At 44.4% G+C, this 72,089-nt stretch overlaps 1 protein-coding gene across 1 annotated transcript; it reads right to left on the minus strand.

Annotated features, from left to right (window-relative positions):
- Positions 1–5,881: 5,881 nt before the first annotated feature.
- LOC128970749 (calcium-activated potassium channel subunit beta-2) lies at positions 5,882–59,072 on the minus strand. Its single transcript, XM_054386086.1, has 6 exons — positions 58,999–59,072; positions 56,660–56,809; positions 22,750–22,860; positions 16,180–16,350; positions 13,637–13,832; positions 5,882–6,166 (listed from the first exon to the last, which is right to left on the minus strand). The coding sequence occupies exons 1-6, from the start codon at positions 59,070–59,072 to the stop codon at positions 5,882–5,884; spliced, it is 987 nt and encodes a 328-aa protein (XP_054242061.1).
- Positions 59,073–72,089: the final 13,017 nt, after the last annotated feature.

Genomic DNA, 72,089 nt, shown 5'->3' on the forward strand with positions numbered 1-72,089 from the left:
TTCTCTTCAAACTCACACTGTAGCTGGGAATGCTTGTGTGCTGGGTACATTTTTGTGAGATAAAGTGACATCTCCTCAATTAGAAAACCTAAAGCAGAATAAGCTCTCCATTGTCCTAGCTGGTGACATTTACTAAATCTGCTGCAAGGTGCCAAGTTTCAGAGTATTACAGCAGGAATGTTCACACTTCAGCTTCATATTTGGATGCTCCAGAATAGAAATAAGATCTGGCATAATCTAATTAAGAAAATGACAGCTATTAAAAGGCCATGTGAATTTGGCACCTGGAATACTTATGCATGCTTTAAATTCCAAAAGGGTGCCTCTTGGAGGCTCATATCACCTGGGAATGCTGCATCACCATTTTCATATTGCACCTCTCCATTCCAGGGTTTGGCAACACTGGTTGTTCCCTGCTGTCCCCAAGAACAACAGGGACATCAAAATGTGAAATGTTTGTGCCGGGAAGAGTCAAGACCAGTCTCAGAAACAGAGCAGATTTGCTTGATCACAGAACTTCACTACTGGGTGTTTCTCATTCATTTGGACTGCCTACAGAAACACAGTTCCTTTTGCCAGGAAATAAATCTGATATTAACATGGAGGCAGAGGAAGAAATAGCAGAGGCTGACATCCCCACTGGCACACCACCTCACTGTGGGGCAGCAGCGCTTGTCAAAAATAACATTTGCAATGGTAATGCTTCAGTAGGGGGTTAACCATGCCCGTGATCAGATGGATAATTCCCTTTAAAATTATTGTTTTACCTCACTCCGTGCAATTACTCAGGTTGTTTTCCCATCCCACAGATCTCTCCGTTAGTGTCAACACAATGATTATAGACTGCAACAGCGTCAGGATGTTTCACCCACAGCAGAGCTGGGGAAATGTTTATGGCTGGATGTGTTGAAAGCAGCGTTTGATGTGTAAATGTCAGGAGCAATCAGCTTCCCTGTCACCAGAACCGAAACGCACAATACCAGGCGCCGAAAATGTCACAGGCAAACATCGAGAGCTGCTTGATCGCAGACCACGTAAATCATCACGTAAAAGGCCAATGTCACGGGAGGTAATGGTGTGAGAAAGCCACCAGGGCTCTTTGCTGGTGATGCTGGGCATCATTTCTGGCTTGTGAATTGCCACCGACAGCACGGTCCTTCCTTAGGCACCAGGAACTGTGCGTATGGTGGGGAGATGGATGAGGGAGAGCTGAGGATGGCAATGCCAAATGCAGATCAGACCTCTCTGTTCGAGAGGGAATCAACTTTATAAAGGATGAAGTTGCACCCACTTGGGTTATCTAGAAAGGGGTCATGAAGTTTTAACAGTAGGAATAACAAAAAATGAATAATTATGATGAATATTCAGTAATTATAATCAAGTATGTTAAATAATAGGTAATTAAAATAGAACATTATAAGTAGTTAATGATAATAAAATATGATATAATAGGTAATTAAAATAGAATATTATAAGCAGTTAATGATAATAAATATGATATAATAATAGGTAATTAAAATAGAACATTTTAAGTAGTTAATGATAATAAAATATGATATAATGGGTAATTAGAATATTATAAGCGGTTAATGATAATAAATATGATATAACAATAGGTAATTAAAATAGAACATTATAAGTAGTTAATATAATAAAATATAAGTATGATTTATTCATAATAATGGAGGACAAGTAATAGTAAATAAATAATATAATAATATAGGATTAGTAATAATGAATAAGTAGTAGAATAGGATAAATAATAATGAATAAGTAATAGAATAATATAGGATAAGTAATAGTACATAAGTAATAGAATACTATATATTAGAATGGTGTAATATAGGATGATTGTAATTAATAAGAATAGATAATGAGAATAGACAATAGTGGTAGTGATTGAAGTAAGATTAATATAAGTAAGGATTATAGCAATTGATAATAGTAAAACAGTAATACTGATAGTTGTAAAGGTATAACAAGTTTTGTGATTGGAGAATTGTAATTAGGATAAGCTTGGAGTAGCTTTACATAGAATAAGTCATTGTAAGTTCATAGGTTGCATGATTTAGGACATTTTCTGTGTGCCACAGCATTTCAAAAGAGCTCTATGTAATATGAAATCTTTTTTGCCTTTTTTCAGAAATTATTTTGATAGTTTAACTTCACCATAGTCTTTTAGTTTCTCATAGATTTCTAATGTTAGCATAGGTAAGGTCAAGAGTTGAGAATAGGAATATTACAGTATGTTTTGGTCTTTTTTTTATATTCATGGTAGCGCTTTAAGATAAGGATTATGTCAAGATTAAAAAAAAATAAAAGGGGAATTTTCTGATACATCACATAGAGAGAGATTTAGCCTAGAAAGGGCAAGCAGATTTGTTAACATAGGAAAGAGATGTGTGTGTGTTTTTAATCACCTACAGGTCCTCAGTGATACCAGCAAGAAAAGTCAAGCCATGCCATGAGCTGCTCTACAACTCAGTACTGCAAACATCTCAGCTGACAATGCAGGAATCAACACATGGGTGAAACACCACAAGGAACACCACAGCCAAACAAAGGCTGAACAGCATCATGGCAGTACCCACAAAGCCAAAAGTCAACTGACCTAAGACAGATCACAATGACTGCCATGCTGAACTGAAACTGGTAGCATCCATCTGAGGCTGATCTCACATGAACGACACCAGAGGACATCTGGATCTGGGTTGAGTACCATGACTGCTCATTTGTTGTGTGATTAGGGAGCATGTTCACACGGGTTCGTGTGTTAGCTCACCAGAATATCATTGTTAAGTACTAATCTCAAATGGTTAAATCTTCAAAAAAATGTTTAGTGTCTTAAATTTAAGTGTGTGGATTTTTATAGCTGTAGGCATAGTAATAACTTTGTTACTTGCATCTATATTATGAATTTCTGGTTGATCATTGTCCAAGGTATTCTAAAAAAACAAAGAAAGGGGAGGTGTTGCAGCCACTGTTCATGGGGCAGCTGCTGGATGCATGCAGAGTGCATGATTCCTTAACTGACCAATTCCTTAGCACAGTGCATAGAGCAAAACAATAACATTCCATGTGTGCCAAGAACAACATCCTCACATTGGCACTCTGTGATTGGAACATGCTGCAGAAGCAACCTCCTTGATATGCTGGCACGTCTTGTTGGGAAAAGATTTTAGCTTATATATGTGGTTGGGTTTTATTGGTTAAAGGATTGATAACAAAAGAGAATAAAAAACAGCCAGTCTGAGCTATAAGGTGGTTTGTGGGGTTTAGGGCTGCTAGGGACTTCTGCTTCTGTTAGTTAGCTACTTCTGGCAAGGGCTTCAGTTTAGGGATGCTGCTAGGGATATGCTTGGGACTTCTTTTAGCTGCTTCATTTGTTACGAGCTTCTGGGACTTCTGCTGTAAGTGGGACTCTAAGACTCTGTAATGCTAGGGATTCTACAACGCACCAATAAAGGACTTCTGGGAGTACTTCTGAGATTCTCTACTCTCTGCATTTCTAGAATCTTGTTGCTATATGGCAACAGGACTCGTGCCTTCATTTTTCACCCAATGGCCTCTGAATTGGGGAAGAATAACAAATGGCATTCAGCATGGTCAGGAAGATTAACGACTTGCTGCAGTACTTTTAAAAGTCTGTCTAGGTGAGATTGTGTGTGTGTGTGTGTGTGTGTGTGTGTGTGTGTGTGTGTGTGTGTGTGTGTGTGTGACAGCTTTCTGCCTGTGGATAAGTGGTTGAACAGAAGCTGCTGTCAGTCCACCAAAGACTTTGAGTCCAGTCTCAGTGATGTCAGGGGTGCCCAGATGTGCTGCTGATGGTTTCTGCAAATCCCACAGATTGATCAAACCTGCTCTGTATGCATTCCCTGTTGCACCAGAACTCCTCATACCTTGGTAACAGAAGAAGCTACAAAGAAAAATAATCTGACAAAACAAGCCAGATCTGAAGGCAGAAGATATTGAAATCTGAAAGATTAAATATTTTTATTACATATTTTTGGAGCCCTGATTATACCCCCACCCTCCAGGAATTTATTTGTCTAAGGAAAATTATACTACTGATTACAAGATTGCAGGTTCATTTTCACTGCTGAGAACTCTTTTTTTTTTTTTTTTTTACAGCTCACGTTACACTTGCATGACTTGTAAAGTTTTGTAACATCTTGAAATTTTTAACTCTACCTTGTGGCAAATGAACTTATATATAGATGAGCTAGGTAGAAATCCTTGCTCTGCAGCCTTTTGGAGGGGGAAGAAAAGTTGTTTTCTTGGTTTAAATAGGTTTGTAAATGGTTTCTTTGAGCTATTGGATACTGAGTTCACAGGGTGCTCACAGGAGCTGCCTGGTGTTTGTCCTTCAGGATGGGTGCAAAGTGAGAAACTGTGAGAGGTATCTTTAATACATAAGAAGGAATGCTTTCTACAAGGGAATAAAAATAAATTATGCAGAAATTGTGACTACAGTGTGCATGAAATTATGCTGGCAAGATCTCTGGTAAATATTTGACAGATAGGGCAACATCTTAGTCAGAATCTCAGTCATTCCAATAAATCATTGCACCTGAGCATTTTAAATCCTAGTTCATGTCAGCCACTATTGCGTTCTGAGTTAAGGTCAGGAGAGGTTTCCAGCTGTATTATGATGATTATCTATCAATTCAGTTATTAGAGGCATAGAATTGGATGAGCTTTTTGTCAGTTCTGATGTCACAGCAACAGAGACCTTTGACTGAAACAACATTATGAATATTGGATAGGATCCCGCAGTGCTGCTCCTCCATCTTATGATATTATCCAAAGATGAAGGTTATAAACACATGAGTTATACTGTTCACTTTCTAGTAGGTAAAAATAAAGAAAAAAAACCCCATAATCAGGTTCCAATACACAACTAGATACAATATAGCTTTTTCTTTATATATATATATATATCTATCTGTATATATATCAAGTAAAAAAATCTAAAATAGTTGGAAGTAAAAAATGAAAAAATAGCTGATTGTGTTATTATTTTTTTTCTTTACAGTGATATGGTAGCAAATACAAGACAAATGAGTAATAAACGTTTACATAAGGAGTTCTGGTCCCATCTCCATCAATAGGGCTCGGACTAGAATAGAAAATGGAACAAGGTGAGTTTTGGATTTTGGCTACAGCTTCTGCAAGTGACAAAGATGATGTTGATAAGACAGGAGGAAATGTTATATTTTATATAAAATAAACCCCCAAAGTGTTTTCCAAAACGCCTTAAACATCATAGGGTAGAATTTACTTTTGAACTGAGGGAGCAAACACAAAGCATCACCTAGTCCTGCTGAGGCTGAAAATGCTGTATGCTTATCCTGGCCTCAAAATATGCTCCTTTTGTGCCATCTTACCATAAAAGCCCACCACCCTATCAATAATACATTTTTTTTTTTAATCTCTGCAGCCAATGATATAAAAGCAAACCCACAAATCCATCGAATAGACTGAGCCAGACATGAGACTTGCAGTGATGCATGAGTGGTTTGCTGCCCTTTGTCCAGTGGTGAATTTTCCCCAGAATCCTTTACACCGAAAAATGTCAATTGACTAAGCTTGGCAAATGGTCACACTGAGCCCTATTTTGGATGTAGAAAAGAAAAAATTACAAGTCTCAGCATCAACCAAGATCATATAGACAGTCAACACAAAACAGTATTTTTTTTCCAGGTGTCTGCATAATAATAACATCATATTTGCATATAGAACAGCTTTTGCATTATTGCTCTACTTATAAGAATATAATAAGGAACTCATAACAGACTTGCACATTACAAACTTAAGGTTCTTTGGTGAAGAATGAGAGAACAGTGTTTTCGCTGTAATTCAATCAGAGAAGTTTCCAATTTTATCTGTTGATCCTTTGGATTCTCTCGCAAAGGAGGGAAAGGTATTGAGTCAGCTTTACCATCGCGACGATGGCGACCCCGCCAATCATCATGCAGGTGGGCCAGAAGAGGGAGTGGAACAGCACGTTGGAGCTGTACAGTTTGGTTAATATCACATTCTTCTGAACACCTTCAGGGTCGTAGAAGCAGGAGAAGCGTTGGTACTTCCTGAAGTTTTCCATCACGACGTTCACCAGCGACATGGATTCCTCATAATTCTTGCCGCACTTGGGTATGTACGAACACTGGGAAGAGATTAGAGAGAGAAAAATGCAGCTCCAAACCTGATACAATGTCTGTTTTCAGGTGCCAAACAGGAAAATCTCAAGATGATTATGCTTTTCATAATAAGAGTGGATCACTATTAAGCTAATAATAAATTTATCACAGACAAAACTCAATATTTTGCACATCTACAGAATTTCCTATTGGAGAACCTCCAAGTGCTGCTCAAACATTAATGCTTTAATCTGTACAGCAGCCTCATGAGATAGGTGAATATATTATTATTGCTAATTTACACATGCAGAAATGGAGCTGATAAAGTACCTCTTCATCTTAAGTGGCATGCATATGCTCATAGTTAGGTGGGTAATTGACTCTCTGTAAATACAAATCTGGCAGTTCAGATCTCACTTGGATCAGATGAAAGTGATCTTAGTGGGCACAGGATTTCACCCACAGAGGAGAAGGCTGATGAGAGATCTTTATACAGATTTTTTTCCCTTGGGGAGTAATGCCTTAGTTAGGGACAAAGAGACTTAAAGGAAATGTTGTTTTCCTACTGAGAACCCAGAAGACTTTGATTCAACCTCTAGTTGAAGATCAGCCTGGCTAACAGGCTGCCTCTTAGTCTTGCTTTTACTCCTGACCACAGCATAAATCCAACAGTTCCTTCTCTCTTAAAATGCTGCTTGAATTTCAGTCTCAGTCACAAAGAACAGAAGATTTGGGAGTGGCACTCTCTAAGAGTTTCAATCTGGCATTCCCAAAGAATGCTAAAGGCAAGTTAATTAAGCTGAAGGGCCAGCTTATAGAATCCATGCATTGAAGACATTCCATGTAGCATGCCCAATGAAGTGTCAGAGGCCATCCCTGGAGACATTTAAAACCAGACTTGATGTGGCTCTGAGCAATCTGAACTAGTTGATGTCCCTGCTCAATGCAGGTGGGTTGGACTAGATGACCTCTAGAGGTCCCTTCCAGCCTGGTGCATACTATGATTCTATGAACACGCAGGGGATGGCCTTGGCCTGTGCTGATCATTCTTTGCAAAGAGCTAGTGTAGGGTTGTGAGGTGGTGGCTAGGCACACAAGCATTGAGGCCACATCTGGATTTTGACCTGGAGCAGAATCATCTGGATTTACTGCTGCTGCTGGTCTGAAAGAGGTGGTGGGAGCAGCTGAGGGCCCCTCACTCCCTCCTCTCTTTTAGATATGTCCTCCCCTTCATGCTTAGAGATTTTCTAGACCTGCACAAGATTTTTATTAAATTCCCTACCCAGGCAAGAACTGCTTCAGGAGGGGTGAAAATCTGCTGCTGAACTTCTTGTTCAACATGCATGGGGGTGACCTCTCCCTTGCAGTTATTGGTGATTGCAGGTCCCCACCACACTCCTGAGCTGCACTGTCAAATCTGCTTGTCCTGGGCCAGCATCTCAAGTAATGCCAGAAAAATTACCAAGGAAAAAATATGTTTTGATTAAAAAAATGTGACCTATGGCTTTTGATTATTACCTTTTTAAAATGCATATACTTTATAAATGTCTCTCTGTTCTTTCTCATGTCTATGCTGAGACTTTATTGTAACTTACTGAGTCCTTATAATGTTCAAAAGATTAACCTCGTCACAGGATGTGATTGATTCATTGGCAACTTTATTAGCAGAGAATGTGATTTGAAGCACGAAAGCAAGATTGTCTGGCATTAGCAGACTGAAGCATTAAGGGTTGAGCATGGCATCACTGCCATCATTAATATTTCATAGAGCTCTAGAAATTAGAGATGGAAAATATCAGAGAAGTAATATCTCATCCATCTTCCTGCTGATGCAGGTCTGGTGCCTCCAGGTTATTCTCTTGCACTCTGCCCAGTTTTGTCTTAAATGTCCAAAGCCACAAGCCCTCTTCCAGTGCCTATGGCTTCTCAGCAGATCACAATCTAATAAACAGGGGACATTTCTCAGTGAAGTGTCCCTCATCTTCTTTTACCAAATGACGTGCTGTTGTTGTCGTGACAGCATTATTTCTAGCTTGGATTTTTGTTCTTGTGTTGTGCTCTTTTTTTCCTTGAAACTATACATTTTTGTTTCTCAAACTCCTGTGAAGTATCCTGAGGAAAGAGATTAAATGAGGACTGAAAGAACCTGAAAAGTGTTCATGTGCATGGGACCAAGTGGGATACACCTGCAGGTGCTGAGGGAACCATCGGATGAGGTGGCTAAACTGCTCTCTATTATATTCCAAAAGTCATGGCAGTCTGGGGAAGTCCTCACTGACTGGAAAAGGGGAAACATAACCCCCATTTTTGGAAAGGGAAAGAAGGAAGAACTGGGGAACTACAGGCCAGTCAGTCTCACCTCTGTGCCTGGAGGCACTGATGAGACAGAAGAATAACAAAGAGGTGATTGGATACAATCAACACGGCTTCACCAAGGGCAAATCCTGCCTGGCAAACCTGGTGGCCTTCTATGAAGAGGTCACAACACTAACAGGCAAGGGGCGAGCAACTGACATCATTTACCTGGACCTAAGCAAAGCCTTTGACGCTGTCCCGCATGACATCCTGGTCTCCAAGCTGGTGAGATATGGGTTTGATATATGGACAACTCAATGGATAAAAAACTGGCTTGACAGCTGCCAAGACCCATCTGGATGTGTTCCTGTGGGACCTGTGCTAGATTCTATGGTCCCGCTCTGGCAGGGGGTTGGACTTGATGATCTTCAGAGGTCCCTTCCAACCCCCAACATCCTGCGATCCTGTGACTCAAAGACTGCAGAAACGCCCCAAGAGTGCAGTGGGAGAATCTGACTGCCTGAAATTCCAAGGATTTTGAAAAGAGACCTGATGCTGAAGCAGAACCTGAGCTGTTGCCTCCTATACCTGATGATACTGAGCCACCATCTATGTTGAGCTGATCGGGCTGCCCATTACATGAGGGTCTGTGAAATGCAGTTGTGCAAAGGACATTGATTTGATTAACCTCTCAGCCAAGCTCCTTGTCCTGAAACCATCTTTATTCCCAGGCTGTAGTCTCCCATGCACTCTCCAAGATATGGATGCCCTTTACTTTGTCTGCTGTCTGCCTCCTTCCGGTTCTGCTGAGCTCCTGGAGGCACATTTGCCTCAGCTTTGGGGAGCTTCTTGGCACAAGGACTCTCTGTGTGCATTCCTTTGTGGTTATGGGATGCTCCTGGCTTCCTTCCGTACCTAAGCTTCCCTGTGAGATCCCAGGGATAGCAACCCAGGTTCTGCCCTGCTGATGTCTGCTATGTTGCATAGGTCACAGGCAAAAAAGGAGGTAGACATGGATAATGGGATGTTTGATATTTTCTTTGGTTTGATCTTCATGTAGTTTTATCCAAAGCTCGGCAGGGAGTTTTATAACCACTGTTACGCTGTACCCGTGGATGTAGGCTACTAAATCAATGCTGTTTTATTATACCTCTGCATTGCCAAACACCTGGAAATCTGAAGGTAAACAATGTCTGGCTCTCTACCTCAAGTGAGGATTCTGTGATAGAACCTGAGAAAAGTGGTTCTTGGTACTTGCAATCTGATCACAAGAAGGACATACTAGACAGTCACAAAGAGAACTTATTAAATTGTTGTTTCCAGCTCTACTTTCCTAGTTTAAAGGATTAGATAGGTAGCCTGTATGAACTACTTCTGGACATGTCCCATCCACTCAGTATAGAGTTGCTCAGGGACATGTCCAGGCAAGTTATGAATATGTTCAAGGGTGTAGATTGCATAACACTTTCAGGTAAGCTAGGGGCAGTTTCATTTAAATCAGTGATGTTACATTGAAAATACCCCCAGCTCAGGCTGGGGAGTGAAAGGTATGACTCTTGTCATGTGTCTGCAGTTGATGTCTGTTATCTGTGCTCAGTCTGCAAACTTTGACAAAATGTGCTGTGACAATCTTTGTGAGAAAGTGCTCAGGATGTCAGTTTGCTTCTCTTTTGGAAAGTGCAACAGGTTTGAACCAAGAGCTGAAGGAGGAGATTTGTGTCCGTGCTGGCCTGATACTAATTCTAGCTGACTGAATTCTCCAGTCCCAGTCCAGAAATGGGTCTGCTGTGAGGAGCTGGCTCTGCTCCTGTGCATCACTGCTCTTGTCCTGCAGCAGGCAAACCCCCTCCTGGGTGATAAATGCCTGGATCTTCAGCAGGAAACCATGAGATCCCCATAATTTCTGAGTCTCAGGCAGTTATTGCTGGCATAACCGTGATTCTGGTGATTAAACCCTGCTTATTATCTCACTTACAGAGCAAGGGTATAAATCAGCAGTAGCACTGATGACATAAAAAGGATCAAAATGATCCAGTATGAGATCAGAATGAGGCCTCTAGAACTTTTAACTACTGCAGCCCTGCCTCAGGGTGACAGCCTGGCACTGTGGTCCGGATGTGAGGGGACATTCACCAGTTTACCTTGCACAAAGGCTGTTACATCCTCTGACAGCCGAGGCTGAAAAGTGTAGCCATAAAAGCATTTAAGCCACCATGGCTGCAGTATTGGCAAGGGGCTGGGCTTGTCTCGAAGGCTAGAGATAAAATATGCAACTGAGAGCAATGAAGAGCCATGAGAGATCTCCTTTGCTTTCCTGGGAAAGACTTGGACAGCAACACAGGTGTCCACTAACTTCCCACTGATTCCCACCAGATACTGGCAGCAGCAGGCTGCATGTCTCCATATAAATTGCACCCACTCCTTACTGCACCCCATGAGCTGACAGCCAGGTGAGACAGCAAGTCTCCTGGATTAATTGTTATTTAAAATCCAAGTGCATTTTGCTCCATCCACAGTAGCTGGCAGGGAGAGGAGAGAGACGGGCTCCAGATGCTGCTCTGCATGTGCGGCGCTGCTCAGTGAGGCAGAGAGATTGGCAGGGGGATGCTGACCTTTTGAAGGTCACTGCTGTTGGCCGTGGAGGGTAGAGCACTGCACCCTACAACATCCTCATTAATGTCAGGGCTCAGGAATGGGGGTTGTTCTATTTATTTGTGAAGGAGAAAGATAGGAAAAGCAGACCTAAGTAGGTGGGTGGAGAGAGAGGGCCAGCAGGCAGCTGGAGCATCACAAAACCAGCCTGTGCTCAGGACTGCTCCTCCTGCTGCATAGGACCACTTTCCAGCAGCAGCAGTGGAAGTGTCCGTCCAGGGAGCTACGATGGGTTGTGCTGATCTGAGTCTGTAGTCTTCACTAATCCCAGCCAGGCACGAGAAGCCAGGTATTTTATAGACATTGCAAACTGCCATTCAAAACAGCATTTTCATTCAGGTCACACAACTAGCAGCATGTCAGGAAAACCTAGGAATCCTCCTGAGAGCAAAGCTTAACCTGTAAAACAACCTTGGGCTGGAGGAGTATTAACTGTGCCTACATTAAATTAAGAGGAGGTGGCATCCGGGAGAATTTCAAAGTCCATTTCAGTAAGAAAAAAATCATCAGTACAGAATGTGCAGTTTTATGTTGAATTTCTTTGACTTATTTGAATCCATTGGAGCACAGAGACCAATCTGATCTATTTTAATCAAACTTTGGCATGAGCATCACTGGATTTTACTTCTGTCCCAGCAGCAAGTGGAGTCCATCCTGCCACAGGCTTCATGAAATTCGAGTGCCTCTTTTCTGCCCTGCACTGAACCAGAGGGGAAGATGGGAGCACTCTTCTGCCTTTCACACTCCAAATCCAGAAGAACTTTGTCTCTCAGCCACAGGAACTAATTACCCAGCAGAATAACCAGCCCAGTGCAACCACGCCATGCTTTTTAATTTTAATATCGCTTCATCTTAATATGCAGAAGTAATTTGGTCTACTGAGCTGCTGCCAGAAATAGAAACACAATAGGTTAGGTTGTCAGCAGCCTGAACCGGGGTTCTGCTATTACGGCTGCGCTCTGCCGAGTGCCCATATTTTGGGGTTCGGTGACCTTGGAAAACTAAGTAGTTAATGCAAATCTGGCACTTGTAAGTCTAATGACTTAGCTGTGTCCCAGCTCACTGCAGCTTGTGGTCTTAGGTACTCAGGCACTGTAGACATGAGAAAAGGAAGGTAGGCAGAGGGACGTTTCTTGGTCTGATCTTGCCTTGCTCCACAGAGGCAGCAAACAGGCACCTGCGAGGAGGCGGTGGCTGCCTGGCTGTGATGCACAGCCTGGCGTCAGCTGCACAGCTGTGGCTGCAGCCAGCAGGGAGATGCCTTCTGTGTATCTCCCACCTTCATTACAGCCTCCAGACAGGAGCTGTCTCCATCCCACCTGGATGGAGTTATGCTGGATTTTGTACTTGCTAAAGCAAAGAGAGGAATTCTACTGCAGATATGGAATCATAGAATCGTTTTGGTTGGAAAAGACCTTTAAGATCATTGAGTCCAACCATTTTCTACCTACCAAGCGTGGTCCTAAACTGTGTCCCTCAGTACCACGTCTATGCATTTTTTAAACACTTCCAGGGATGATGATTTGATCACCTCCCTGAGGATCCTATTTCAGTGTTTGAGAACCCTTTCAGTGAAGAAGTTGCTTCTAATATCCAATCTAAATCTCCCCTGGTGCAACTTCAGGTCATTTCCTCTCATCCTATCACTTGTTATCAGGGAGAAGAGACTGAACCCCATCTCACTACAACCTCCTTTCAGGTAGTTGTAGATAGCAATAAGGTCTCCCCTGAGAGTGAGAAGGTCTCCCTGAGCTTTGTCTTCTCCAGAGTAAACACCAGTTCCCTCGCAGTTCCTCATAAGACCTGTTTTCTTTAAAAGAATTCTTTTGGTTCAGCATCTGGAATAAGGGAAGATGTGCAAGAAAGATGGGCTGACTCTTTGGTTTATATACGTTCCAAAGCCAGGCCTCTGCTTTTATCTTGACAGTCCCTGCTCAGCAAATTTTCATCATCGTTGCAGCATCCACAGGGGTAAGTGCTGTGCTGTGACCCCAGTGGCTCAGGTGGCCTCAGCGGATATCTCAGAGTGCAGAGTTTGTCACCAAAGATTCAGGCAGAGACATGTCTGCTGTTAGACATGGGGCTCTCATCTCTTGCCATCACCATGCCTGGCCCTGTGGTAACAAGGCTATTTTTATACCCACCACCAGGGATGCTCTGAGCACATCACTGGGGTGTTCGCTATCATGCGGAGTCGTACCCAGGTGGGAAGAGACTTGTGCACAGTTCCACAGGAGTATCAATATAACAAGTCCTCAGTGCCAGCCTGTGCCTGTAAAGCATGTGAAAAGGATAAGGGAAGCTCCAGCCACTGGGGGACATCACCTGGTATGGGAGAAGCTACTCTCCCTGTGCAGGATGGAGGTAGAAAATGGCCCTGCCTAGATATGAGCTCAATCTGTGCACTGATTTCTGCTTTGCCTGCTCCATACATACCAGTGAAGCAGGAGCTGGAAGCCTTATGCTACTTTAAAGGAAGGAATGAGTATAATAAGGTGAGCAGCCCTACAGAAACCTATTTAGGAAGAAATTTTATTCTGTGCTCCTACCTCAGAATTAATTTTCATTGTTTCCTCGTTGTGGTAGAGCAGAAGCTTCTGGCCAGAAGAGGTGAGATTTACATACACCTGGAGGCAGGGGTACTGAGAGATTTTCCAGCAGTCTGGGCCGCAGCTAAATGAGCAGTTGAAGGTTTCTGTGATGGATGCATTGAGGAGTGAGCACTGAGCCTCTTCTGTCCAGACACTAAGCAGAAAAAGAGACACATTAGAGCAATAATGGGCAATAAGCAGTAAATGCAGCTCAGGCTTTCCATCAGGGATACACCAGGGGGCATGTTGTAGGAGATGGTACTTGTTGCAGGGCTTTGAGCAAAGGCTGGGCTCTCTCACATTGCACATTGAAGACACTGATTATTCTGTACTACACAAAGTTAGTGCTTTGGGCACAAAAAATGCCTGACTCTGTTATGCCTATGCATAAATGAAAAAGTAACTGGAGCTTTTAATCTAGAGAAGGTATGTCTGAAGCCAAGGGGACTCAGCAGAGATATCAGTGACAAGAACTGAGCACAACACACAGAGTGCTGCATGTGATGGGACACCCTGGACCAAGACTTGATGGTTAACCACTAAGCCCAGGTCAGTTTAAAGTGAAGGCTGGGGGGATGACTGCATTACTAGGGTATGGATATTCATTGTGTGCAGACACAGCACCACACAAGTGGTGCATGCAGCTCTGCCTGTGGAAAGGCTTTTTCTAGTAGCAGCCTTCTCAGTTTTTCCTAAATTAAGTCAGCAGCTGTAATAATTCTGCAGGCTTTCAGCTTATCTCCAATTCAACAGAGACTAAAACTGGAGCAATGGAGCCTGGGTGTGCACTGGTAATAGTCACCTGGGTTTCTTGCATGTATTTAAAAATTTCAGCTATATTTTCCTTAGGGATGAGAGCAGTGGGAAGGGCACACTAAGGGCTCTGTGCAAAACCCTTCACAGCCTGGGAGAAGGTTTCACCTCTAGGCTCCCCTTTAGCCCCACTCAACCCTTTCACTCACACCCAGTGTGGCTGTCCTGCCCCTCACCATGACTGGCCTGAGGATGTCCTTGTCCCTTGTCAAATCTACAAAAGGCTTTACATGGTAAGTGATATCAAAGATTTCTGGCTAATTCTCTTGGCATTTTACTTTGGCAGTAATTCTGCTTGCATATTCTGTTTTACCTTTATATTAAATTAGGCTATGATTTCTGGGGGGAAATCAAGTGAAAGGATTCCGGCCCACCCCCCCCCCCCCCCTGCCCGGCAGTATTTTGTTGGAGGGGTATTACTATCTGTAAAGGAGAACAAGCCCTAGGGAGATTTGGCTGTGCAAAGAGATGTGACAGCAAAGGCTCCTGGGTTGTTGTCTTCTCCTCACTTTCACCTTTGTGACAGCTGTTTCGTTCATGCATGGGGGTAACGAAGTAACACCTACTTACAAGAGACTTGTGAGAAGATGGAATATTTGAGACTTTTTAGGTGCTTTGATATCTCCTGGCAATTTTTCACACAATGATCTCTTTCCACATGAGCAGTTTTGACCTTAGCAGCCTCTGCAATTGACCCTGATATTGCTGAAAGGTCTAGGAGAGCCATTTGGAAAAGCAAATGCTCTTAGATAATTAACAGGTCTTGATCTCTTTTTCAAAATCTAAAGTTTGCCTGGATTTAAAAAAGGACAAATACCTTTATCACACAAAATAGATGCTGCTACTTTTTCCTTATCATTGCAGGGTCAAGAAGCAGTATTTTCCTGTAGGTGCACCAATAAAAATAAGGCTGCTCATACTGGTTAAATGCAGGCATTTATTGGACATGTCTAAAGAAGAAGCCTGTGGTGGATAAGCCAAACCATGCCAGATGTTGGTTACTGTTTCGGGGTGGTTTTGGGCAGACATCCCCAGTCACACATTTTGCATTCTGCTAACTCCATTGATCAGGGAAGAAAAAAAAACCCCATTACTGACAGAGTTCTTACAGTCAGAAAAGGCTTCAGTAAATTTAAGTAGAGTGCAGTAATGATGAAAGATATCTTTCACTTTCAGCAAGTTACTATATTTCAGGAGGATTTCACTTGTTAGAATTAAAGCAATAATCTGCATGGAAAACTACATATTACAAAGCAGCTCCATTTCTTTTGCAAATTAATTCTCCAGTCTTCATTTGTTTCTTGAGGCTGTCAAATATTTTGCTCTTTTCTCCTGAGTTTGAAGTGCTTTGCAACAGCAGCCCCTGAGAGACTTGCAAGGGTTCAGCATGTTGCTGACCAGCCGATACGCATATATTATACTGCTGTTAAACTGGGGCAAGTCTAAAGCCTATGGATCAAGACTTTGTCAAAGAGGGGTCTAATTTTTCCCTCACTTATGCCATTATAACTCAGCTTGCTTTCACTGTAGTCAGGCTTGTTTTATAATGGGGTAAGGAAGCACAGCACCAGACCTATGTTGGTGGAAGGAAAAATGGTGAAACTTACATTGAGAAAGTCAAAAGAATAAGCTACATGAAGTCAGCTGGAGAAGAGAGTGTGAGATCAGGGCACCCTGCATGAAATTACCTTTGCATGTAAGACCGCAGCAAGGTGATTCCCAGGAGGAAGTACATCATGATCGAGCACACCATCATGGCCAGCCCGAGGAGTATGGCCCGGTCTTCTCCAGCTTTGAGCGCTGTGACTGTTTTCCTTTTGTCCAGTAGGTCGTGATCCCTGATTTTTTGGTAAATATTTCTGAGGTTGAAAACAATACATTTGTATGTGAAGTTCATATTTAAGCAATGAAGCCTCTACAAGGTGAGTAGTTCTACCTCCATACCCATCTCGTGGGAGAGAAAGGCTTAAGGGTCCTCAGGTGTCCTTTTTCATCGGATTCACTCTGACCTGGTGGAAACTTATTTATCTCCAAAATAAATTACAGACATTTCTGAAAAGGCAAAAACCTCTTATAGCAAATATAAAGATTAGACACTTGTGGCAGCTCTGTAAATTCTTCTTTGGTACAGCTTCATTGGCTCAGTTGAATTATACTGTAGGTGAATTTGACCTGTCGATGCCATCTTATGCCACTAGAAGTTGTTTAGATATAGAAGGTGCCTTTTCTTCAGCTGAGTATGGTAACAGGTCTTGTGTTACCATAGGTAGAAAGTAGCCTGCAGAAAGGTGCCACTAAAATTATCTGAAAGGACCACATTAGTGTTTGATTCCATACAGGCTAGTGGTGGTTTGGGTAATTTTCCACCCTGAGTGCAACTCAGAGCTCATGAAACACTATGTGGATTTTGCAATTGGTTTCTGTGGGTTTTTTGATTGGGGGCTTATTTATTTTATTTGTAAAATAGCTTTCTGGAAGCCCAGTTACTCATTACAGTAAAAACCCTTGCCAAAAATTATCCACCAGAGCTATTTGTTCTGGAATTAAAAAAAAAAAAAAAACCAATAAAAGAGAAGATACAACAAACCATTCCCCCTTCAGCAGAGAGTCCTTTGCATTTTCTAACCATAAGTCCTTCTTTCATCTCTGAGCCTTTGATGATTCAATGGGTCATGAGGACACAACGGTGAAGAAGGAAATATTTGAGTACATTTCAAACACACTCAAACTTTGTGGGTTTAAAATGTACTTACAGACCTGAGGCTGGTCAAAATCTCCTGTGTTTTCTGTTATGGTTCTTTTGAATCATCCAGGCAGCACCCGAAGCATGTGAACCGCACACCTCTGAGCCCGGGCACCACCATAACATGGACATAGGAATACACGTGGGAAGAAGTTCCTCTTCTACTGTCTGCAAAATGGCAGGTGAGCAACATCAACATCACTTTGGGCTCTAGCAAACCCACCACTCACTTAAGCTGAAACCGTCAAGTTTCACGCCACCTTGGGAAAAAGCAGTGTGTCAGACCAACTGTATAACTCACATTACTTAACAGGGGCAAAGAAATAGAGTAGAGAAAGATGTGAAATCATACGTGGGCACAGTAGAAACAAGAAAATAGGTTTAATCACAAACTCCCTGAAACTGGAATTGAATTTGTATTTCGAAGATGAGTCATAGGAAAAGCACATATGGTTAGGGGTTGTATAGCAAAAAATCTTGCTTAGATGGGATTGCAGCCGATAGACTCCCATAACTAAGACCTTTTGAGGTTTCTTCATCCAACTGCAATTTACATCTTTAGATGTCCATAGTCTGTCTTCAAAACCATCCTTTAAAGCTTGTCAATGTTTTCCTAGTTGGAAATGAAATGGTAATTCAGCCTGTCAAAATTTTCTCTGGTGTTGGGGAGAAAGCATATATTGTGAACTGGCAGATACAATTGCCTTCAAAGAAGTAATGTAAGAGTAATAATCTGATGTTACTTTTCTATTATTATTTATCAAACTGTACTTAACTCTGAGAGCAGCTATTACGATTTGCATTGCTCCCAAATGGAAGCAGGCAGGAAGGCAGAGATTGTCAAGCAGTTCCAGCACATTAACCAATCACACAGCATAACTTATGTCAGTGTGTGGACATAAAAAAGGCACAGTGCAATCACTCACTAATGTCATCAGAGCAGCTAGGACATAAAAGAGGTACAAACAGACAATTTAAAAACAAATAGCTAATTGAGAATGGTTACAAATGCTTCCTGTGAGGCCTTGAGCCAAGAAATGTGCAATGAGAGGTTTTTCACAGAGGGACTGAAATGATCTATCTGGCAGGTGACTGGCAAAGGGGACAGTGTGCAGCGACTGCCTGCCAGGTGGATCTCCCCTGCTCGCCTGCCACAGTAAGTAAAGCTAAATAAACCTCTTCCTTGGGGGTCGTGCTTGGAGCAGTCATTCAGTTGTTGTTTTGCAAATATTTGTTATTCAAAGCCACTAGCAACAACAGAGTGGTGGCCTGCTGCACCTTACTGAGGGCTGTTTTCTCCTGAATCCCTGCCAGGAGTCACTCTGGTAAGACAGGTCTAGGTGTGTGGTGGGATGGCACGTGCCAGCACGCAATGCGCCATTCCTGATGCAGCCTGGGAGGCACACTGAGGAACTGTCCCTCCTTCTCCCTGCTCATGCACTGGAGAGGTGGCAGTGTTCTCAATATGATCCTGTGAACACCTGCTATTACTGCACTTCACATTTTTGGTTCTGAAAGCCCTGGTTTTGGGGGACACAATATGTTTACAGCATATTTTGCCACCAGCAGAGCATCTCCTTAGCTGGAGTGGCAGTGGTGGCCTGCATGCATGTGTGTCCTGCTCCATGGGGGAATTTTGTGTATGTGAGAGCTTTTGGCACAGCCCAGGGACCTCTTTCTGCTTGTCGAGTTGGAATTGTGCCGTGCTTAGCTAGTGGATTTTTGGATCCCAGGGCTGCACAGCCACAATTAGCTGACTGCTGCTGCTGCGGTGTGTTTAAGTACAGGTCACTGCATCCCAGACACTAATCACCCAGGTGACTCCATCTCATACTTGTGATTGCCTGTGATAACTCCCTAAATAAGATGCTGAGGGGGACTACCTGGTTCTAAAGGTCTCTGCTGTCAGAACATGGGGTCTCTCTACTCTGTGCAAAGACATTTAATAGAAAGCAAGACTCCAAGGACAGAAGGTCTTTCTTCCCTGGATAACTTCCAAACTGACATTCTCCCCTGCTAAATCTCCATATTCCTTTTGCCAAATTGCACAGAGGATATAGGCTGGCTGCTTTACTTGGGCTCAGCCCAGAGAGGAACTCTCAGCTGTGACCATTCCAGCTGGGGAAAGAGCAGAGACCTCTCTGTCCATCTCTCTCTGCATAGCAGCAGTGATGGAATCCTTCTGCAACGTGGTCAGCACCTTCCTACGTGATCTCCAGAGGGAGGCTTAAGGAGGATCTGTGTGATGAAATTAGGCAGCCCAGCTATGTTAGACTAAACATGAGACAGCCAAGGAGAGTTACAATGCTGGTCTGAGCTTATTGGTCTTAGTAAAGATGTTATGTATGTTCTGTAGAGTTGTTCAGAATTGCTGCAGATGAGGCTTTCACTTGCCATCATGAGGTATGTGACCTTTTAGACCTTGCAACCTTGTCTGTGTGAAGGACAAGGCATACCAACTTGCTCTCTGCTCTGCTGGCACAGGACTGCTCTGAAGCTCCAGGATGAGATTAATTTATTGGCATGTGTTAGGAATGGTTCTGTACGAAAAGAGCTTGCAACTGGGCACTGCCACTTAGAGCAGGAGAGGCTAAAGAAATGTTTCTTCTGACCTGGTACAGCTGTTCTTATTTAGCTCCAAAATGAATAGATGTAGGAGCTGTGTGAAGGGGGCCAATTTCTTCACTGGAAATCTAGAATAACCAGGCACCTGCAATTATTTTTCTTTTCATTAATTTATTTTACAAATAAACACAAATTACCTACCCTGAAATTCCTTCCTTTGCAAATGAACCAAGGTGTGATGCTGAGGGAGATGTTGCCTCCTCCAGCAGAGCGTGGTCATGGGGCTTGTCAGATGGGGATACCTGCCTGCCTGAATTATTCAGAGTGACTTTGAAATCACATTCACTTCTCTGATATCACAGTTGTTATGCAGATGCCACTCACGTTGCCTTATGGTGAGGTGTTTACTGATATCAGAAATCTTTGAATGCAAGAGTCAGAAAATGCTCCTGTATCTTGCCTGCAAAATTCCCAATGCTCAGGGACTTTTCTGCTCAGAAGCCAATTTCTTTACCTTTCTTTTTATAGTGTACATTTTTGGTATTAGAGCTATGGCAACAGGAAATCTCTCTGTCTCAGTAATGGCTGTAGAAGGATTCTTATTGATATGAACAGATTTTGTTCACTCAATTCCTTCCCTCTTCCCCACCAAACTGGACCAAGCTGAACCAAATCAAAGCAGAGCTTTGGTTTTCCATGCTTACAATGCTGTGGAAAGCCTAACATATGGCTGAGAAAGAATGAGGGCCTGGATAGTTCTCAAATCATAAAAAGTGGCAGTTGGGGAAGAGTGGATGTCTAAATCAGCAACAATATACATACATTTTGGGCTTGATCCTGCAAAAAGAGATGCTTGAGGAATACCTTTCACCCAGAAGGAGGTGATTCTTCCACAGCAAGTGACCTATTGCTGCACAGCATGTGTTAGGTGACAAGTTCACTGCTCTACATGACAGTCTTTCTGTCTGAAGTTTAAAGAATGAAATTGTCTAGGAAAAGTTAATTTAGGGGAAATTCTCTAAAACGCTTTGCTTGCTTGATATAGTGATACTGCTGGTGACCCCACACGTGTTAAAATGACTGTCAGACACTGGCAGATGAGTTTCTTCCACCAGCAACACTTGCTCTGTGTTTACACTTCTCTTTTACAGCCCTGAGGCTGTGGTCAGCACTCTCCTATTTTCTTTTTCTCTTCCTCACTTTCCCTCCTGCATTTTATTAATCACTCACAGGATATGAACTGCTCCTTCTGTACAGCTCTACAGGACCACTTGGGAAATAAGCTTGAAAAGGCACCTGAGATCCCTATGGCCGGTGTGTAAGCATAGAGATGCTGCTCCTTACCACTCTCTTTCTGCAGGCAGGCAGGCAGAGGCAAGCTCTGCCCAAGGTTTAAGCCGACCAGACCCCGGCGAGCCCTGTTTAACACAGCACGTAGCCCAAGTTAATAAGTCCCACTGCAAGGCATGGTGTGAGTCAAAGGCCATGCTAATCAGGAGCACATGGCTTACAGCCAGCCCAATGTGTGGGCAGATATCTCCTCCAAGTGTCTAACCTTGGCCCATCTTGTCCGTGACAGTGTTTTAATGCAGAAGAACATTAGCCTGGGGAAAATTCAATTACAGAGGAGGCTTGCAGAGGTACATGAGGCAGTTAGATAACCAGCTCCAAGCAAAAGTCCATGGAAACCTACTGCCAAGCTGGCCTTTGTGGCTTCAAAATGTCTGGGATCGGACTATCAAGAGCCAGACACCTATGCAGCTTTTGTAGCAAAGTTCTGCAAATGGGCTGGTTCTCCAAAGAAACTCAGTGTTCTGAGGGCATCTCTACTGCCTGAACTCCTGAGCATTTCTCAAGCAGATGCAAGCACTAGTGTCTCATTAGAATAACTGAAGAGTGTGCTTTGCTAATTGGCACTGTAGATACATTGACCTCCGGTTTTGTTTCACTGGAGTCTGATTTTTTGTGATTACATTTAGTAGTGACTGCAAGGAGAACTGAAGGAGAGGAGGCAAGGGAGGGAAAGGGGGAAAGGAAAGAGAAGAAAGGGGAATGTGTCCAGTTCTGCCAAGACAAGCTGTCCAGCAACTCTCACTACAAAGGAGAGAAGTTTTGGAAAGATGAGTCTGAGCATTACAGACAATTGTTCTTTCATCAATGATATTTAAATTCTTTCATTCCCAACTGAGTGCTGCCTTTGTCTGTGGACTTTAAACATCTCCTTCTCCTTCCTTCTCCTGCTCCTCTGGGAAATCCAGTAGCTCTCATTTATTCCTCTGTCTCCTTCACCCTGTACCCTCCAGCAACATTGTTTAAGTGGGCTGGTGAGCTACCAGCTCACTTTCAAGCTGCTTGTCATCCCCCCAGCTATGGTGCAGTTTATTGCACACATGCTCTTCCTCCCATGTGCATGCATATAAACAGAAAATATCTCTGACAGCTGGATGCATCATCCAGATGTGTAAAAGCTATGCAGGGCAAGGATATGGCTGTGGTAGAGGAGACACTGTTGTGCTGTTTGGAGGAGGGTGCATAAGTCATGTGGGACAATGGCTGGAAACAGGACAGCTGCTGAAGGCATAAAGGCTTCACAGGGACTGGAGCTGAAACTGAAAACTTTAGACTGGGGATTAGTGTGCTTTTAAATGTGCAGCATGTGCGCTGACATCAGAGATGATCATGGTGTGCTGTTGATGTCCTGGGATTAAGGAAGACCTTGGCCATGTCTCTGGCATTGTCTCTCCACTCTGTTTTGCCTTAGCACTCTTGGCCCTGGCTTTTATCAGCTGGTGCAGTTGTCAGTGGAGCAGCAGCTGTGAGGGTGAGAGGCAAGGGGCAGACACTCTTTGTATCCCTTCTGCTTCTCTGGTGCCACCACTGAAGAGAAGCTACAGGCCACGCTCCTAAAGATTCACACCCATAAGAGACAATCAGCATAGATGCCATTTACCTTTTCTCATCATGTCTGTAAGATGTAGAGCTCCGGCCACTGGTCCAAATAAACATTTTAGAGGATTGCCCAGTGTTGGCTTTGCTCGCTGCAGTGGGACGATGGAAGGACCTGGGGGAAGAGGGATAACTTTTGTCACTGCCCATCCAACGTGGCAGACCACATTATATCCAGTGAGCCAAATCCCCTGTGGTCGTGCCCAGAGTGCTCTGAAGATGGACAATTTGGTGACTCAAGGTGAGATGTAAAATAATGGGGAGGACAGAGCAGCATGTGGGAATGAAGGATAAATCTCATCAGCCCCACTTGTACACTGTGACACTGGCTCCTCAGGTTTAGCTGTGCTCTACACTGCAAAGGATTTGCACCAGGGACAAGAAATCTTTGGTAGTTTAAGGGAATGTAATAGCTGTATCCAGTGGTCTTATGGCAATATTTTTGAGGGACAAAGTGGCTATTGCTTAATCACATAAACATTCATTACAGGTTTTTTGGTTGTATTGCAGCTCTCAGTAAAATGAGACTCTCAAGAAACGTGTCTGAGTGAAACAGAAGAACGAGATGCAAACGCAGCATTTTGTGGAAATGTAACTGATGTGAAGAAGATGTCATTTCCCACAGAGAAATTACTGTCCCAAGGCCACTTGGCCAGACCACTTGAAATCCTCCTCAAGGGTTTCTTTGTTTCACAGCAGGGTATGAGACCTGCTGTCTTCTCTTAGGCTCTCAGGATCTATTGAAAAGGGGGAAAGTTTGTGAGGTTGCATTTTGAGGACTGAATTTTTGAACCCTGCATTTCAGTTAGATTTGGAAATACAGAATTGAATGATGCTGCTCTCTTGCCCTGTTCAAAGGAACATTCACAGTATCAATGTAATTCCTAGCAGATTTTGGTTACCCTAGACCATGTGAACAGACCTTGTGAACCTAGGCACGGTAACAGCCTTCTTTCCAGGTGGTAATTTCATTGTCAGACTGGAAGCATCCTGTCATACCTCTTGTCATAGCTCTTCCATATTTGGTCCTGCATTTAGTGAGGCTCAGCTAAACTCTTGATCTCTGAGAATTAGGCCCCTTGTGGTGAGGGCTGTATTTTGCCTTATTTCATGGCACAGCACTTTACACTTTTCCTGCATTCAGGGAAAAGCTTAAGAGAAAGAACAAACATTTCAGATACCAAATATTTTAATGCTGTAGTTTTTCATGCACTGGGGACCATTCTGTAGCTCACTGAAAAATAAACCTGACTGTTGATGCTGTCAGCAGAGAAGGCACATCAATTCCTCAGTGCTCCTCGTCTGAAAAAGTCTGTAATGTCACTATCTACATAATCTTGCAAAGAGCTAATTTCAATATTTGCATAGTGGTGAACCTGGGAGAATACTTCCATCCTGCAGAGGTGGCTGCAGGGGAATACTGAGATGGACAGAAGCCAAAAATCCATCTGTATGCAGACAGGCTGATGGGTGCCAAGGGACTGGGCTCTCCATCTGGAGTCAGCCCAGAGCCCTTCCACAGGGTCTATGACTCAGACCCAGGACAAACCCATGCCCCAGTTGTTCAGCTGGCTGGGCAAACTGGCCAAACTGGTGACTCTGCTACCTCCTCACTGCTGGGATTCTGCTACCATGCTTGGAGATGCTGTCCTGGGACTGGGATTTGAAGGCAGGGACCTTGCTTGAATAGGAGATGGAAATATTTGCGGAAGCTTTTGTGCTGCATTCACAGTGAATTGGACAAGATGGTGGTCCAAAAGAAGAGAGGCAGGAGGCCAGGGATCTCCCTCAGCCCTTTCTCTGACTCTGTGGCCATCACTACAGCTCTGAGAGCCAAAAAAAAGAGAGACTTTTCTTTCTCTACAACAACTGTAATTAAGTACTGGTAGTAAACAATAAGATGAGGCAGTTTCTCCTTGAAATAACTATCATTTATAAAGTGAAACAGCATCTGCCAGGGTCTAGTCAATATAGCCACTGACAAAGTGTTGTTATAGTGATGTTGGCAAGAAATTTTGGTTGCAGGACCTTGGCTCTAATCCTCACTCTGGTATGTAAGGTTACACCTCCACTACCTCAGACAGTACACCTATGACCACGCAGCCTGCCCCAAACAAGCTGGTGTTTCTGCACCAGGCAAGGCAGGAGGGCTCAGAGTAGCTATCCAAGGGCCTGGAAACCACACTGGGTGTTGGACTGAAACCTATCCCAGACTGAGGCCCTTAAAAGTGGAAAATAAAATTATGTAGTGGCCACTACACCCTCTAGGATGTCACACATGAGCTGCATGACAGGAAAGATAGGCTGGTTGTGCTGCCACAGCCTGAGTGGTCCCAGAGCCATCAGGAGATGGTGCTGAATGCTATTAGAGAGTCTGTTCTTAATTAAGCAAAATTTAGGCTCACATTAGAGGTGATCAGCAGCTTCTGCCACCTGTCTGAGAACACAGGGACACCTGGACAGTACTGCCTGAGTGAGGAGGCAGATTTGCAAGCTCCAGAGCAAATTGCAGGGGTGAGAGCTGGATGAGATGAGTCTGTCCCACTGAGAGAATGCCAGAGGTGGAAGAGGGGTGTCCCTTTTCCCAGCAAAATCACAGTGATTTCAGACTCCCTTACAGTGCCAGAGCCCTGGAGCACTCCATATGTGATAGCATTCTGCCTGCTTCATTAGTTGGGCAATCCAAGCTACCCACCATTATTTAACACACAATTGCACACCAAATTTTGTGTAAAATCGTAACACTGATGACATCACAGCAGCCACTCCCGAGGTCAGATGTGAGCAACTAAAGTCCATGGTTGCTTTAGGCAGGGCTTAGCTGTTAATGTGAGAGCCTTTTGCAGAACAGTAACAACACAAACTCCCCAAGATCCTAATTTTAATGCCTTTGGGCGACTTGTGACCTAGAATAGTTACAACCTACATGACCATATCCTGCCTCACCAGGTCAGTTAGCAAACTTCCATGCCTTTTTCCTCCCCTGAGTTAATACCAAAGCAGGACTGTGGACCTGTTCTTTCCCTGCCCTCTCTTCCCTGAGTAAGCAAACAGCAATTTATTTATTTTTTTGCCCATTACCTCTGAGTCAGCTGCTGGCAATGTATTTTTACCATGCAACATGTAATCAGCCTGTGAAACTCATTACTGCAGGATGTCAGGCTGGCATTTAGAGGAAAAGGGGGTTGTGCCATTGCTTAGACAGAGCACCTAAAGTCATGACAATATCTCTTAAAGACTGTTTAGAAGAAGTGCTGCAAGCTGCTGTTGACTGTCAGGAGCTTGTAGGGGAGATTTCTATAGGGCAGGACACCAGCAAACTGCTGTATTGGATGTGACTTTTGCTACAGTCAGGGCACTGGGTCAGACTCTGGGCTTTCTGCTCAACTTTGCCTGAACATTGCTGTCTCCTTCATTATAGTGGCATCAAGCTAGCTGCCTCTTGTCATGATTACCCCAGGGGCAGGCAAGGAGGCCATGCTTTGGTTTCTAAAAGCACACCTAGTTCTTTGCATTTGGGTTTGTTCAGAATAAATGCACAACCTTTCGGAAAGAAACACAGAGTAAAAAGTGCAGTCACCTAAAAGCACATCTACATCTGTGTGCAGGGCACTTCATCACTCTGTACTGGCTGAGGAGCAGCTCTGAGGGCCCATAGTGCTGACTCAGTGGGTGCACCCAGTGCTCACACACTCCTCCCATCTTCCCCTCTTCTCATCCTCCTCTTGCACATCATTTTCTGGTGAATTTTATGAAACTCATGAGAAAACCTGACAAAGTTTCCACTTTTTTTCAGCCACTGCAGGATGAAGGCTTGAGATGGTTCTTATGAGATTAGAACTGCTCTGCCCTGTCCTAATGAATGTCATCTCCACCCAACAGCAACCACTTGAGAGAAGGCTGCAGCATGAGGAAAATATGCTGGGGCTGCATATGCTTAAAATTGCTCCTAAAGAAGATGTAAGTCTGAGCCTGAATCTCAAAATCTCTTAGCTGGTACCTTGGGAACTATATTATGTGCTCTCTTGTCCTCACTTTCACCCTGGGCTGGTTGCTTTCCATCTTCAGGCTTCAGTTTATGTCACAATTAGTATGAAATGTCCCTTAATTCTAGGTCACCATATCTGTGAACAGAAAAAGGATACTGCAGACTACGTTTTCAGATGGCAAGCAGGGGTTTATGTGTGTATCTGTAATTGCCTCTGTCTGTGTTTATGTTATTCATAGTGTTTCTGAGACCTTGGAGAACCACTTATGGCACCAAACTAATGAGCTTTTCTCCCCTTATGGCATTTCATTTCCTGGGCAATGTGGCCACTGTAAAAAGAGAAGCACTTGCATTAATTTTGCCTCATAAAAGATACCCTGAGTCATCAAAAGTCAACAAAGCAAACAATTATACCTAAAGATGTAATCACTGACCTCTTCAGCTTTGTCTGAATACACCTGCATCCTGCACTGTCTATGTTGCCAAGTACTTTGGAAGCTTCATCCCAATATTTCACAACCAGAGGATTAATTTGAACCCTGAGGAAGTTCCCTGTGAACCCTGAAGTCCAGGTGTTAATTTCTTCTTGTGCCACAACACAGCAGTCAGTGCCAGGTCTTGGCCAGACAAGGTGGCTGCTGTGGAACAATGGGAGATATTTGGTCTCTCTTATGGCTGCAGAGCATCTTTTTGGGGTGGTCTGAAGTATCATTACCCAGGGGCAAAGGAAGAGGCTGAAACTAGGCATGAAAGGCAACCTGCAAGGGTACTGTGCTTCAGTCTGAGATGAGCTTACTGAATATGGACACTTAGACTCTGTGCCCCAGCAAGTCTTACTCATGTCTGTGTCTGACACAATATGTTTCCTACAGCTTTGAGGAGCCAGAAAACAGGGAGAAGTGTTGTGTGATAAAGGGTGGGAGAATAAATAAAATGGCCTGTGGAATTTCTGCTGTAAAATGTAGCCTGACAACTGGGTGCTGAGGCATTCAAGTACCTCAGTGCATGGAATAGTATTTTAGGCAGAGTGATGGGGGTAACTACTGTATTAAAATGCTCCTGCCTGATTTATAAGATGATCCAGGAGAGTTTTCTAGTCCTGGTATTGAAGAAATGCAAAAGCTGGACTCAAGACTCAATGCCTGAAATGTCTGGTTCCCAAAGTATGGTCCATGGCAACATGAAGGAGTGTATGGGAGCAGAGGGTGAGGAGAAGCCCAGATGGGTGGTAAAAACTGATCAGACATCTGCCTGGGTATCTGAGCAAGATCCACTGTGGCCATGGCCATGCCGTGACATGAAAGCCCCGATACACATTTACCAAGGGATGTCTCACACGTTAGCACTGAAGATGCAAAACTCAGAAATCAGGTGAGCACCTAGGTGTGCTTTCCCCTGCTCTGACACAATTGAGAGGACAGTAGGTTGGATTTTTTTTTTTTGTAACCAAAATAACTGCTTTCTCTGCAGTTCTCCACCTGAGCACACTATCTTCTTGCCCTGCTCCCACTTGTCTGTGGCCATAACAGAAGAACAGGAGGCAGGGACCAAAAGGAACAGCAAATAAGCTAACTCATAAAAGAAATTTATCTGCATTAGTAGAAGACAGGTACCACTTAAAGAACATTTAACGCTCTGGCAGCAGCAACCCTAAACGGCGAAGCAGCACCAGCAGTATCAAACGGCGTAGTTCTGCCTCGTGACCAGGCTTTGCTGTACTGCAAGCTAATGGACACAGTGCAGGACAGGGTGACATAAATAACTATTCTCACTGGAGCATCTCAGGAGCTCTATGAACTGACTAATCCAACTGGCAGGTGACCTTGAACTTGGGGTTCCTCATTACGGCAAAGGGAAAATGGATGATAGGCAGCTGGTGGTAATGTACTGACAAAAATTTAGGAAGACTGATGGCTAATGATGCTTCATTAATAAATTCAGTGCTATTTCTGGCCCTTCTCCTAAACCTCCCCAGAACTCAGAGTTGAGCTCTCCATCTAGTTTTTGAGATGACTGAGGCAGACACCCTGGACTCAGGATGATTTTGCTGGGCTCCTATGACACAGATGTGCCTAGCACACTCCAAGTCCAAAGGAGAAGGAGAACAGGGCTGCCAGTGGCAAACTGAAGTTATCACATGACCATGCAGTTTAGCTTTGTGCAGAACACAAGGGTTCATTTTAAAAAGGAATATCTCTTTTAATGTCAAATCATCCTTTACCATTGTTAATTCCCTCTCTGTAGTATATAGAGGAGTAAGAGAGATATTCAGAAGGGCTGAGGTATCTGTACCTCCTTGCTCCATGACAATATGCAGTATGTCCACATTTCAAATCAAATATTCCAAAGTAACATCTACATCTTCCAAGTTTCCATTTCATGATTTTTTTCCTCTAGCTTTGTCTGGCTTTATGGATTTTGAAAAATCTTTCAAGCCCTGCCATTTACTGATGCCTCTCATCCCTGGTCTTCCCTTTTCCTAACAGTTACCTTCCTAGTAGGAGTCTAAGTAGCCCACACAGCATGGGTGTAGACTTTATAATGTTTATTTTTACTGTTCTTTTTTGATTTAAGTACCTACTTCAATTTGTCTGTCTTTCTTTTTATTGTTTTTTTTCCCCCGGTGTTTCTTCCTATAGATTGCTAACCCCCTGATGACTAGTTTCACTCTGTTAATCTTAATTATTCTGATTTAGTTAATTGAAACCACAGCTTTTTTTGAAGAATTTCCTATGTCCTCAGGTCAGCTACAAAGGAAGGAGAAAGGGAGCTACTGTCTGTCATTGCAAGCAAGAAAGTCCCAACTTCTCTTCTTCTCCTGGCCATTTCCAAGCAGCCTGACACTGTGGGCTCAGCTTCCTGATCTGTACAAGAGATGTGTTACTCCCATCATTGTACCTGACACAGGACACTTTCAGTACCATCTCCAGGTAGCAGAGCATCTAGTGAACAGCCCCCCACACACACCTTGTTACCATCCTCATGTTTTGGTGCTGAGAAGTTTGCAATCCAAGCACAAGGCAATGCCTCTCCTGTCACATTGCAGTCACCAGGGATCAACATTTGTGAGGAGCAGCTGAGGATAATTGTCCCTTTTGCCTGTCAGGACTCTGCAAACATTTTTAGCTTTCTATACTGATTTTGGATTTACGTCTCTGGTGACACATTGGACAAGTATTCATCATCTCAGCTGTTCTCTGGCTTCAGAGAAGGGCACAATCTGCCTGTAAAACAGGCTGCCTTTGGGAGGGGGTGCAACACTAGGAAGTGTTTGGGTCACTCTCCTGCAACAGTAAGCTGAGCCAAGAGACTGTTATGGGATGATCTGCACTGCCAAAGACCAGGTTCTGTTACACTGATGATGAAGGAGCCTGTGGTGAGAGTGAAGGCAGTGAAAATGCTGCAGTACCTCACTTGATGCTCTCCTTTAAATCTTAGCACAGTGCTCTGTAATTGCAGAGGGATATATCACCTTGGGTGCTGCACTGCACCAGATGAGCTCTAAGGCCCTGAACCAGGCTGGTTGGTTAAGAGCATATGGGTGGCACTGAGGATGCTCTGTGTCTCAGGATCATTCTGTGACAAACACAGTGGGAAACAAGGAGACTGTGAGAAGAAATGAGGTGGAGACTCACTGCTGCATTGCTTCTCTACTTCCAGGGCCAGCTCTGTCTCCATGCTGAAGTTAGATCCTTTGATGGTCATTGAAATGGAATGGCCTTCTACCCAGCCAAGCTATTACACAGAATCACAGAATGTTAGGGGTTGGAAGTGACCTTGAAAGATCATCCAGTACAACCCCTCTGCCAGAGCAGGATCACCTAGAGTAGGTCACACAGGGATGTGTCCTGGTAAGTTTTGAATGTCTCCAGAGAAGGAGACTCCACAATCTCTGTGGGCAGCCTGTTCCAGTGTTCTGCCACCCTAATAGTGAAAAGTTTTCCCTTATGCTTACATGAAGCCTCCTATGCTTCAGCTTGTAGCCATTGCCCTTTGTCCTGTCATTGGACATCACTGAGCAGAGCTTGGCTCCATCCTCCTGACACTTGCCCTTCACATATTTCTAAACATTAACGAGGTCAGTTCTCAGTCTCCTCTTCTGAATGCTAAAGAGACCCAGCTCCCTCAGCCTTTCCTCATAAGGAAGATGTTCCACTTGATGAGAACTTAGAAGAGGCTCTTCTGGATACTAAAAGGACTATTTTTAAGAATAATTGGTTGCACAGTGGAAGCCACTGTGTTGAAGTATCATAGAATCATAGAATCAAGAAGGTTGGAAGAGACCTCAAAGATCATCGAGTCCAACCTGTCACCCTACACCTCATGCCTATCTAAACCATGGCACCAAGTGCCACGTCCAATCCCCTCTTGAACACCTCCAGGGATGGTGACTCCACCACCTCCCTGGGCAGCACATTCCAATGGCCAACCACTCTCTCTGTGAAGAACTTTCTCCTCACCTCCAGCCTAAACCTCCCCTGGCGCAGCTTGAGACTGTGTCCTCTTGTTCTGGTGCTGGCTGCCTGGGAGAAGAGACCAACCCCCTCCTGGCTACAACCTCCCTTCAGGTAGTTGTAGACAGCAATGAGGTCTCCCCTGAGCCTTCTCTTCTCCAGGCTAAACAATCCCAGCTCCCTCAGCCTCTCCTCACAGGGCTTGTGCTCAAGGCCTCTCACCAGCCTCGTTGCCCTTCTCTGGACATACTCCAGCAATTCAACATCTTTCCTAAACTGAGGGGCCCAGAACTGGACACAGTACTCAAGATGTGGCCTAACCAGTGCTGTGTACAGGGGTACAATGACCTCCCTGCTCCTGCTGGCCACACTATTCCTGATGCAGGCCAGGATGCCATTGGCTCTCTTGGCCACCTGGGCACACTGCTGGCTCATGTTCAGCTGCTGTCAACCAGTACCCTCAGGTCCCTTTCCACCTGGCTGCTCTTCAGCCACTCTGACCCCAGCCTGTAGCTCTACATGGGGTTGTTGTGGCCAAAGTGCAGCACCCAGCACTTGGACTTGTTGAATGCCATCCTGTTGGACTCTGCCCATCTGTCCAGCCTGTCAAGGTCCCTCTGCAGAGCCCTTCTACCTTCTAACAGATCAACACCTGCTCCCAGCTTGGTGTCATCTGCAAATTTACTGATGATGGACTTAATCCCCTCATCCAGATCATCAATAAGTAGCTTCTGACATGACTTATATGTCCCTGCATCGTTGTCATCTCAGGGCCCTGGGATACACACCCCAAAATGATGCAGCAGGGTGTTGGCACTGACATTTTACAGGTGACGAATAGAAACACAGAAGCTTCTGAGACTTGGCCAAAGTCTCCTAGCAAGCCTGTGGTGGATGTAGTGGAGAAAATATCCAGAAAGATGGTGGACAACTACCTTCCAACCAGTGAGGACTGAGGAGAGCCAAGGCACGTACAAGTTGCCATGCCAGAGAGCAAAGGAAGAGCTTTCCTTTGGGGAAGTGCCAAGTCCCAACCATGGGGACATCCCTTCCAACTCCAGCTTTGTGCAGCTATGCTTCAGCTTTACAGCCCTCCAGAGAAGACCTGATCTGAGGAGTACATGACTTTTAAATATCCCTGAAGAGAGTTTCATTTCAGGAAAGCAGTGCTAAAGCCCTGCTGGTGTGTCTGTGGATGGGAACACATGGAGGGGAAGAATGATACATTGCTGGGGACAGAGAGGGCACCAGCAGTGCTTAAGGAAGCCACAAAGAAGCAGATCGCATGAGCAATGTGCCTGGGGAGAGAGGTGAGGGCAGAGAGAGATAAACAGACACAAGGCAGCACCCAGAGGAAAAGCACAAGCAGGCAGGGCAGATAGGCAGGAGCAGTTTTTCTCCCACCTAATTCCTCGAGTGGGTCAATCATCTTTTATCTCCTCTGAGTCAGTCCCCGTGCCATGGAGAGCACCAGCCAGAACAAAAGCAAAGGCAGAGGTGAGCTAAAACTACTGCCCAGCGGGAAGTGAATGCCCTGGCACTATTTATTTTTGAGTCCACATTTGGATGAGCTGTAAAGAGCTGTGTGGATAAGCAAGCAGGCAATTACAGCTGGGACGTGCTGCTCATGAATGGAAACAGCTCCAATCTGCTCAGGACATATTGAAATTCTAATTCAGTTAGATTCCTTTAGTTAGAGTGTTCATCACAGACACTAAAAGAGATAGGATTAAAAAATAAATACATCTCAGATGTTGCCTTTGGTCTGCCTTCTCTGCTCCCCTTTCTCCTCCTCCTCTCCCCAGTTTTAGCTGCTGTTTGACTTTATTTTCTGTGGCAAAATCCAGCAGCCTGCACTTAGTCTGCCTGTTAATTTTTAGGAGACTGCAGCTTGCCTAACGTGGATGCTGCTAGTGGGTGGGCAGTCAGCATGAATGCTAGACCACTGCTGAGGTTTCACATGTCACATCTTCCTAAAGACCATTACCCAGAGATGTCTGTTATTCCTGCAGAAGTGCAGGTGTGACACCGAGGTGCAGAGCAAGGAGGAGATTTGCATAAGCTCTTCACTGGCGTCATCCCTGGTTCAGAACAGTGCTCAAGTCCACCAGCCTGTGCTGCTCCCACATTAAGCAGGTTAGCTTCCTGCTTTGGGTATTGGTGTAAAGCTGCTTTGCCATTGCAGGCAACTACTTTTGCACTGGGTTGTACAGCCAAGCTAGGAAAAAACCTGATCCACAACAACGGCCGGAAAAGAGGACTAGAAGTGGCTGACCAGCCCTCCTGTGTGACCTGGCAGTTCAAACAAGTTATTTAACTGCATGCTAGTTGAGTTTCCCTGGCTCTGGGCAGAAGGTGTATTAAACCTGCTGATCTATGCAGGGAACAGTTAGCTGAGATCAGAGATTGATAGATGGGAGGGATGAGAGGAGTATGAGCCTGGGTCTCCAGGTGCTTGGCAGTTGTGCTTTCTTTATGACTGGACTTTTGGATCTGCTGGAAGAATTCTAAATGCAGAAGAGGTTGTGAGTGGTACTGACCACATCAGCTCAGAAATATGGCTATCAATTTCCTCCCTCAAAACTCAGAAATAGGCCTGATGGGGAAAAACAGATACAGTAACTCTATCCTACTGACTGAGGCACGGAGCTGTGAAATAAGTACCTCTATGGGAAAAGCAAACACCTAGTTTGGCTCTCATGAGCATCTTTCCTCTTTGTCTCGCTACAAAAGGGTAAATTTTGCATCATAAACACTCTGTGGTGCTTCCTTATCCTTGCAGGACACAATCTTCACCATCTGTACTCCTGTTAGTCGAACATGTTCAACTGTCATGTTAAATTCACAAAACAGAATTTTGTGCTGTAGAAAAGCACTGGAAATATTTCTTTTTTCATGTATAAATCTAATGTAGTTTTCACAAAATGGATTTTTTTTTAAATGCAATTCTGAGGAGGCAGCTGCCTACTGCCTGTTGAACCAAAGTTGTGTGCAATGGACCTCTGAACTCAAGCACATGCTCTGTGAAGCTCCCTGTTTGCTTTGCTCACTGATAAGGATCTCCAAGTCGTATAGCAGGGGCCAAACCCTGCTTCCTGATTGGAAAAACAATGCAAAATCCTAACTCCTACAGGGAGGATGCATGCCCTAGAGAACAGTTTCCAGCATAACAAGAAGGAAGCATTTCTAATGGATTCATTCATAGTTAGGGTACTGATCAAATCCAGGCTGCTGAGCAAGACTGGGAGAAAGTTAGAGATTAAGAGACAGTAGGAATGGCTGCATATTGCAGAAAGGCACTAATGACATCTACAGAAGTAGTGGTATGAAGTAGATGGGAAATCTGACAGAGTCAGTGAGTCAAATGACTACTGAGATGAGGCTGATGAACAGTGCTGCAGCAGTCTGTTAGGTCAAAAATCAGTGTAAGCTCTAACTCGCTTTGTGGATTAGTTCAGTGCATGGCACACAGGATAGCACAGGTACAGATTTAGCCTTCTTAAGAAACCAGTAGCTTGTGAGCTCATGAATCTCTTTATAGATGTGTTCTTGTAATATACTTTTGAGCACAAACAATTTCTCTTGAGAGCCAGGAAAAAAAAGCTAACGAGAAAGAGCAAAAGCAAAGTCTCTATAAAAAGAACAGTCTACATATGTCCTCTATGCAGTTTTAAACCAACAAAGAGAACAAAATCCTTGCAGTCCTCTGAGGCCAGCAGAGCATTCTGAACAATGCAGGGGCCATGTCCATGAAACAGAAACCCAGAGTATTTTTTGTCTCATAACTGGTGTGGAAATGGAAACAGTGGTGGAAGCAGGTACAGATGCTTCCATTCCTCATACAGCAATCATCTATATTAATTACAGCAAGCATCCAGCTTTGAACAGTGTCACTGCAGTGCTATTACTGTTGAAGAGTATTGAGTTTCCAGGGAGGTGAATGTCTTTTTTTTTCTCCCTAATCATGATTACTTGGCTTAGTACTTGTGCTAAGCTTTTGTATAACCAAGATAAATGGATATTTCCAAAACCAGTGAGTTAACACTATGCATTACATTATTGCTCTCTTCTCATATTTCTTGCCTTGGATGCTATTTTACTTGGCTGCTGAACACACACAACAATAAGAAGAAGGAGGAGCTGTGCAGGATCCCATATGGATTAAAGATCAAAATCTAAATAAATCTGGTTTTGACCCATTACTTAGCTCTGTTCTGTGCTAGCATTTTCACTCAATCAACATAACATAGCATTATTTTGCTCTGTAATTTCTACTTTCAAAACATCACTTCCCACACCACATTTTTGCAGGCTTCACCAGCCTATCTGACTAATATTTTATTGCTATTTGGAATCTCTATTTATCATTCAAGCCTTTGTGCCAATACTGTAGGTTAACATTCAGAAGAGCAGATGGGGAATTAGAGGCAAAACTTCTGTCAGTGATAACGGGACTTCCACGCTTCGTTTCCCTCAGGGCACAGTGAATGTTTTCCTTTTCAACAGTGCTGGGCAAAACTGCCTTGAGGAACTGGTGGCAGCAAAACTGTGTGCTGGCAACACACTGACGTTGTCAGGAAGCAGGAATAGATTTTTGGTTGCTGGGCCATTTGTGGGAAGTTATTTTATAGTAGCTCCTGGAAGATACCCATCACAGTAGAGAAGTTCAAGTGCAGAATTAGGCAGCAAGAATTGCCTTTCAAGCTAAGTCAGTGAGAGGTCTGGCACTGAAGTTTTTCCTGCACAGGTGGGTTCACCTGACCCCATCACTCCCCAGAGGTCCCTGGGCACGCTGCAGATCCAGGAGAGGTCTTAACTCGGGTCCCTAAACTCTGCAGATCTCATTATCTCAACAGCCATTCTGCTCCCCACTCCTCTGCTCCACTGCTGGGGTGACTGCAAGTCCGTTGATGGGCACCTTAGTGTGGATGGATGGCTTCCCTCCCACAACTCCTTACACAGTAGTGGTGTTCAGGACATGGCATGGGTCCATGTGATGTCCACATATGTTGTTCCCTTTGTTAGGAAGAAAAGCTTTAACTTTTCTCAGTCAAAGGGTAGCTCCATGCACCATTCCCTTTCATCCCTTGGTGTGTTGGGGAACAGCACTTGCAATACAGAAGCCTCCACAAAGTGCCAAGTGGTTTATTTGCTGTAGGCACAGATCTTCTCACCATCAAGAAGTGACAGTCAGATGAACATCCCATCTCTGTCTTGGGCAAACTCCCCAGCTGGAGATCCCAGCAGTGCCTCATTGGGATCAATCATCCCTGGAGTCTGCAGGCTTTGCTCTGGGTGGCAGGGCTATGCCGCTGCTGAGGCCAGCTGCCACCCAGCAGTTGCTGAATGACAGGTTCTATCAGAATCAAGACAAAATTCAGTGTTCTAACACATCAAGTGTCACATGCATGATTGAAAGCAGCTTCTGTCTACTAAAAGATGCACTGAAGATGTGCTAGAGGCCTGTCCCTACCCTTCAGTGCCATGCAGATGGGCTTTGTTCAAACAATAACCACCAGACTGTGCCTGCACCACCTTAACCTTCTCTAGTCTTTTCCTATAAGGTGTCCACCATTTGGGCAGCCTTCTCTCACCTTCCTCCCAACAACAAAAGGCTTTTACTGAGCATTTGATACTGCCATTAATGAAACAAAGGAATAGATGTTGAAAATCAGAACATGCTTGGTGTGTCTGTATTCTCTGCTTCTTAGGGCAGTTTAATAATTTCCTGTTAATTTTCACCCTTTTTGCTGCTATTACAAAAGCTCTTTCTGCCTCCATCTCTCCTAAGAATTCCTGAGCCCCAGTAATCATGTGAATTACATTCCAATCAAAATGCAGAAAAGCTGGTTTCACATTGACCTTGAAATCCTGAAGGCCATTTCCACCTCCTACTGGATACAGTGGGTGTGTGTCTCATTATTAAGGTGCTTTACAGAATAGTTTGTGACTGGCAAGGACCTTAAGGTAAGTTTAACCCAAAATGTTTCTCATACCTAGATATCCTCAAGATCTTATCTTGCAACTAAAAGCTGGTATTTGAATTTTTCAGTTAACTGAGATCAATGGAAGCAAATAAGCCTTTGGGAAAACTTGCTACCAGCAGGCAGGTGACCTGAGCTGGCCCTGTTGTAACACTTGTGTGCCTGTTGCTGTAATATAGTGTGGTAGGTAAATAAAAGCTGGCAGTCTTCCTCCCAATATGTTCAGAGGGCTTTTCTCTACATTAATTTGAGAGCAGTAATTCCATTGCAGAAAAAGTTATCAGAGGCTGCTGTCACATGGACTGCATTTCTGTTTTGTAGGGTTTAAAATGTAACTTTCCCCATAACCTTCCTTCCACTGGAAATGCTGTTGCCGTGCCACAGCTCAGATTTGGGTTTTTGATTCTTTTAAAGGTGATGTACAAGCACAATGAAGTCTATCATTTCAATGTTCTTTGGTATGTACTTCAGAAGAGATCAGGTACTTAATTCTCTTATTTACCTCAGCGAGGTCAGCAGCTGAATGTAGAAGCAAGCAAAGGGGTAGGGAAACACCACAGAACCTGTGAGCACCAGAGCAAAAGGCATTTCTTCAGTTTGCTGTGGTCCCTTGGGAAATCCTAACAGCTGGAATAATGCTGGACATAGTTGAACAAATACTCCCCTTAAACTAGCAGGAGGTTCAGTATCTAAATTAAATTCCTGCTGAAAGCATACTCAAAACCTGAAGTTTGACCTTCATGCCAACCAAAAAGAGATTTTCTGTAGCTGTAAAGATTAAAAAAAAAAAAAAAATGGAACATTTTGTCCAATAGTAGCTTTTTGATTTCTTCCTACTGTTTTTATTTATTCTTACCATTTACCGTAATGGAAATTCAAGTCCAATATTCAATCAAAGTCAACTATTTTATTGCCTTTCCACTCAAATGCCTGTCTAATGCTTAAAATGTAACACCAGCAGCACTGTCAGGAGAGGATATGTAAGTCCCTGGAAAACCTACCTTTTGTGCTGTAGCCCAGGGAAATGCCTTTTCTTTATTTCTTTTTCCTGGGGGAGTCATTTGCTGGCAGAACATATTGCCAACAGCAGTAATCTGCTAGTGGTATCTTGCAGGTATTGGAAAATGTTGCTGCTGGAGTGTTTCAGTTGTTAGAGCGCTCCCCAGCCAGCCCAGTTTACTGATGCAAAATTCTGAGCTCCTGGAGGAAGCTCTGGTATCAAATGCTCTTGCCAGCTGGGAATTGTCAGCGCCCTTCCTCTCACTCAAATGCAGGGCAAAGTAAGGTTTATTTAATCTGGGAGGTGAAAAGCTGGAGTGGAATGACCATTACTCTATGCCTTTGCACATTCCCTTTATGCCCCTAGGAATTCTGGTTTTGTTCTACCACCACCTTCAAAGCTTTTGCTTCCCTTTCTGCTGCTGGAGCAATGGTGCTTTCGACAGTCAGCTGCTTCTGAGACTTTCTAGTCCTAGACTTGGTCTAACATTAAGGTGACCACAGAAGATGCTCACCCAACCCATCGCTACCATCAGTCCCACACTGGTGTTAAGACAGTAGGAGAGGAAGGGTTGCCTAGAAGACAGCACATCCATTCTGCTGCTGCAGGTTTTAATGCACAAAATGAATTCCTGTGGGGTATGCAAATAATAGGCACTGGCCACTGAGCAAAGATATTCTTGTGCAGGTTCTTCCACTGCGTACTCTGCAGTAAATACAAACCAACCAAGTGACCTGGAAAGTCAGGCTGGCTCCAGGAATGCCCTGGCCCTCCTTTCTGCTCAACTGTGAAGTAACATTGCCACAAGTATTTGTTTGGCAGTACTTAGAAGAGTACCATCAGCTGCAATAAACAGCTGACAGTATTTCTTAACCAACTGTATTTTCACTTCTGTGAAACACATGAAGCAGGTCTAGGAGCACTTAATTTGGGGAGCTGTGGTATAATCGCAGTAGAAAGCAGCACTGGAAGACCTCCTGTGGACTTCAGCAGATCAGATCCCCCATAGTTAAACTAAATGTCATCACACTGTACATGGCTGATGATCTCAGGTTTGCTAATTTGTAAAATAATGTGAAGAAGATGCTGCAGTTGTGAGGGGAGCAGCTGAATTATAGGTACTTAGGCAGCACTGTAGGGATATGAATTCTGTTTATTGCACAAACCTGCCTCCATAATTAATAGAAGTAGTAACATTTCCTTGCTCTGTTTTCATTAATTCAGATGGATAGCTCTGGAAGATCAGAATGGATTAGAAAACACAGTTTTGGAAGATCAGGGGAGAACCAGAGGACTTTTCAGCATCAGTCCAGATCTCTTTCAATGTGCAAGCAAGATTAGTAACAATGCTCTGTGTGTTGCAGACCACCTGCCACCATAATGGCAGCTTTATCTTACTTTTCTCTGCTTCTGGGAGAAAAGATCCAAAGTTCCCTAGCTGTCTGTCTGAGCTGAACATTACAAGATGTATTTTAAACCCCTGAGAAAGAGCCACAGCCAGTCCAAAGTCTGCTTAAACCCTAGCAGCTCTCTAACACCAACACCATCACCCCCAACAAAAACTGGCTTCAGGGTTTTCCTAACAAGCTGCAAACAATCCAAACAGTCATGTCTCCTTTAGTGGGAGCTTTATAAGCCTTTCCCCTTCTCTTAGGAGGCATAAATATATCAAGGCTTAAAATTACTCTTTATTTATCTCAGTGGTATAGCATGATACTGTTCCCTCAGAAGCACTGGTGATACTTTATTGTGTTAGAGAGGAAGGCAGCATGTGAAGCAGAGCTGATGCATGAGCTGGCTTAGCCATGTCCAGCAACAATCCAAGTATGGTCTGGGCATTATTTCATTATTTGGATGCTTCAGAGGTTGGAAGCAAGGGGTGTCCAATAAGAAGCATGAAAACCAGACAAGGGGCTTTTCAATTCTCCTGGTGGAGAGCTTTCCTCGCAGTCCCATCCCTCTTGAGGTGAGAGGCACAGGAACAGGTATGTCAGAGATGACTTATTTCCTCAATAATTCATTGAACAAAGCTTTAATCTTAATATCTCTCTAACATGAAGTACATACCAGCCACTGAACCACTCTGACTAAAGGAGGGCCTTTTATTGATAGGACTCCTTAGCCAAATGTAATGCAATTAAATGACTGGATTTCATTACCTATATTGACATGGTGTCAGTGACAATTTCCATTCTCCCTAGTATTTCTATAAATAAAGTCATCTGCCATAATTAGAAAATATGAACGTGATAAGACCTCCATTAAAGCTTCCTCATATTAATCTAAGAGCTGGGCAGATGTTTATTAATACCTTGTTACACTGCGTTCATCAGCTGGTACCCAGAATAGAAAGGCTGAGACCTGATCTTGTGCTGAAGGTTAAATAACAGCAGACCTGGCTAAATCTTGGCTTCTGGTTGGCTTTTGGTTTTTATCAAAATGCTTTTCAAACCTTTAACCTCTCTCTCTCTCTTTCTTTCCATCAGTGTCCTTCGGAGCATGTATGAATCTCAGCAGCATTGCCCTTCCTCCAGCATTGAGTTCAGCAGCCCTTTATCTGCATTCTGATGTCTAGTTTGATTTTAGTGGAACTAAATTACATCAGCCTGTGACCTGTTCTCTGCTTCTCCCTCCTGGAAGGTTTTTAAGGAGCAGTAGTGACAAGGGAAAGCCAAGATATACCCCATTCAGTACCTGCTGATGGGTGCTTGGTGATGGGTGTGAGGAACAGCAGATGTGGATGGATTTTCACCGAAGTCTGAGGGGTGTTATGCTGTGCTGTGAGACCTCACATGCTCTCCTGCATCCTGCAGTGGGCAGGTTTCAGAGGTGGTTTAACCTCTGTCCCAAGCCATCTCCCATCATCACCTTCACTGGGTCTTCACTGTGAAGCTCTACAATTTAATTGTGTTTTCTCTCAAAGTCCTTTTCCTCCCCTGTATCTTTTAACTATTGTGCTCCATAATCTGAGGCTGATTCCTGATCTTCCTCTCCTTAAGTACTTCTCTGATGTTTTCTCTCTCTTCTCACTCTCTGCTCCCTCTCACCACCACCTGGATCTCTTCCCTCAGCACTTACTGCCTGGGTTTGGCACCCATCATGTGGCACATTGACTTGTACCAGCAAAGCAACTGTCCTGCAGCCCCTGCAGTCATGGCAGATGCTTGGTCTGTGCCTATATCAATGAGCTCTGAGGTTCAGGATGGTGCCAAACTCCTGCTCACTCTTCTTCCTGGTGTGCTCAGAGGAGGGGCTGGATTTTGGGGATGAGCCAACAAGTACAAACAATGTGGAATGGCATCAGTGGCTCACAGAAACAGTGCATAAGTGTTTGTTTTCCTGCACAGAGACTGCAGTGAAGCCTTTTCTCTTATTTTAGGAAAAGTTAAAATCTTACTGGCGAAACTTAATGAACTTCTCCTGAAGGACTCAGCCTTCCAGGCAAAACCAGTTTTGTTTTTTTTTTTTTTTTATCAGCTGATAACTATTGTAATATTTTGCAAGCTCTTTCTTAATATTTTCATGTATCCTCAACAGAAGATGTGATGGAATTGTACATGTCTTGTGGTCTTTTCTCCTCTGAACACCAGGCTGTTCCTCATCTAAGGCTAAGCAAAGCTTGGCTGCTCACAACTGGGATCTACTTTGTAAGGTAAGATATAATCACAGATTCACACAGAATTATTGAGGCTGGAATAGACCTCTGAGGTCATCCTGTCCAGCCTGTGACCTAACACCACCACATCGACCAGACCACACCACTAAGTGCCACATCCAATCTTTCCTTAAACACCTCATGGGATGGTGACTCCACCACCTCCCTGGGCAGTCCATTCCAGTGTCTAATTACCCTTTCCATGAGGAAGTGCTTCCTAACATCCAACCTAAACCTCCCCTGGTGCAGCTTCAGGCCATGCCCTCTCATCTTGTCAGAAGCTGCACTGAAGCAGGTGAGGCATCACTCTCGGTGTAGGGTAGGCATGACCCAAAGCCTGCCATGTGGTGATCAACCTAGAGCCTGAACTGATGAACTGGCTGATAGGTACTTTGAAAGACTGGTAACAGTGGCTGGCCCAGCCTCATCCCATCTCATGGCATTCCATGCCATCCCATCCCATGGCATTCCATTCCATTCCACGCCATGCCATCTCATCACATCCCATGGCCACTTCAGAGGCAACCAAGACAGATGAAAAGTGGTTCAGCAAACAGGGTTCATTTCAAAACTTCTCTTGACCTCAGAATGGAATATGGCTGCTAGATTAGACTGGCCAGCCATGGAAAACACAATCTGTGGATACCCATGATGCTCCTGTACTCTCCCCTGGGGTGATTTCAATACTCGTGCTCAGGTCTTGTTTTGTAATAAACCACTAAAAATTCATATATATATATATATGTATGTTAATTTCAAACCCAATGTTGCTTCCACCATTTTCTATCCCTTTCCCATCTCCTTTGAGCTGGATGCTGCTTTTCTGTTCTCTTGTCTTGCCATCTCTGAAATGATCCACTTTTTGCACTCCCTTTCTCAGAAATGCCTTTGCAGAAATGCACACAAACAGAGCTGGTCTTTGGGTCAGTATTTCAATTCGTTTTAAATTGTACATTTCTATTTCCTGGGCCTTTACTTATTTATTATTATTTATATTGAATTTTTTTTCCCCTGAGTCTTTGCATTGCTTCTGATAACTCTGTGGGGTGCTTATCTGTATAAATAAATCAATAGCTTTTGGACTGCACTTTCTGAAGTAATAGACTGAGGGGTTTGCTTCAGACCTGAAAGCTTCTGTACTGAATTTATTAGTAGAGCAAACTATTACAAATGTATGATCCACAAAATTACTTCAGTCCCACACTAAACTAAATGGATTTTGTGCTTTTATTTCTTTTTTTGCTGGCCAGTTGTATTTAAGTAGTTGCCAGTCTTACCCCTCCTTTTTCCATTACAGCCATACTCAGTTCATCAGGGGATAGGACACTACTGACACCATGGTGACATTCTTTCCAGATTGACAGGGTTGGCTTAATTGCTGGTCCCAGGAGACAAGGGCATGTGGATCAACTTGGGCTCAGCCAAGGGACTAATCTAAAGGGAGGATCTAATAGGAATCAATCTCCCTTCTCAAATGAGAGATGCTCCCTTCTTTTATACTGCTGTAATCTGATGTGAATTAAAATAAGGCCCAAACTAAGACTTTAATTTCTGTTTCTAGATTTCTCAAGGAAAGACTGTCTTCCTCAAAGCCAATTTTTGGACTAAATAAAAAAAACACAGTTCCACCAAATTTCTGTGTGAAACCACCAGGAGTGCAACAAGATAATAGTGTAGCAAGATAAGGGGGATTAAGATTACTTCCAGAATTTTTAAGAAATAAGGGGTGAAAAAGTTAATGGAACACTCAACAGGGGGACATTGCTGGGACCTGAAAGAAGTGATAGACTGAGATAGCTGGGTGCACAGCAGTTGCTTGTATGAATTACCATTTCATGGCCAGCCTTTGCCAGGTACATTGAAGACTACTGAATTCTGTCTGGATTATGATTTGGAGTTTATAGGAGCTATGGGTAATGAAGATGATTATTTCCAGATGATGTGTGCAATGAAGAAGTAGCTGAAGTACAATGAACTGGCCATTAGTGAAATGAGAAATACAATGCCTGGCAACTCAATGGAATCATCATTGCAGCATATCTTTTGTTAATTATTCATGGATCACTCAGAAGAAAAGCCTAGGATTCCTGTGTGGGGTATGTCTATTGATTACACCTTATTTAAAAGGTGTGATGTTTGCCTCCTACAGCTTTGTGGGTTTTTTGGGGGCCAGTTTGGTTCTTGTTTAGTGCTGGAAACAGCTCTGGTGCAAACACCATGGTGCCTGCTGCACCCCACCATCAAGAGCAGCATGGATTGAGAGTTGTTGTGGCAATTAGGTGTTACTTTAATTGCAGTGGGGACTTTTCAGTGGAATATTCTCTAGAGACAATAAGAGCCACCAACAATCCAAATCTGGTGGAGGCCTGACCCAGCTTGCACTGAAGTCAATGAAGTATTTCTATTGTACTTAACGGACACTGGCCTCAGCCTCAAAAGAGTGCACTTCAGATTGAACTTCTCTGCTTTTGCAGAGATCTTATTAGATTTGCAGAGCTGGTATTAGATTTGCTCAGTGGTATGAGAACATTATTATTCTGTGAAATTACTTTTTCAGTTAATAGTATGTTCTTTTTGACAAGGGTTTTTCTTTCCTAAGTCCTTTTTACCTGTTTGCCTTCAGCTGGTTAGGGAATTCATTCTCACTTTCTGCCATGAACTACTACATTTATCCTTATCTTGCAGGATTGAACAGCTCTTGTCCACTTCTCAGATGAGTGTTCTGGGTGCTAAACGTTAGTTTTGTTCCTTGGGGAAGGTGTTCCTCCTTTATTGGAGGAAGAAAAACAGGAAAAGCCTTGTGAATGATGAGGAAGCCTAGATCAAAAAAATAGGCTCTTGACTCCAAGCTGGGCTCAGCACTAACCTCTGGGGAAGTCCTCCTTGTGCCTGAACCCTACCTTTCACAGCCTAAGGTATACTTTGTGATCTCATTCCTAACAGAACAGATCTCTGAGATTCTAACTGTGTTATTTTATTTGTAGTATCTACACCTGTAATATCAGCAGCATGCTAAGTGCTTTGAAGATATGATGGAAGACAAAGTCCCTGCCTAAAGAGCTTAATATTCATATTTTATTCAAAATTAAAAAAAAAATCCATACTTTGAGTCAGTAAGATACTGGATTAAAAAGGCTTTTCTCCTTAAATTGGCTCACAGAAATATAACCCCCTGAAGGGAATGAAGGAAACAGCTGCAGAGGGAAGGGAGCCAGCACTACCGAGTACAAAGCGACTTTCAGCTGCCTCATTCAGAGCTGCACTTTCAGCCTCAGCCTGGGGTCCTCACAGACACTTTTATCCCTGGGAACTCAGCTGGGACTAGAGAGGACTGAATCTTCTGTGCCCCCCTGCAAGGAATTCCCTGCTCCATCTGGGATGGGGGAACCAGGGGCAGTGTGTTGGGGATGTAGTCTTCGGATCTGCCAGCTCTAATGGCAGCTCTTGATATCAGAACCAAATCAAATGACTCTTTGCTTTTGTCAGAAGCCAAGAGTGTAAAACACACAGTTCCTCAGTTCTGACTGTCGTGCACAGAGAGCACTATTCCCAATGTTTTGTCACAGTACAATTATTTGCTATTTCTGTGTGCAGGACATCACAGTGTTAAGCATAGTTTATTAATTATTCATGAACAAAGGAACATTAAATTACAGCACATGAAGAAATCTTTTGGAAAAGCTGGTATTTCTGCCTTGGGTATACTAGAAGTTTAGTGGAAGTAGGATACTTTTACCATAATCAGAGAATGTTAGGGGTTGGAAGGAACCTACAGAGATCATCGAGTTCAACCCTTCTGCCGAAGCAGGATCACCTAGGGCAGGCCACACAGGAACTCATCCAGATGAGTTTTGAAAGTCTTCAGAGTAGACTTCATGACCTCTCTGGGCAGCCTGTTCCAGTGCTCCATCACCCTCACCATAAAGAACTGTCTCCTTGTTTTGAGGTGGAACCTTCTGTGTTCTAGCTTGTACCCATTGTTCCTTGTCCTATCACTGGGCACCATCAAACAGAGACTGGCACCTTCATCTTGACATCCACTCCTAAGATATTTATAGATGTCGATAAGAACCCTTCTCAACCTTCTTTTCTCAAGACTAAACAGCTCCAGTTCTCTCAGTCTTTCTTCACAGGAGAGTTGTTCAAGTCCCACAACCATCTTTGTAGCTCTCTGTTGGACTCTCTCCAGCAGATCCCTGTCTCTCTGGGCAACAGTGAGAGTGAAATGGAGCACAGTGCTCAGGGAGGGAGGGAACAGCAAAAGCAGCTAATATGTTTTTGAGGAGAGGAAGTCAGACCCACCATTACAAGTTAATGGTTGTGAAGTGAAGCTGACAAGAGTTTTGAAGCCAGAGGTTCCAGCTTGTTGTGGAATTTTAATGTGTTTCCACATGAGTGATATTTGGTTAGATATTGTAAGCACAGTACTGGAAAATTAGGATTAGCAAATGAGAAAATTAAACTGAAAATTGAGCAAAGAGATTTGAAAGTAGATGTCAGTGCTTCAGTCATGATGGGCTTTGCCCTTCAAGGATTTTTTTTTTTTAATAGTCTCTGAATTCTTATTGGATTTCAAATTGTTTCCATTACAGAAGCTAGGGATTTTGCAAGGGGTTATAAAAGACCAGTAACAGAACAACAGCAGAAGAAATACAGGTTGAAAGTTTTAACTTAATGATCTCTCTTTGGTGAAATACTCCTCACAGATAAAATTTCTGGTCTTCATTCCTGGCCACCACACAATGACAAAAACACTTAACACAAACCTCACTGAGCCTCTCCCAGCTCTTAAGAAAACCTCTGCTACATGGCCAATGTATTTGCTGGGTTAATCATTTCTGAAACCCAAGTGAGAGACCAAGAGACTGCTCAGGCAGACGCAGGACATAAACAACTCTGGCTATTAGCTGCACAGTAGAGAAATCACTCAGAGGTGGCAGGCGGAGGAGATGGGTCCACCATGGACCCCAGCTTATGCCAACATGCCTCAGCACCTGCACTGGAGCACCCTGCCAAATGTGCTGTGCTAAATTCACTTCCCAACAATGGGACTTTGATTAGCACAGGAGTTGGGACGCTGTGCAAACCAGCCTCGTGCTGACGCTGAAATGACCCAGACAGCTCATATATGAGAAGTGGAAAAAGCAACAAGCATTAGTAAAGGAAAACAGCAGGTTGTGCATAGCCCCAGTGACTGTCAGTTTATTGTCTTTGCTATGAAGATCTGGAAGATCTGACATTTTTTTGTATTGGTTCTCAAGGAACATTGCAAGAATACTAGAGACAGGGGAAAAGAGATGCAGAGCAGTCCGGTAACTTACCACGGCAGTACGTACCGAGTCAAAATTACATCCCAGGCTTCCCTCTCCTACTTGTGAGGTTAGACCACGCTGATTTTATCAGCAAGGTCATTTTAGCACCCACACTTAATCCAAAATCTAGTCTGATGTTTGTTTAGGAGATTTGAGTAATCTCTTTAAGAGAATTAACAAGGGCTGAAGTCCTAAGGAACGATATCGCAGCCCTGTCTAGAGCATGAGGATCTGAGGTCAGAGCTGGGTGAAGGGGTTTTTTTAAGGCAGTGTAGAAACAAATTAAATTCTCTTCAGAGCCAGCCAGGTTATGGAGTATGAGGCACAAAGCCTGCAAATGACTTTAGGTTGCTTTTGAGTTTATTTGTCTGGCTACCCTGGTAGCAATCCATGATGGAGTACTGATAGCATGATATGCAGAGGGGCTTGCTCTGACAGGTTTCCTCTCTGAGCCTCACAGACCAGCAGCCAGTGGCCAAACATCATCTGAATGTTGTGCTGCCTTTTCCAACATCACCATATGCTGCCTGTTGGTCCTTCACAGTACAGCCCTGACCCTGGAGTTGTGAGCTGGGAGCTAACTTCTAGTTGATGGAGTGGGTGGGAAAATTCAGTGAAACAAGAGCCATTGGTGCTCAAATGCCAAGCTGTTAAATCTTCAGTCAGTCTTAGTTCAGAAATCATTTTTACAAATGATTAGAAAGATAATCAGAGGATTTAATGTCAAATGCTCACTTGAGGCTCTTGGCTTAAATTTTGGGAAGGGCTTTGAGGATTTGGCTTTGAATCCTTGCCTCTAAAGCTATGCTGTGTACTCTGGTTGGATAGGACTAAAATAGACCATTTTCTACACGTTCTCATCTGAGAATATGTGGCTAACATCACACAAGATTAGCTCTTCTCTTACAGATTGGTCCAAGAAAATAATGAAAATCCCTCAAAAGCAGCATTCCCACAAGACTCCTATCATGTCAGGCAGAACGGTCACCTAGCAGCTCCTGGCATTTTTGTACTATTAACCCTTACTTCCTTTTCCTTCCCAGAAGGCTGCTGATTTCTTTAACTAGATCCAGAAACAAAGAACAACATCCTGGCCTGTGGGGGTGGATGCTGCGGATGCTCATCTCAGGCACCCTGCTGTTTCACAGCTGGCAGCAACAGATAAAATTATCAGTCATCTGAGCCAAGGTTCACCAGATGCAATCACATCCCACTTAGAGGCAAAGTTGGACTAGTGCAGCCTTAAGAGTAGAGGTAGGTTTGGGTATTATCTCAGCTTCCAAGCTTTGGACTAAAAGAAAGTTTGGAACGTAACTGGGAATTCCGAGGCCAAAGACCCCAAATGTAAAAGCACAATAATGCAGCAGCCATTAATCACTGCTTAAAGTCACTTAAGGATATGATGAGCCAAAGAAGGTGTCCTGTCAGAGTGGGTGCTCTGGCATAAGCAGTGGAGATCCTGCAGATGCCCTGGTGGGGCTGAATGTAAGCCCTCAAATGTTAAATAATTATCTTTGCCCTTGCAAATTTCTGTAGTAAGAAAGATTTAAAAGAAAACAGCCATCTGCTTCAGGAAAGACAGCATGCAATGATCAGCCTTCACTGGTTACCAACGTAGTAAGACAGGGAAGCAAACAAAATGGGACCAGGCAGCCTAAATCCTGACTGCAGGAACTCAGCCCTGCCTGTGCTTTCTCAGTAATTTACATTCACAGAACAAAACCTGCCTAGCATCCTTCCAAGTGTCCCAACAGGAGGCAGGAGTCAGAGGTCACAGCACTGGAAATACCCAGGTGCTGGGGGCTCAGGCAAGCACTAACCATCAGCTCCCTCTACTTGGATGACTGCTGGCGGTGCCTTGGACTTTTTCTGAAGCTTCTGAAACTGCCTGACAGGAAATGGAAAAATAGGCAGTCCAGCTCCTACTGCATGGGAAAACAAAACAAGCCCCCAGCCAGCAGAACAGGAGAGGAAACAGAGGACACATGGCACTTCCAGCTTTTTCACTGCTGTGTGGAAGTGGACGTGAGAAATGACCCCCACTGCTTAAGCCCTAACCCTTAGACACTTTCTTCTATTAATGGCAGATGGAAAATCTTCAGGTCTGAAAGTGTAGTGGCAATACATCACAGCAAGGCTTGCAGAGTAAACAAGTCATTGAATGCTTGTTTCTTCAGTTCAGTACATCTTGATGTACCATTCCTTTCACCTGAAACTCTACCAGCCCCCTGAGATCCATTCCAGATCTAGTCTAAGGCAACACTGAACAGGTATTGCCCAAACTAAGGGATCTGTGAGACTGCCAAAGAAAAACACTGGGGTAAGAAATGGCAGTTGGTGCTGCCCAGCTCAAAGGTCTCACTGGAGTTCCAAGAAGGGGCAGAATTTGGCTCAGCTCAGCCATATCTTCTCATGATCCATCAGAAGAGCTCCAGGCTATGCTGGAGATCTGCGAGGCTCTGAAAGCTCAACTAAGCTTTTGTGTGATTATCCAGATGGAGCTATAAGTACAAATATATAATCTGTTAACATTAATGAAAGGATCACAGGATATTAGGGAAACACTAAGGAAAGGACCTCCAAAGATCATCGAGTCCAACCCCCCTGGCAGAGCAGGACCATAGAATCTAGCACAGGTCCTACAGGGATGCATCCATATGGGTCTTGAAAGACTCCAGAGAAGGAGACTCCACAACCTCTCTGGGCAGCCTGTTCCAGTGCTCTGTGATCCTCACAGTGAAGAAATTCCTCCTCACGTTGAGGTGGAACTTCCTGTGCTGTACTTTACATCCATTGCCCCTTGTCCCATCACAGGGTGCAAGTGAGAAGAGGCTGTCCCTTCCTTCTTGACCCCCAGCCCTCAGATATTTATAACATTTATTAAATCCCCTCTCAGTCTTCTCTTCTCCAGACTAAACAGCCCCAGGTGTCTCAGCCTCTCCTCACAGGGCAGTGCTCCAGTCCCTTCATCATCCTAGTAGCTCTCTGTTGGACTCTCTCAAGTAGATCCCTGTCCCTCTTGAACTGGGGAGCCCAGAACTGGATGCAATACTCCAAATGAGGTCTCACCATGCTACTGCCAGCAAAGATATTAATAGAGATGTCCTCCTGCTAGTGTTTTTTAATATTGACTACTATTAATTAGTAAATTTTCACACGTGTTTCATAAAGGCATTCCTTAGCAAGTTTGTGCAGTTCACTTTCCAGTCATGACTCACTCCTCACTCTAAGCAGCAAAGCCCAAGTGACCCAGCCCTGGTGAGCACACAGAAGCAGTTTCCTTAGCAACACGAGCCACTTGAAAACATCCAAAACGTCTTCTGCCTCCTGCTCACTGTTCCTTGAAGTCGTTGCTAAACAACTTCAAGGTTTGTAAGGCCAGGCTGGATGGAGATCTGAGCAACCTCATCCAGTGTGAGGTGTGGAAAGAGGGTTGGAACTGGATGATCTTTGAGGTCTCTTCCAACCCTGACAGTTCTATGATTCTGTAAGTGGATTCTAAACTTCTTACCTGGATTTCAGAGGTACAATAAACATAGCACAAAGCAAAACCTTTACTTTGCAAGCAAGTTAACTTTTGCTTCTGCCCTGACTTCAAGCATGATAGGAAAAATATTTTTTTTCTACTATGTCATGACCAAACACTACCTGGGCTCATGAAAAACCTGAAGGAGGTAGCTCCTAAGTCCTCAGCTGATATCAATTGCAATCAGGGGTCTGTTAAATTTAATGCAGCTGTAGCAATTCAGAGCCATAGGACCAGCACCTGGTGGGTGTTTGTGAGTACCAGATAAATAGTTCACCTAGTCAGTGTGGCTGTGCTTTTGGGGTGCTTTTGTGGAGCTTTTTGTTAAGATGTTTTGAAGAAAGTAGTTCTTGGGAGGTATTGGACTGAAGAAAGGAAGAAGGTGTTTGGAAACAAGCAGCAAAATTACTCTTTGTACGTTCAAGGTATGTTTAGTAGCCTGAACTGTTTTCTTTTTACTTGTGTATTGTTATAGTACCTTTGCTCCTTGTGTTGCACCCTTCTTGGATAAAGTAGATTTATTGTATTGCATCAAAATGCCAATTTTTTGCTTGATATAATCTGCATTAAAGTCCAGTAGGGCTGAGTGTATGTGCCTTCCTGCCTGTGTAGGTATGTGACTGTGGAAGAACTGTGCAGAAATGAGTGTATTGATTTATGCCTATCACTGTCTGACAAGAGCAGATGGGGGTCTCAGTGTTTCAGTCTAGCTGGTGGACTGTACTGAACACAGCCTGGTCCTGCTGCTTTTATGTATGAGTTATCTTTGATGCAGCCAAGTCACTTTTGAAGTGCTGTAGAAGGTGAAACAGAGCCAGCTTTATAGGCAGTAATGACAGAATGGTATTGTTTAGGCTAAAATGAGTCAATATTTGGAAAAATTCCACTCTTAGTAATAAGGCCTTGCCTGAGGGAAGCTGATCAGTGCTGTCTGTAAGGAGAAAGTCTGTAGCAGATGTAAGAGTGAGTTAGTAGGGAGAGATAGAGTCCAAGTGCTTTTGTGTCCACCAAGAGGCAGTGCTGGAGGTGCATGAACATAGGGATGCAGCCAGAAGTGAGATGTGGGTACTGAATCATCTGCAACTGGGAAAATAAGGTAGAGGAATAGAGATCCAGTTGCAAATCACATAAGGCATGAAGCGCTGGTGGTGTGAGGGGATGAGAATATAATCATAGAGGCACAGAGTCAATGTGGCATAGCCACAGCCAAGGAAGAAAAGACAAATTTAGAGAAGGTGTGAAATTGCAGGGATTTTAGGTTTTGGGGAGCTTGTCCCCAGTGTAGCCCTTGATGGTGATTCTGTCCCCACCCCACCAGCCCAGCATGAAGCTTGCCTGACCTGCCTTTTCAGAGCTGCTAGCTCTTGCTGGTATCAGATGGACAAGGCTCTAGCTGTGTCCTATAAAGCTGACAGCAATAATGAATGATAATCCATATTTCTGTAATGCCTTTTTCCTCAGAACACTTACCAACATGGTATTGACAAATCTGAGGGCTGGATTTCAGCCAGTTTATTGAAGCAGCAGCAGCAGTTTGGCCATGATCCTACAACTGGGAGCCCTAGTCCTTAATGCTTTTGATCAGGGATGGGGAATTGCTTTTCCTTCTCCCTGCTCACTGTCTCCTCCAAATAACTTTACAGCTACGTGTTGTATATCTAGGACTGTCTAGAGAGTCCTTAAGGATGTTAACTGCTCAACCTTAACACCTAGTTGGTCTCAGCTTGATGCTCAAACTGCAAAGCCATCTCCTCTAGTTGAACAAGTGTATGTGTTCTAATCAGTTATAGAATGGGAGCAGCTGTCTGTAGTACCAGACAGCAGATCTAATGACACATTGCTGGAGGAGTTCTGGGCTAGACTATAGCAGACTTAAATACAACTCCAAGAGAGCTGATTTTGCTAGTTTAGCAGCAATTACAAACAACTGAGAAATAAATGAGTCGTCTTTCTATCCTTGGTCCATTGCACAGCCAGAACTTCTAGTTATTTGTGGGCTTGAATATTTTATTGACCATTGTGTTCCTTGGCATGAACTGGATTTTCAGCCTCCAGGTTCATGGCCATTAACCATGGTGAAAACAAGTGTGATGCATTTGTCTCACTTAATGAGTTTGCCTATGGAAGCTGCAGATGGTTTGATTGACTTACGGTTGTGGCAGTTGCCTACAAAAATGTCCAGTCTGGAATGGTTGCTTGCTTCTGTGACATGATATTCCCTCCTGCAGATGCTGGGCACTTGACTAGGCTGTGGCTTTCTGGTTTCCTTAGTGAAAATTGCTGTCTCTGGGTTGAGAGTGTGGTTGTAAGGATAAAAAGGAGGTGAATTAAACTGATCTGAACCTTTATGGTGGATTCTGGTAGAGCTCTTCAGCTCAAAATTTTTGCCTTGCTTTCTCTGAGCCCTCTGATTGTCACTTGCTGGTCTTTTTGATTCAACAGCATAAAATGAAACAGTCCTGATCTGTACTGCATGAGTAAGGATGGTGAGAGCTGAGGCTTTCAAGCACCTGATGTGTATGCAAAGGAGCCTAAATGCACTTCAGACAGCGACTACACTAAAGACTACTTTAAATCCATGAGTGTGGGCCTGAGTGGAGTTTGAACAAGCTGTGTGCTTATGCAATTAAGGCAAAGCTGTGCTGCTTCTTGAGCACTTACAGCACTTGAGAGGGACACAGACAGGTCAGCTAACTGCTATGTGGTCATCTACTTAATCCTCAGATGGAGAAAAATCGGCACCTTTGCTGCATGGAAGAAGCAGTGAGTTTGTCTTAGGCTGTGCAAGTTGCAGGCTCGGATCCTGAGGAGTGACTTTCAGCAGCACCTGTGTTCTTGTTTTGCTTGTGGTGTTTCCTATTTTTCTGGATCAGGAGGCTGCAATCCATTCCAAAAATACCAGGAGTTGAGTTTGAGTGCATGAGATGTGGAGTGGATGTGTACTTGAAGGAAAAATATTTTGAAAGAAGTATCCATCTTGTAATCACTGTAGAAGATTGACACAACAAGGGACTGGTTTTGCCACTGCATGAAACAGACAGCAAGGGGGGAAAAAAACTTCCAGATTTTTTTTCCAGCTTTTCTGTTTGGAGGCAACCAAGCACCTTCCTTGCCTGCTTTTGTCTCCTGTAGATAAGGCAGAGCTGTAACTGCCTATGGATATAGAAAATTACTATTTTGCAGGTATCTGAAAACAGTTCTCTTTTGGTCTTGAGTCTGTTATTTCACTTCTGGGGATGTTAATATTTTGTACACCAAGCCATATTTTAATGACTAAAATATGTATGTTTCACTAGTGAGACAATTATTTAAAGTAGTGTAACTTCTGTTAACCAGTAAAAAAAGTAGCACTAAATGGTTCTGATGGTTTGACTGTTGACTTGTTTGGAGGTGGTTGGAAGCAAACTACTCCTCAGATCCACACATTGCTACAGCTCTGGACCCAATGCAGAAGGGAAAAACCATGGGATGGAGGGCAGAGGGATGGGGAAGGTGTGGATAAAGTAGTTTGTGGTGTCAGATGTAGCATCTCAGAGGACAGCTGGGCCAAAGTTATGCCTTGTCAATTAGTAATGGACCTAACTAGTCTATTGGGAGAAAATGTTATTTTAATTTTACTATTGCATCTTTTTAACAATTCCAAATTTAACCGTGTATATGAGCAGAAATGGTTCTAGGGCTGTTCAGCACAGTGGGTTGGTTGTGAGTTTTCCTAGGCTCATGGAAAAAGAAGGAAAAACCCTGCTGAGACTGACAAAATAGCTGGCTTTTCCCCCATACCCAGACTAGCACCAGGAGCTTATCCTCCCATGTGCTTGCCCCCTCTCATTTTTGTGCTGTCTCCTCCCCCTAATTTAATGTATACAGCAGGAAAGAGCTTGTGGGTGTTCCCTCTCACCTCCTGTGAGATTGCTTGTTGCCAGATGTTCAAGCCTCCCTATGCTGCCTGGCAGAGCCCTTGATGGTATTCAAGATCTTTGTGGAGCTTGCAGTGTGCTGGGGAGGACCAGCAGAATCTACTGACCCATGTGGAATTAACTCTGTAAAGCTGGACAGAGACTATTGTCCTAAACCCTGTGCAGACTGGGAGGAGAGAGGGCTGGAGAGAGGGTGAGAGGGAAGGAGAAGTCTTTTCCTTCCACACCAAGAGCTTGTGCTGATGGCAAATGCCATCCAGAAGCAACCTTTGCCTCCTAATGTTGACCTGCTAATAGCTGGGAGGCAGCCTGCAGCGCTGAGTCCTGGCAGGTCTGCCAGCAGCAGCAGGATGCTTTCTGTCAGGCTCACCTACCTCTGAAACTTCCAGTGCTTCTCTCTCCAAGCCACACAGCTTCACTCAGAGACAGTTAACTGTGTGCTAGCAGAGACAGACTTTGGTTTTAAGCAGAATAAACTTATGGGTGGACATGGATGGGCTCAAGATATCCCTGAGATTGTTTTTCATTCTTCCCTTGTATGAGACACGTTGTCTCACCACCAGCAGCAGAATTAGAAACAGAGTCAAAAAAAAAAAAGACAGTTTTCTAGGCTTGTCACATCTGTAGTGTGGAGGGCTACTGATCAATTCACATAAACCCTGTACAGAAGCTAATTGCTGAGAAACAGTGGGATCTTTCAAAGCTCTGATTAAAGGCAATTTAAAATCTCTACTTATATTAGCAAAGGCATAAAGCTGCTGCTGGACCGCATACCAGTTAGCAAGACCAGCTTACCAATTGAGGGGTGCAGCTGACCTGGGTTATAAATGGGCATCTCTGCTGAGCAAATTGGGAGTTAAACTGCCTGGCATTGTGTAGAAAATCTGGCCTGTTATCCCTTCTGCACAGCCCTGGCAGTGCAGCTGGGAAATGGTACTTCTGAGCACTAAGTGGCAGGTGTGGACCTGTGCTGAAAGGTGAGTGTGGGGCTAAGTGAAGCCAACTTGATTTGGCCCCAGCCCAGCCAAGAATGTCAATGTGTGCCTGAGGCTGTCTGTGGGGCTGCAGCAGGAGTGCAGGCTTACAGTTCTCTACTGGAGGAGCTTTACCTAAATAACAAATCATTTTCTAACTCCATGCTTTCCTCCTTGCTTTGTTTCTGGTGAAACACCTATTGACACTGTGTTCCCTCATACTCTTGTTGCTACAAATATTTCACCCATCAGTGTTTACCTCTACATGGGCACACAGAAGTGAGTCCCTTTCTAAGTTTTGTCACAGTTCAACTGGCCCTTATAATTATTCCTGTAAAAGTGCACCCTATCATCTCTGCTGTAGACCTCTAGTTAAATGCATGTTAAAATCTAGGGTCGAGCCACCTGGCAGTAAATTAATGGTCCATAATGTAGCTACTGCTGTGATGCCTCTCTTCCATTAAGAGAGGCAATGTTGCTCTAAGTGGCTTATATGCCCAGAATAATGGTCCTTGTGGCTCACATCTGCACAGGGGAGAAGATGCTTGTTGCATTTAAAAAATGATCCAAAAGGCATTGCTCATGCAATGAGCAACAAGACCAAATGGCTTTTCTTAAGGGGGACTCTCATGAGAGTGGGGGCTTCTAGCATGTCCCCTATATATCATTTCAGAGGGGTTCACACAGACCCTTCACTGATTTGGTGCTGCTGCCTCTGCCTGCCCATCACCTGGAGGGTTATGGCAAGCGTCAATACTTCTGTTTGTAGCCTCTGAACAAGCATGCAAAACCCAGGAGACTCCTTTGCCACTACTGCCCCTCTGCTGGTACAACATGCAGCAGCTGTCTATTGGCACACTTCTTTACCAAATCATTCTTCAATATAAAGGAGAGAATTGTTGGCTGGTTCTGGACACATGCAATACTCTGTTCTGCTGGGCTACCTCTGGGGTTTTGGATAGTAGCCTGGAAGGCACGGTTCAGTCCTCAGCATTGGAGTCTCCCCAACACCCTGCTACTTGGCATGCTAAGTGGCACAGAAAGGGGGTGACTTCTGGTTTGTCTAGAGGAAAAAGAGTACAAAAGGAAATAAAAGACATTTACCATCTTTGAAGGTAGGAAGGGTGCTGAGGCCTTCTGCTTTCCTTTCCCATTGCTGTGTTCCTTGTCTTTCTTGGGCCCCATGTTGCAAGTCCTATGCTCCCATCTGAAGAGCACTGGCTGCTGGCTCCCTCCAGAGCCCATTGACGCAATCTGGGTCATTCAGAGAAGGTTGTCAGGAAGGATCCTGCGCCTCCCTGCTGTGCCAGCACTGAGCTTTGCCTTCCAGGGTGTGCCAGGGGCTGGGTTGGTCCTGAGTCCTGCTCCCAAACGTGACTCTCTCAGCGGACTGCAGCCTCAGGACTCCTGGGGCATACCCTGGGGTGACCAGCTAAGGTAAGGCAATGCTGGGGCACTGCATTGGGGTCATGGGAGAAATACCCTGTGGGATCCATCTAAGCACTCTTTAGGTGGGGAGGAGACAACAGCTGAAGATAGCACAGAGTATCCCTGTGAGGTAAAATCCACCTGCCCTGCCAAGGGGCTGCTGGTGTATTAAGGGGATTTCTAGCAAGGCAAGAAAGCCCTCCTGGGGAAAGACAAGATTTTTTTCAAGTGGGACTGAATGGGCTATGACTGAGAACTAATCTGTATGGCTGCTTCATGAGTTTCCCCAGTGCTTGGACTCTGTACTCAGCAGCAGACACTGTATGTGCTGAGAATAACTGATTTCTAAAAACACCATCTAAGAGTATATGCATAGAGACATCCAGAGCATGCTACATCCGTTTCTTTGTATTTTAGCTTTATCTGTAACAAAACCTCTCCCTGTGCAGATGCCAGTGTAATACTGAGGGACCAGATGTGCTGTCAAGCACCATAGCTTAGTGGAGGCCATCCTTCACCTGCCAGTTCATGTTCTTCATGAAACCCCACCTCTTTCCTTTGACCTTATTCTAGGTGTTTACACAGACAAATGCTTGTGGCAACAAACCTCATGCCCAAACCACTGGTTAGATCGTTGTCAACCTCCTACTCGTTTACTGCAGTGAAAACCTGCAAGCAAAGGCAGAACGCAGGGATTGCTCCAGCCCAGGGACCACATCAAACAGGGGTTCTGTGTTACTGTTAGCTCCTGTATTCAGGGGCTATATGTTACTGTTGTTAGCTCCTGTATTCAGACCAGCTTTGCTGCATAGCAAAAGTCACATGAGCAATGAATTTCCAAGGCTTTCCAGACTAAAGTCAAGTTCCTGTCCAGACACTTTCTGTTCAGCTGCAGGTTTTTATCCAAATAATCTTGATGCTCCCAGCCTCAGATTCTCCATGTGTAGATCCCTAACTTGCCCATTTGCTATTTTTGCATTAAAAGTCCTGTGCATGTTATGGATCCTGTTCTAGGAGCTGCTGCCTGTACACATTTGGAAAAAACACACTCTGAGTGCTTTTTGGGGAATATGGATATAGCCCCAGGCTGGAACAATGGCACTGTGGCATAGCAGGATGTTTGGAAGCTGGAGAGTGTGTGAAAGTTTATACTCTGCCCATGGGAAGTTTGTGTGCAGTTACTGTTTTCTCAACCCTTCCTTGTTTTCAATGCAAACATAGAAATTACTTCAGCTTTACCCTAAAGTGAATAAAGGTAATAAATATGAAGTCAAATAAGACCCAACAGTGCATGAAAGCTGGTAGCCTGTTTTAATTTGTTGCTACTACACCTTTAATTTGACTAGCACAGTTGGCAGCACAGCAAGTGAGGCTGTACAAGCCCCTGTGTGTGAAGTTGGAGGGGGGTTGGACAGTGAGTTACCCACTGGCTATAAGCCATGGCTTGGAATTTCCTGATATTTTTTTTTTGTGTTGCTGAAAGTAGTTTGCTGTCAGCAAGTATTTCTTGTGCCCCTTCCCTATGCTGTTTTCAGTCTTTATTGCATCATTCTGGAGTGTTTTGTTTTCCCAGTGAGGCTTATGGAGCTCTCTAAGTTGTCTCCCTCTTCCCTCCACCCCACCCCCATAATAACATCACAATATGCATCACTAAATAATTACTGTAAGCTTCTAGCTCCAGATCACAAATACAGTTAATTCACCCCTTAGATGAGCAAGAGAAATTTCTTTTTCAAAAAAGCACTTCAAAGTGTTTGCCTATAAAATGTCTTTCACTCAAATCCTTGGGTAATGCCTGGCTCATGCCAGCCTCTTGTCACAAGTGACCACTCTAGGAAATCCTTTTCTAGGGTGCCTTTAACTGTAAAGCCTGAATTTGCTCTAATGCACACACACCATCCCCCTTAATCTTCACTCCCCAACACTTCACAGCAGCTCTCCAGGCTCTTGGCACCAGCCCCATCCCAAATGCCTCAGCATGTCCTACAACTTCCCCGGTAAGGATCCAGGTTTACCTTAGCAGCAGTGGAGCAGCAGTACCCGAAATGGAGATTTCAATGGGATCTGACAGGGAGATTTTCCTTCTCATCTACATACTTCTGTAGTTTCCACCTTTGGGAAAGCAGCCTATCTACAAGCAGAAGGTTTCCATATATCTTGCCTCTTGAGGTCTCCAAATATTTCTTGCTCCTCTTTGCAGTTCCCAGGCAGTTAGAGTTGCTCTGTGCTCTTAAACAGAGGTGAAGCACCAGCGTTCAGTAATTATTCAGAAATGAGGTGCCAGAAGGAAGTAGCTGCACAGACCCTCTGAATAAAGTCAGCCCCAAAAAGCTGAACTTTCTCTCTCCAAACTTTATTTCATGAAGATCCTTATCCCCACCTTTATAAAAACTTCTGTTCCCATCTGCTCTGCCTGAGCATCCCTGGCTGCCTGGGCTCCTCCGGGGCATGCCGGCCATCTCCGCGAGGTTGGGCTGCTCGGTGCGGAGTCGGTGCCTTTGCTGTCATTTGGTGAAGCTCATGCCTCTCACCTGCTCCTCAGAAGAAAACTGCAGGAGTCGGGCAGGAAAGTGGGCTTGGGGTTCAGGCAGTCCCAATATTGTGCACAGCCTGTGGCTGGCACACAGGTAGGGAGCACCTTGGCCGTGCAACCTTTACTTTCTGAAATGCCAGGGCTGTGTAGAAGCAGCTGTGCAGCTCTTTCTCCAGCACTCACTCATCCCTGTGTATCCTTGCATGTGCCAGTGAGAAATCAGGGGCTTCCCAGCCTTTCCCTCAGTCACCTCCATCGGACCACTTTGTCCTTGGGTGGTATTTGCTCTTTTCTGAGTCAAGAGCGTGCCGGAGAGATGCTCCTGTTCAGCTCAGGCTGCTTGCTGATTTCCCACGCTGTGTGCTAGCTGTTTGTTCCTATGGCAAAAATAAAAGCTGCTTTTGCTGGCCTGGCCCATAGTTGGTTGTGATAGGATTTTTTTTTTCTTCCCTGTTTAAAATGTAAGATCTTACAAATTAAGAAGCTACAGTCTGTCTAGATCTTATACCAGTCAGTCTCTGATTCATCAGAGTATCTCCTTGGTAACTCGCTGTTCCTCTCTGATGATTTGCTACAAAAACCTCTCCCAGTTTAAAGATAAAACACAGTCAAAGCAGAAGAGGAGCTACACCATATAGATACCTTATAAAGAAACATGCCTTGTGTGCATGAAGCTACACTGGATATTTTCTGATGTGTGTGGGAAGCAGCCTCTTTGTGAAGCAGTGTGGTATCACTGTTTCCCCATCACCAGATGGGAAATGTGCCCCAGCTGCACTATCTCTGCTAGGAGTCCTTTTTTGCTGCTCTGGGGTGAGTGACCCTGTCTGCAGGGTAAATTATCCCACAGGAGATGAGGATGTTGGCACCTAACGAGGGTCTCAGCAGTTCATGCTTTAATAAACCACATTCCTGGCCTGACCACCTATTAAAAAGCTTCAGAGAGGGTGACTTTCTGCTGGAGGTGTTCCTGGTGTCTTTTCCTCCTGCTCTGGTAATGAGCCCCTGCTGTTTTGCCTGTGGCAAAGCAGTGCCCATGCTCCAGTGGCTGCACCAGCCAGAGGGAAAGTGCTCACTAAAGATTTGTGCCTTGTGGTTTTTTTTTTTTTTTTTTCTGGGAACCTGAATTGCTGGCAAAGTTAATTCAAAGCAAAGCTAAGAACACTTTGTTTGAAATAGCTGGTAATTGTGTTCAGAGAGTCAGTGCAAGGAGCTTGACCCCTGAATGGCCAACAGCAGGCAGCTCTGTGAGGAGAGCTGCCTGGGGTTACAGAGGGATGAGGCACTGGTCCTGGGCTGGAAACAAGCTCTCACATTGAGGTGCACTGTGCACCTACAGCCAAAAGCTCCAACTCCCTGTGTGCAAGCTAGAATCCTCCCACTCCTGCCATGCATGGGGCTCCTCAGGATACTGAGCCCGGGAGGGTAGAGAAAAGGAGCTGCTTTTAATTACTTTTACCAGACAAATTAGGAATAAATTTTTTTTCTAGAGTTTTGATGTAAACTCCTGCATCTGGCTCTTGGCAGAGGCTAACAGAATGATGATGGGGTGGGGCAAGTCCCCTTAGGCCTCTTGATGCTTTCTCACTGGCTGTATGTGCTTTCTGTCTTGTGGCACTGTCGGTATAACAGGCAGCATCAAGTGCCTTTTATCCCTGCAAGAGGCTTCTCAGCTCGCCATTGAAGCTTGCCCTCTCCTGAGGCAGAGCCCAGCAGTCAGAGGAAAGCTCCTAGAGACAGCTCTGGCAGTAGGGCTGTTGAGGACTGTGGGTGTTGATTTGGGAAAAAATTTGTTTTCCCATTAGATGTCACACCTTATGTGTGGGCAGGAGAGATCCAGGACAATGTGCTCCACACTGGAGACCAGATTCAGACCTGTGGTTTTTAGGGTGTTTAAATCTTGGCAGGCAGAAGCTGAGGTGTAAATGTGTTGCCCCTCCCAGCAAAGCCTAAAATGCTCCAACTTTCATTTACCAAGTAATGTGAGCAACACTGAACTGGGTCTGATAAATGGGGACCTAGATAATGAAGCTCATTTTTGATGCAGTTGACCCGTGTCAGGAACATGCTCTCATCATGGGTAAGAGATGGGTTCTCAGATGAAGTTGTGAGGCCTGACTCTCCCAGCTCAGACAGAGGGGAAAGGGAGGAGAGGTGTTCATCTTTTCCTTATCTCAGTCTCCAACTCTGGGTATTGAAGCATGGGAGGGCAGGTGAGCCTCTGCTGTGTCCCTGATTTGCTGCAGTTTCAGACCCAAGGGGAAGCCATCCCTGCCTATTTCCTGCCTTTCTGTTTTCTTTCTGAAGCTTGAGAGGAAGAGCAAAGTCTTTGCTGCTATCAGGTCTCCACACCTGTGCTTGTCTATGGGAGGGAAGAGGAGAAGCAGACAGAGTCCCTGATGGGACAGATAATTACAGGGCAAATCCCAGGTAGCTTTGTCTTCAGGTTCCCTTGATAGAGGGAGGGATGGAGGGGAGGTCAGGTCTAACAGCACTGGTGCCTGGTGTTGGGGTTTGTAATACCTGGTGTCATTCTGAGACCACAGTGTGGCTAAAGCCACCAGGCTGGGGAAAGTGAGGTCACTTCTGTTTTGCCCAGGGGTAGCAGGAGCTGCGTCTCACCTAGAGCAGAATGTCAGACAAAACCATGTGGCACCATACTACACTCCTGGAGCAGGAGATGCTACCTTGGAGCCTGCTCTGTCCTGCAGAGGTGATGAGAAGTCCTGAAGGTGGACCTTTGCTCAAGTTCTGGAGCAGCAATGGGGGTAGATCTCAATTTTTTGTTATGTTTTAATCACCCCACTGGAGCTTGGCATGGGGAGAAGTGGAAAAGAATCAAAACCTGCTTGTTCCAGGCCCCTCATTTTGTGCCTACAGCCTTCAGTTGGGTCCCCTGCAGACAGCCTCTCCTTGGCTATGTTCTTGCCTACCTTGGATGATTGCAAATTCATATTTATATATATATAAAAAGAGAGCTTGTGTACAGTGTTTTGCTGTTTGTCACCTGTGCAACGTGTTTCTATTTTGGGATACAGAGCAAAGGTGGCTGCAGCTATTCATAGCAGGGGAAGATGTGTGGATAGGGGCACCTACAGCCTGGGGTGAGCATGGGTTTTCCTGCCTGAGGGTGGCAAGGGTGTGATTTGGGTGTTTTAGCTTTTCTGTGTCTCTTCAGCTTTATTTCAAATGCTAATTCTGAATCAGATTTGAACTTAAAGGAATGACAGTGGTAGTTAAAAAAAAAAGAGGAAATGTGCACAGCCTTGGCAAGTGTTTTTTATGAATTGGATCTCCTGAGATGAAAGCTTCATTACAGCAAAACAATGAACTTGATACACTCTCTCAGTAGTACAAATGGGTTTCATTTGTATTAGGAAGATATGAGCTTATTATTTTTAGTCTGTTCCTTTAGCACCAGGAATGTTTAATGTGATAATCAATGCAATTGAGGAATTAAAAGCACAGAAAGTTGCAACACTCTCAGGGCTGCTGATGACTACAGCTGTAGTGCTGCTGAAAGGTCTTGAGGATGGGTACAGCTGCAGGAAAAACAGATTCACATCTCAAATGTGGATGATCCCATGACATGTCAGGGTACATGGGAAGACATTAGGCAGCTGTAGAAGAGCCCTTGCACCAGGGACCAGATTCTCCCAGTGCCAGAGGGATGTGCCCAGCACTAAACACTCAGCAAGAGGCTCAGGACCATGGGGTGCATCCAGGGATGGCTCTATGGAAGGAACAGGGAGAAAGAGCTGCTGCCTTCCCTGTCCAAACAGAATGGTTCAGGTGGTACAGTGTCCCCTCCTGGGGTCTGTTGGGAGGAAGGATATCCAGGATCAAAGCCCTGCTGCAGAATTCAGCAGCTACATTTATCTGATCAGGTCTTCACTGAGTGTGTGCAAACCTTGATAAATTTACAATTTAGTCAGTTTGGCTGCCTTTTTTTTTTCTCCTCCTTTCTTCCCAGAAAGGCCCCCTTTTAACACTAAAACCCTACTGCCAAATTCCCAGCTCCCCCTAAGAACAGAGCTGCTAAAGCATTTCCCATTAAATGCTTCAGAGCCTTTAACATGGACAAAACATGGCTAGCCTGCTGCTCAGAAAGTGTAAAGCTGTTTTGTGAGGAGGATTTCTGTCTTGAAACTCAGCCTTTAGCAGGCAGCCACCACAAATATTTTCGGACCAAATTCTATGGAATGCATAAGCAACAAACGTGTCAGAGAACCTGCCAGCTAGAGGTGGATCACCTAGAGTGGCTTTGCCACCACTCACACCAGCCAGGCTGCAGGCAGCTCTGGCTTTGGGGAGCTGCTGCTCACCACACACCAAATCAGGCAACTCTGATGTTAGTCCCTCTGTGGCTTTTGTGTGTTTGCTGGTGATTTACTCTGTGTGCTAGTCTGTAGAAGAGGTGGCAGGAAGGTGGCTCATTGGCTCTGACCTGGCTGCTGGCCCCAGCACAAGGAGGCTGAGCTTCCCTGAAAGCTGCTGGACATCAGCCTGGGAGATGATGGGTGAGAAGAAATGTCTGGGACCCAGGGGAGACTGAATATGTTTCAGTTGTGGCCTCTGAAGATGCTAAGTTCAGGGCAATCCTGAAAGAACAGCCTGTAAGGGTGCAGTAAGGTTTGTTTTCATTCGTCTGTTTTAATTTGTTTCACATGGAGGAGGGAAATTTTTCTCTGTTGAAAAGTTGCCTTGTTCTAGTGGTTTTCTAGTAAATCACAGCTTTAGGAACTGAATGACATTTGATAGCCTCCCTTTTGGGGAAATGCTGCTGGAGCTCCTGTCCCATGCTGGGACAAGCTCCTGGCTGGAAGCCTTCAAGCTTTCTCTCTCTGCCAGTCTTGCACAGACAGCTCCAGAAGCCAGGTTTGTCTGTTCAATGAACTTCCTTTAGCACATGTGCTCTGTTGTGCCTTGAGTTCTGTTTCAGCCTCCTACAATCAGAGAGTGCTTTGAGGGAAGCAGCCAGAGGTAGCTGTGGTGATGCACTGGCTGCAGTGCTCATGCTCCTGATGCAATTGCTTACATTACAAAGCAATTAGCAGGGTTTAAAGTTCCAATAACATTTCGAAGGCATATAGGCCTGGGGCTTTTCCATTTGTGGAGATGTTTCTTTTATTGTACCTACTTGCCTAATAACCTAACAATTTTAAACACATTGAGGTGTTTTAGAAACCTATTTGTGATCTTTGTTGAAAAACAAAGGCAGTCTTGCCAGCTCCACACAGAGCACTTGCTCTGTGGCAAGCTGCTCCTGAGGTCCAATTTAGGCTTTGTGCTGGTTTAATGAGGTAAAATCCCCATACAGTATTTCCTGCTCCTATTCTTAATTTGTGGCAGCACATCCTTCAGCTTGGGCAGAGCACTTTGGTGCTCTCTGTCACTGTGCAGCCACCATCTTTTCCCTATCTCTCCAACCCCTCTGGGTGCAGCAGTCACTCTTGCAGTAAATCTTCACCCCGGATAACACATACATCATTCATGCAGCCTGCTCCTGGTGCTCTGCAGACAGGCTGGCTGAGGAGGTGGGAAGGACAAACTTTCTCCATCAGCTGCTAAGGAGTGAATTTGCTGCTGGTGTTTTGAAGTGGCACCTTGTTGGAGGGCAGGGCACTAGGGCAGGGCTCTAGGCAGCTCCAGTCTAGCCCAGAAGGACCAAGAACTGAGTGGGGAGGAGAAAATTCAGACAACCTTTATCACTTGGCAAGGAAGAGATTTCTGTAGAGAAGGTGATGTCCAGCCCTGGTAATTTGACACCTTCCAGGAGTGCTGCAGTTCCCTTAAATGATATCAACAAACTAATTATCACACAACCATTTGTCATGTGCCAAATGCATAAGAAACTGTGCAGGAGTGATTTCCAGAGTAACCATAATCAGAACCTTCCTGTGCAGGGACTCAAATGCCAGAGCAGCACTCACTTGATAGCACCACGTACGTACATGTCCTTGCATAAAGCATATACTCCTCTGGCAGTCAGTGTTTTCTTTATGGGCTTCCAGTACTTGGCTTGTAAGCACTTAGTAAACCTTGATCACTCGTGTGTAACACCCTTGCACTAGCCACACGCTTCTGTAATGTCTTTAAGGTTATGTGGAATTCTATTTGCAACCTCTTTTGTAAATAATAGTACAAAACACTCGCTGCTGAATCTAGCTGTCAGCAAGCAAAGGCCAGGAAGCAAAGCAATGATTATTGCTGTTATTTACACCATTCCAAAATCCATTAATTTGCTTGTTGGGAGGTTTAGGTAATGAACACTTCTGCAGCAAGGTCACTATTTCGGTTTTGCATCAAATAATGATCTTTTTCTCTTGCTTAGGGCACAATGTTTTATTCAAATTATTTTCCTTTGTTCCTTCCTACAGATTATCTGTTATGACTCCCAAGATTGCCCATATGACATCTCTTTTTAAAGTCAGTGCATAATTACATAAACCAGGAATTCATCTGATGCTACATTAATAAACCTCTTGTTATTTTCTTTGTGCCTCCCCACCCTGTTCACTGCTATCATTTACCAGACAACAAGGATTTAGCTAAGCTTCATGGAATTTTGCAGTCACTGGCACACATCAGACATGGGCAGAGCAATGATGGCAGTCATGTGAAGGCAAACTGTAACTGTTCCAGCCAAAAAGACTAATGGAAGGAGTAAAAATAGTAAAGACATGGAAGCAAGAACTACTGAAACATCTGAGATGGGAACTCTCTGGAAAGGTTTGCTTCAGCTGCAGATGCACCTAGCTGAGTGTCACCCTGGGTTAATTGGCAAGGTGACAGATGTCTCAAATGGGCAAATGCTGAAGAAAAGGGCTGGTGTCCCTGGGCCAGGTCTGCTCATGGAACTGAGCTGCCCTAGGTGTCCTTGGAGCACCACTGCCTTATTGCAGCTGTGGCTCTGGTGCTTGTGTTTAAGGACAGTTACGCAATGCTACACCTTTGGGGTTTCAGTCTTTGGCAGTGCAAAAAGCCTCAACCCCCTGCTGGCAGCACACTGGGATTTTGGTTGACTGACCCTACACTGCTTGATCTGCTTCATCCACTTCAGCTGATCTTGTCTCACTTCTGGCTCTACCTTTGAACCTAATTTTCCCTTGATTGGCTGTAACCTCTCCCTGGGCTTCTCAGTGCCCTTGCTAGTCACCATGCCCAGCCCTTTGTGGTTCCCCTGGCTCCTTTGCCAGGACTGCTTCTAAACACCCACCCATGCTGTCCTGAGATGCAGCTTGAGCATTTCCTTGCTTTGTCTCAAGGATGTCCCCAGCTGTTGTAGAATCCACCCCCAAGGACAGAGCTGCAGTGCTCCCTACACCTTTTGACTCTGAATGTGCAGGAGGTAAATGCTGCTGTTACTGTTTTGTAGATAAAACCTTCTGGGTGGCAGATATTAAGTGTTTGGCTCAAGGTCACAGCATCTGTCTTTGAAGTCACTTGATAAACATTTCATCCTCAGCAAAAGGATGTGCTTTGGGCTGTGATCTTATCCTACAACAAAAGCTGAGATACATATTCCTCCTCTTTCATTCTAGTGCAGTGGTATATGTTGCTCACACTTAAGTGGAAGGTTGTTAACTTTGCCTTCTGATATATGTTTTTAATTTCTTTATTCATAATGAGTTCATTGCTGCAGCAACAGGAGTGAAATATGTGCTACTACTGGAATTTCTTTGCAATTCAGTGTTAATTAATGTCCACTTCTTACACAGTGTTAACAATGATGTGCCTAATCTTTCAGAGGCCATGGTGGGAAATTCTTCCTTCTGTTCTGTCTGGCAGGAAGTGAGATTTGCATTTAGCCTTTTGATTAAAACTGTCTCTTAAGGGTTTCAAAGTGGTATAGCTGAACACAGCATCCTTGTTGTCCAACTCTGTGCCATGTAATTTGGAGTCCAGTCAATCTGCTTGCCGGGTGAGTAGAGTCTCTTCATGTCTGCCAGTCAGTGCAGGGGAGAACACCTCATTTCCACAGAGACCATGATCAGCTTTTTGCTAGAACAGGTCTGTCAGCCCTCATTCCTCTTCTTCCAGCAGAGTTTTAGTTAAACACATGGTGTCATTTGCTACCTCTGAGCCTTTTTGCCTCTTCTTGCATGGGCTGAACTCCCAGGTCTGTAAGGTGCTTTTCATCTTCTTGTCCATTGCAATAACAACATTCTGCAGGTTTGGGTTGGTTGGCTTGTTTGGTTTTTTTCTGTCTTTTTCTCTCTGGAGAATTAGGAATGCAATTTAGCAAAACTGGCCAGCCAGTAGTAAAAATATATGCTGAAATCAAGCTGTTATTTATCTATACTGTGAGACTTGTCTTAATACCATCCCCAGGTTAAATCCATTGCTTTGCAGGTAAAAGGGGATGGATTTACTGGTCTGAAATGCTGACTTTTTTCAGTACACCTTGCTGTATTTTGAGTGCTCACTGTGCATGTCCATATTCTTAGCTCTGCATGGTGGGAAGGAAGGACTGGGAGGTGGGAAATCCTGACCTGACAGTGGGGAACAACTAGGCTGATGGTTCATGGCTTACAAATACTGTGCAGCTCTCTGCTTTGAGTGATGTCTCTAGGTCAGCAGGAGGGTTAGGTAGACTCTAGATATTCAGCACCACACTGAATGCTTCTGTTGTGAGGATTAAAGGAGTAACTTGCTGTCAGAAGTCAAAGGCTGTTGCACTCTCTTCCTAACCCTTTAAAGCATGGTGTAGTGTGTCCTTTCAGTGTAAGTGGAGAGCTGAGGAACCACATCAGGGAACTGACATGCCACCAGATTTAAATGAGATGCTGCTTCCTTTGCTGAGAGCCCTGTAAGGGTTTGTGGGAAGGGGATGATGTTGCATGGCAAACATGGGAATGTCTCTGTGACTTTGCTGCTAAAAGCTTTATCTCATCACACCAGGGGAGATACCACAGAACTTGTGCTTGAACTCTGCTGTTCTTAGGCTGTTGAATGAGCAGCTATGGAAAACAACAGGTTTCAAGCCTGAAGATGCAGTCTTAGGTGTGGTTTCCTGCTGGGATTTTTTAAATAAAGGTGGGAAAGATGGTGAGCCATGCCAGGGCATAGACCTGTGTGGGGCTCCCTTGGCTCTGAGCACCCTCTCCTGCACAGCAGGCAGCGTCTGACTACCTGGGTGGCTCTGACTTCTCTCCAAAGGGAGCAGTTGAAATACCACTGCCAGCTGGAATGTCTGGCACACATTTAGTGAGTTATAGAATTGCTTTGGTTGGAAGATAACATTTAAGATGAAGTTCAACCATTAATGCAGCTCTGCCAGGTCACCACTAAACGTTGTCCCTCAGAACCATACCTACACATCTTTTAAATACCTTCACAGATGGTGACTCCAGCACTTCCCTGGGCAGCCTGTTCTAATGCTTGACAAACTTTTCTGTGAATAACTTTTTTCTAATATCCAACATATACTTTCCCTGGTGCACCCTGGGGCCATTTTCTCTTGTCCCTATCACAGAGGGTTGAACTGGGGTGATGTAACAAACCCCTCCTGCCCTAAAAGCCCTCTAGCTAAGATGTTTCCCATCACTGGAGGAAGAGCATGATTTATCAGGACAGTGCTAAGAAAGCTTGTGGGCTTCACCAGTTTCCTCTCCTGGCACCACACTGTCCTCCTTTAACAGTTCTGTGGTTCCTTGGACCCAAGTTAAAGAACAGAAGAGTTGTGTTACTGTGCTGAAACTATGAATGATTCCAGTATTGGGAGGCATGGGATTTGCAGGAAAGTTCAAAGCTGTCCCTGGATGGACCTTGCTGTCTGCTCCTGCCTGAAGCCACCATCTCATAATTTTGCATGACACAGAGGGACCTCTTAGACTTCCCTAGTTCAGGCAATGGAGAGAATCAGCTACCTACCCAAGTGCCTGAAGGCAGAGGGTAAGTTGCTCATTTGCTACAGGGTGCTTCACAACAGGATTGGCACTCTGCATGCTTGGGATGGCAGTTACAAAAGCTCTTGTCATGGCCTAGGTCAGAAACACCTTATGTTTGAGGAGTGTCTGGGGATGGAAGAGCCTCATGGTGTGGAAGATGTCCTAGAGGGACCTGCTCCTCACCTTGTCCCCATGGCCATCTCTGATACCTTGCTCTTTGTCATGTGCATCTGAGCTTCACAATTGGCTTGGTTCAGAATTGGTTGGGACAGATGTAGCTGGGGAATCCCTCAGCTTAGCAAAAATCATCTCTCTGCTGCTTTTCAGCTTCCCAGTCTTGATTTGCTTTGCTCCAGGCTGGAGCTTGACCATGTGCTTGTGCAAAACAGGCAATCACGAAGCCAGATTTTGAGGAAGCTGTGGGTTAGGAGAGTGCAGGCACTCTGCTCTCTTGTGCACTGGGGATATCCAAGAGGCACTGTGTCTGGCCAGGGCAGAGCAGCTGGGGCAAAGGGCTCCTTGCTTACCTCTGCAGTGTCACATCAGAAAGAAAATTGGAAGTGACAGTTACTGCAGTTTCCCATCCCTGCTCACCAGGGCTTGGCAGGGAGATGGGGCTTCTTGGTGCAGCCAAGCCTGCCATCTCCTGACCCAGCAGCTTTGGTGGGAAAACTCAGGGGGAGAGATGTTGGATCCTGCTTCACTAACTTTCCATTTGTTAAGTTATTTGCTTTTGTTTTTGTGTCTAACTTAGAACACGTGTAGATTTGGGTTAAAAAAAAAAAACAAACAATGAACAGTGAAGAGCACTAATTGCTGCACCCTGAGGGTCATGGCAGTAGCCGCCTCATGTTTTATTTAACTTATTGAAACTATAGGAGGGGGGATATGTAAAGACTCCAGTGGTAGCACAGGCATTTTGGTAATAAACCATATTGAATATAAGTGTGCATTGCAAAAAAACCAAACTCCTTTAAACCTTCTTCTTTGCTGCAGCCACTGAGAAATAGAGCCCTGACTTAACATACTGGTGTATTTCCAAAGCTTCTGTTTGCATCTGTCTGTGCTGAATTCATGAGCAGAAGTTTGCAGGAAGAAACAAATTGCTACAATTCCTAATGAATTTGGTCGTCAGAGGCTTTTCTAATGAAGGTAATGTACGTCAGCAGAGCTGGCAGAGCTTTTACTGGGGCAATTTCCCACTGAGCTCAGAGTAGATGTTCTTTGATGGATCTTATCAGTGCTGTCACTCTCAGTCTTAGTGGCATGAATAGCCATTTAGCTTGCAAAGCAACAGAGCCATTCAGTGGCTTCTGGGTTTTGGCAATCATGCTCAAGTGTTCTCCAGCCTTTGCTGTCTTTGGCCACTGTCTCTAATTCATTAACTTCTATTATAGTGCAAGAGAGGCTCCTGTAATGTATCTCTTAGCCTCGACTACTCAGACTCTTATGTTCTCTGCAGTTTACCTGGCTGCATTATCAGAGCAGTGTAGATGGAGTTAAGGTTTTGTTCTTAGAGCACCTGCACAGTTTGGTTTGTATCTTTCCCTTTCAAAAGCTTTTGTATTGGACTTCCTCCTGGCTTCCACAGCCAGTTGTAGCTCTGGACCAAGCTGAAATGATAAACCAGGCTCTTTATTTTTTCTTTTACTGAGCATGGCAAGCTCATTCATTATGGGGGTTGCTGAGCCACTGCCAGCTAGTTGTGAATCTCTTGAGCATCATGGTCTCTCATCAAGACACCCACAGCCCGAGGCTCTGAGTCTACAGCTGTGATGTTTGCTTGCTATCATGATGACAATGACCTTGTTTCTCTGGGCTTAAAGCTGCCACTGTGTAGTGCAAGGTGTGTAGCCTACAGATAGGGACAGGCATAGGATTTGGAAACAGGCATTCTGTGCCTGATACCTGGGACTAGGGTTTGTGCTCCTTCCTTGCCACGTGCTCTGAGGGACCAGTGGATGCATCCCACTGTCAGCTGTATGGTAGCAAGTGGTGGGAAATGTTTTCTTTATTTCATCTTTTGAAGTGTCTCTTGCTGATCTTACATGTCAACTAACCCCAGAGCCTGCAGCAGAGACAGTATCTAAATGAATTGATTATCATCTGTGGAGAGCTCAGCAGAAATATTGGGGGGGGGAAAAGGGCAAATGGTGTATAGTTTAGTAAGGTCTGTATATCAGCTTTACCTAGTACTGACCTTGGGTTGAGGTCCTTGGATGCTATGAACTAGCTCTTATGTTAGTGGAGAAATATCAAGTTGAAGCAGTTTTTATACTGCTCATTTTATCTAATATTGTAAAAGCTGCTGTGGAAGAACAGGCTGCAATGACTATTCAGCCTTGAACCCTCAGCAACATGAGAGGCTTTAGAAACCTCTAAGCTTAGGGTTATATAGAGAGCTCAAATTTTATCCACAGCCTGCTAAACCCTGTTTAGAAGATGCTCCAGTTTGGAGAGGAAATTACTGCAAGTGCAGTATTGCATGAGCCTCCCCTCCTCGCTGTGCCTCTTTGGGATTTTAAGAGTGTATGTGGAACCTTGGAAGTCTGATTCTGCAACATTGTGGGTGCTTTGAGGTGGAGGTCAGCACTGCTGGCCCCAGCACCTGCTGCTTCCAGGGAAGGCTGTGGAGCTGGAGAGGAGATATCACATATTTACTGAATTGCCTGTTCCTTTA

Source organism: Indicator indicator, chromosome 13 (assembly GCF_027791375.1).
Source record: "Indicator indicator isolate 239-I01 chromosome 13, UM_Iind_1.1, whole genome shotgun sequence".
NCBI lineage: Eukaryota > Metazoa > Chordata > Aves > Piciformes > Indicatoridae > Indicator > Indicator indicator.

Excerpts from the sequence above, each read along its gene's own strand:
- LOC128970749 (XM_054386086.1), bottom strand. The coding sequence starts at position 59,072 with ATGAGAAGGAAAATCTCCCTGTCAGATCCCATTGAAATCTCCATTTCG. Across the intron at positions 16,351-22,749 it reads TACAGACATGATGAGAAAAG|AAATATTTACCAAAAAATCA; the intron begins GTAAATGGCATC and ends TTTCAACCTCAG. Across the intron at positions 6,167-13,636 it reads CAATGAAAATTAATTCTGAG|TGTTCGTACATACCCAAGTG; the intron begins GTAGGAGCACAG and ends ATCTCTTCCCAG.